Here is a 72,089-nt window from a genome sequence, read left to right as displayed (position 1 = left end):
CTTTTTATTCTTTCAATTACCAATGTCAATATTAATGTTCTTTACATGATGTTCTAATAGCTCTTAAGAATTCAACACCAAAGTCATTAGATCTTAGAATTTTTTTGAGTACCATGTTTTTTAAATTATAGTTTAATTTTTTAAAAGAAAAGCTTTCACAAAGACTATTTTTTTTTTTGATTACTTATCTTAGACTAAATAAGAGCCAAAAAATTGACCATAACATTCTTTCTTACATGCATGGTAGAATGACTAATATAGAGGTTAGAACAAAACTTACAAAAAGTATCTTCAGTGAAATTTTGTCTATAGATTTTATCACCTTGATCATTGTCAATGTCAACAATTTTAGATCATACCTTCTTCTTCTTTTTTTAACTATATTAAAAAAAAAAAAAAAAAAAAAAAAAATCTACATTTGTCTCCATCTTTTTTTTAATCTAATATATTTTCTCACCTTTATTCTATCTTATTTCCAATCTTTAGTTTGTTGAGGTACCATTGGAATGGTTTTATCTATAATTAAATTGCCAAGTTGAACAAGTTTTACTAAAGCTTAAGTTAGACTTAAATAAGATATTCTTTGGTTTTCACTTGTCTAATTTTGTGGTGTGTTTGGTCTTTGCAGAATGGTTTATATAAGTTGACAAATTCTTTAAATGTATTTTAGAAGGAGCAACTATAATAATTAATAGCTTATATTTTTTATACTTAATCATTGTTCTTATGAACATTGAATAGAGAGTTGTTGGAGTTGAATTGACAATTCTAAATAAACATGATCTAAAAAGCCCTTATTTTCTCCTATTATGTATTATAAAATATCATTTTGGAATAAAGAATTTTTGTCAATATATAAATTTTCCAATCTAGCCAACATTCTAATTTCTTTTCTTTGCTTGTCTTAAAAAAATATAAATGTTGTATGTAAATAAATAATTCATACAATTGGAACCTTGTTTTAATGAGATTCCATGAGCAGGCCCCATCACTTCTTATGATATTTCTATAACAAATTTGAATTATTTCTAGAATATTTTGTCAAAATTTGAAATACATCAAAAAAATTGTGAAGACTTGGATGAAACAGGAAAAACTGACAATCATGTCTGAAGGTAACTATGTCATATATAACTACACCAAACATTAGAATAATCCAATCTAACCTGGAATATTGACCACAGCTCTATGCACCTAATTTCCATAAATGAAGAACTACCCCTTCTGCTTCAACTAACAAATATATATATATATATATATATGGGGTGCATTTATTATTATTGTTGTTATTGACGTGGGATTCCTTGCAATAGTGGTCGAAGTGAGAGTGAAGGAAGTATGGAGATGGTCGGAAGGGAAGGACAAAGATCAGATCGGAGAATAACAACAGTTGAAAGGGGATGTTGCAGTGTCAGGAATCGGCATTCGGAGAGGCATGCGATCAGACAATGGAACATGGTTACTTGCGAGGGGAGTGGCCATCCTCGTTTGCCTGTCTGCCTGAATCCGCCGCAAAACTAGAAATACGCTGAGAGCAGCTCTGGCATCCAACTGGGAAGGGCCTTAGATTAGTATTTACTCCCGAAGCTCAATCTCTTGGGGATCAGTGCTCGGGTGGATAAAGATGGAGGCTTCCATGCGCTCTGCCTGACAATTGGGAATTCAGCGAGTAGCTGAAGAGTGAGGCGGCGTGCTGTTGAGGAATTGTCTGACCTGGAGGACTTGCCTAATCGATGAGGATGATGAAGCAGCAGGAGAAGAATTAGAAGAAGGCAGAAGAAGGCCGAATCCCACAGCAGTGGGGCCTTTCAAAATCCCTGATTGCGGAGGCCTCGGCACCGAGCCGAACTGGCCCAGTTGATAAGTTAACGGTTTTCCTAATTAGAATGAGGATATTCAATTCCCTGGTTGAAATTTTTTGGAACGAGGATATAGGACACGTCGCTGGACGCGTCTTTTTACCTCTCAGCGTTTTGTGTGCCGGTCCGCTGGCTCTGCAGCAACAGTGATTCGATTGCTCGTGTGTGGTGCTTTGGGCCTTGGCGATGTAGGCCCTCTACCTATCATGCACGTGAGGTGCAGGTTTTGGAGCCCTGGACTCTCTGAGAGGCCCGGCAAGTGGGGGAATGACTGCCACTGAACTCGTTGCAACTCCCCAGGACCAAAATTAACAACGACGCTTAATCTAGATCGCCTCCATTCCGGCACATGATCTGCTTTAACCGCCTGCATTAGGGGCCCGCTGCTGCTGTGGGACCGAGGCTGCAACACACGTTGCAAACGAATACGTCTTCGCAACTCATCGTCTGCTCTCTTGAACATTTCATCACCTTCTTACTGTAACCAATTGGGTTAATTCTTCTAGGAATCGACGGTTTTTTAACGGCGAAGGATTGTTTTCGACGCATGAAAATCAGACAGCAGAAGAAGTAGGTGCACTGGAGTCTGCGTGGGGGTAAGATCATGCGATCCGCCTGATTGCACCAGCATGGCGCGGAGGAATTGGGTGCTTGCGTGGGCTTTTGTGGCCTCTCACCTCCAACATCGTGCCTTCTCCCTCTCTCTCCCCTTCCACGTGTGTGTTTGTTTGTGTGTTTGTTTCTGTCCATGTTTAGCTTGTTTTTGCTAGATGTCGACAGTGGCTCTCGTGAAGATCCAGTGCAATCGTGCCAGACCGATCTTCTCAGTGATTGCCGATCTTGCGTCCTAGAAAAAGCCTTGCTCTGGAGCCTTCAATGCGAATCAGTTAGCTAGCCAGCAGTCTTTCTAATTCAGAGCAGCTCCTGATTCTCCATGTCCATCGCCTAGTTCCACGCTCATAACAATGACACCAAAGAGGCATGAAAAACTTCTTCTGACAGCCCCAGCTCATGGATTTGGTGGGATTTTCACTGTACATTTGCACCCTCTCACATTCCTCTTCTTCTATTCTTTTGTTGGTTTTCTTACAAAAATCATGGATGTGTTGTAGATTGAACTTTGATGTCGTGATTTTGTTGGTTGGTGGGTAGGACTTGCCTTTTGAATAATAGAAAAACTGGTCGTTTTTTAGGTACTTGTCTGGATTTTTGAATGTTTGAAAATAAAAATAAAAATAAAAAAACTTTGTCAAAACAAGTATGAGTTGTTTTTTGAAAAGTGTAAATTCAATGCAATCTCAATATTAAAATAACTAAATTCTTTAACTATGAGGATTTTGTGTGTGTTATAGAATGAGTTATAATAATATTTTAGAAAGTAGTAGTGGATATACTAAAACTACTCTCAGAATGTAAAGTATATATTTATTAGTATAGTATGTCATGATTTTGTACACTATTTAGTTTTATTTATTAGTTCTATATCAGAAATAAAAAATATATTATGTCCACAAAAAACATTATGTATTCAAATATTTATTATATATATATATATATAAGTTTGATATTCATGTATTATACTGATGATAAAATTCTAACAAAAATACATAAGAAACAATAATTTATGATTAATCTTTTAATCTCGTTTGATTATTTTATGTCACATTAATATCCTCAATAAAAAAATTGATATTCTGAGTAAAAGTTTATGTGAAAAAATTGTATTTATTGAAGATGATTAATACAATAATAAAATCTAATGGAATTATATTTGAACAAAAAAATCTAAATTATTGCTTTACATTGTAAACTTTGGCTATAAGTTCTTACCATTATATTTTTAATTTAAAAAAATAAATGGGCATATGTATAATTTTTTAAATTTAAGTTGGATATAAAAATAGCTAAAACTTGTTAAAGCTATTATACACACTACTTCTTACATTACTTCTACTGTTTTTTCAGTGTTATGTTACTTAGATTCTTATTGAGATAAAATATCTTATAAGAGTTGCTATGTAATAATGTAATTTTATCTAATTATTTATAGCCTAAAATATTCTAATATATATATATATATATATATAGATATGTTTGTATGTATGTATTTAGTTTATTTTATCTTATAGGTACTTAAAAAATTATTAAAGAATTATCATTAACTTTAAAGTACTCAAAAAAATATTTAAACTTTTTCTATCCAATGTAATATGTTTTATTTTGATATAATATTTAATTTCAATAAAAAAATTAAGAATTAAACCTAAATATTTTAATTTTATTTAGAAAAAAATAAACATCTAACTTCTTATCATGCCGTTATATATATATATATATATATATATATATATATATATTATTTTCTTGGTGCAATCTTTATTTTGCACCTCTGTTATTTATATGAATTATTCTAAAACCTAAGCATATTAATACTATACACTTCAATGAAAACTGTTTGTACTTAAAACTATTAAAAATATTTAAAATTTTGATTATAATAAGCTGTTTTAAAGATAGATGCAAAATAAATACATTTTCAAAGTTATATAAAAGAAATTGTTATTTTGCAATTTAGCTCCCTATTTTTTTATCTTCATTTAAACTGTACTAAAGTATTGATACTCCTATTTAGTGACTTTATTCTATTTACATTTTTATTCCCAAGTCAATTCTAATAACCTAACAGAATTTATTCTTTACGCTTTTAAAAATACTAGAAAGCGCTTAAAAACATAAATATTATTATTTAAGAAGTATTGACATGGATTGTCCTTGTAAAAATTATCAATTTTTTTAAATAATATTTTATTATATATATAGAAGCCCACCTATTCCTACATAGGAAATTTACTTACTTTTTGTTTACCATCTTTTCTAAGATAACTTTAAAACAATCTAATTTGGTGAATATTATTAAAAAGCAATTCATAGAGATCAATAGAATTGTTAAATATTATTGTTATACATACTTTTACGTGATCTAATTTGTAAAAGCGTGTTTAACATTATATAGAAATAATGATTAAACGTGAAAAAATAATTAGTATTTCATAGTCTATTTTAATTTAACTTAATTCTTTTTTATTTTGTAAAATCTAAATAAAATAAAAATCTGGAAATCCAACTGTGGAGAACTCTGGAATGATTTCACATGTAAAGGAATTTTGTTGTGCGTTTTGAAGCTCATTTCTCATGATCTGAGCTGGTGGGTTTCACACTTCACAACAAAGATATTTTAGGGTAATTATCACCAAGTCAAAGATATTAAAATGTTGGCCTTGGTTTGTTTTACGTTTTACATTTTCTTGAACTAAGATGTTTGTAAATAACGCTAAAAAGACATTAACAAAAATAATAAATAAATATATATTTTTTGCTTACATCCAAAGCTTGACATTCTTTGTGCAACATTGTGCATACATTTAAATCTTTGAGAAACGAAATCAAAGAAGACAATGACAAGGGCGTTAAAACAACGTTGCTTATTAAAATTGCCCAAGTAATGTAATGATATTTTTTCTAAATATACATGATTAAACTTATGAAATCTTATTACACTTATGAAATAGAAGCCAAATCTTTTGTAAGTGGCTCCTTGAAATTTCTTTATTAACAATTTTAACAATTCATTGAAAAAAACAAATACGATTCTACCATCTTAATTAAGATTTTTAAAAAGTTTACTTAGTTTATTTATTTATTTATTTCTGAAACTATTGTAATTGAATATAGCTATACTATCCTTTTTAATGATTTAGGAGTATACTCGATAGAATTATATTCATGTCTTAAAAGTGTTATTTATTTGAATGATGAATATCAATATTAAATGCATAACATTCTTAAGACTTAAGATTTTTGTTTTTCTTTTACATTATTAAAAAATAGTTCAATTTTTTGTCACAGTGAAAAATGATTTGAAATGGACATTTTTTTCTTAAATTAATTCAAACAAGAGTGTATATATATATATATATATATATATCAAATACACACACACATGCATACATAAAATAAAAATCTCCTCGATAGAGTATTTCAATATTTCAATTTACACAATGAAACTTAAGATAAACTTAAGATAGGTTTCTATTCTTATTTTTTATATTTATTTTAATAGGATGTATTTTATTAGTTTAAGGAATAATTCGTTAGGTAGAATATGAAAAAAAGATATGCATTGTTTCTTTGTGAAAGAATATTATTAATTTTCTTTGATTTGTAGTAAAAATAAATGTCTTATTAATCCTTTTTATAAGAAAATCCATTATTTTTTTCTATCGAGGCAATTTCATTGTGATTTTTTTTACTACAATGTTGTTTCTAATTTTTTAAAAACAGTTCAAAATTAATTTGATGTATCTCTGTACAATCATGCATCATCTTATTTATTTTTATATAGACAAATTATGTGATTTATTAATGTAAATATTAACATGATAGTTTTTGTATAAGGTTTAAGTATTATGAATTAATAAAATATCGTTAAAACTACTAACTAACTAAATATCTCTATATATATATATATATACATATATGCATTTAAATAAGTATGTTTCATTTATATTTTGAAACATCATTCCACTTGAGCATGCAAAGTTGAATAATATGATGTGAAGTTGAAATGCAAATGAGAATGTTCAAAATTGCTTGGAGTAAGTATTAAATTGAATTGAAACAAAAGGGAAAAATCGGAAAAAGTTGAGTAGTTATTTGTATCATGATGTTAGATTAATGTTGCAAAAAGGTTTAACATTACTTTTTAAGTATTGAGGCAGATTTAATTGTTATTTTGCAAATAAGATACAAATGTTGTTTTAATATTGAGTCCCTGTGAGAACGTGGGTTATGAGAGACGGCAGTACTAAAAAAATTTCTTATTTTTATAAGTTTATCATTTGAATAAATACAACATAAGTTATATAACTAGCTTTGTTAATTATATTTCATGACAGAGTACAAAATTCTATCTTCATGTTATATTTATTACTACAAAAAAACTATATTTTTAGAAATATGATATAATCTAAGAAATTAAATAATAAAGAATAGAATTAAATTTTTATTATATATATATATATATATATATATATATTAATAAAAAATTATTATAGTCACATTCTCCTTGCCATCTCATAATTGATTCCGTCCATCCTCCATTCCTAGTCTCTTTTCTTTATTTTTCTCTCTCATTCCTTGTCTCCCATTCTTGTTCCCAATTCATTGTCCCTATTTCTACTCCTCATTCCTTATCTTTTAATATTCTTTATAGGCAATCAACATAAATAAATATACTTTGTCTCCAATTCTTCCAATATTTTTACATCATAATGTATTGACTAGTTTCATTTTTATATTTTAACTTGGGATGTTATGACTCATTGGCCCACACTACAAATACATTCTACACTCCTGCTAAGTTTATCAAGAATTTTAAATGGACTTGCAATAGAAATTGAGCGTGATAGAGATTATAATGGTAGTTGACCAAATGAAGCTTGAACAACTTTGATAAATACTTCTCTTTTAGTCACATTTCAAAAAAAATTAAAAATTATTTAACAATATCAAGGCCATGGTTTCCTACTAAAAATGGTTACTAATTCTTGGGACTTGTTGTAATGTTTCTTATATTGGCACAAGAAAAACCTTCTTTTCTACTCACTTGCCATCAAAAATTGGCAATTAGACTAACAATCCATGATAGCAAATTCATCATATAATATACAACAACCATCCATGGCATCTCTGCAAAAGATAGCGTTGCTGAGAAACTAATCTCCACTTTTCATTGATTTAAGTAATATATACTAGAAGTATCTAAATAATTCCAATAGTATCTACGTATCTCTTTTACAAACATTGTTGATAAACAATTGTCACAAGGAATAAGGGACATGAACAGAGATAGAGAGGAGTTTGAAATAGAAAATAGAAAACAAAAATATGGAACTGAGAATGGGGGATATAAATGAGGATGAAGGAGGAGAAAAGACATAGGAGGTAGGAAGAGGGAAGGGGAGAGGGACAAAAGATAGGAAATGAGGATAGGAGAGTAGAAACGAGAGATAAAGACATAGATGGACAAAATCAATCATAAAATGGCAAGGCAAGGTGTAGCTTTAACAACATTAGGATGTGGCTTTAACAACTCTATATATATATATATATATATATAGATATAAAATTAACAACTCCATAATTATATATAAATATATATATATATGATTATAAATTCTATATATAAATATATATATATATATATATATATATATATAGTTTGATTATTAGATATATTTTGTTTATAAACAATATTGTACATATATACAATTTTTTTAATATTCTAATTTTTTTTCATGGTATATATATACATATATATATATATATACACACACATTTTTGTATAAGATATACAAATTATGATAAAAAGAACCATATTAATTCACTATCAATGACCTTTTTAAAGAGCCTAAATAGTAGTTGTAAGCTAACAAGTTTGATCTCTTTTCTTTGAAAATTAATTTTAAAACATCTTCATGGACAGTAGATTTATATTCTCTAAACCAATGCCAATTACATGTTCATGTAAAAACTACTTCACATGTATATTTAAAGGCAAAGTTTGGCAAAGCAAAGATTTGGAAACTGTTAAGCAGATGGCCATCAAAACAAAAGAACACTTGCAACAAATCCATACAAGCTTGTACCTAGGGTGCAACACTCATGGAAACAGAACATGAACCCACTTTACAAGCTTACCCCCTACTAATTTTGGCAGAGACACAAGAGAGATGAATGTGCATACAAACAAAACACTTTTATTGTCAATTTCAAGTGTACTTTCTGATTGTTCCAGTTCCACATCCTTCATAGTGTCTGAAGTTATCACACTTACAGCTCACACTTCTAATCTCTAAGTCACAACACAATGCAGCAAGTTCATAAGAAACACCTGCAAACAACCATTCACCAATCCAGCTGATTAGAACTGATAAACTAATCTAACACTAAAAACTAAAATATTAAAAATCAATTGTGACGGCAGAAAATGACCTCAGATGATTATCAATTGTCAGACGTGAGAACACAAACTGCCTGCAATGTTGCAAGGTAACTTTACAGAGTAAAACCAGCTCCAGTGATGGTCACTGGGAAATCACTAAATAAAAGATGTGACCCCCTCAAGAATGTGAAGCGCTTGCACAAATAAAGACAACAAAATCGCATGCAAGTTGTCCATCACTTGTCGTTCATGATATATGAGGCCATCGGGGACAGGAGCTAGTCAAAGATTTGGTGATCTAAGAGCTTCAACGACCCTTTACTGCATTGCAGTTGATGAAATAGCGATGTGGGTGGAACGTTTAAATGCAAAGTCCATAATTAGATATCATCCTTCAAAATGATATCCATGAGAATATTGAACACCCCAGACACCAATGACACCTTGTTCATTTCGTCGGCGAATTTGAGCTTGTGATAGATACCTGCAGGGGATCGAATCTGGTTGACTCCAGGACAAATATTTAGGCAACAAAAGAAACTCTACCAAAAAGACAGTATGTTCTCGCACTCAAACGGTGAAGTCTTGCAAAAACATAGGCAAATATCCACCGTGTATACAACAAATACAAGTGAACAGCTCTTTCACCGAGATCATTTCTAATATCTCTTTCTGAGCACACGGGAGAATTCTGTCTGCTCCTCTGTCCAACTACCATGCTGCATTGCACGCCCCCAGAAGGATATCGGATTCCAAGTATCACAAACTGCAAGGGGAAAAATCATCAGTTCTGATGATTGCCTGTGCCTAAACCACCCAAACTTGAGGTACACGTTTGCGTGACTCTACAATGACACCTTGTGAGACATCGAAACAACCTGAGTGCTGATAATAACACTGCCGACTCCCAGACACCTGCTCGGTGAATACACCTTACCTGATCTCGCACTTGCTTCAAAGTAAACCCCGTCGTGTACCGTCGAATTCCACCTTGTGGGTGTGTGCTGAGTATTCTTATCTAACCCATACAAAACCCCTGGAGCAGCGACACTCCAACACCAGCAACCACAGCAGCACCTGCTACACCCGATCACATTAACTCATGCAAGCTGATAAACTATGACAACTCCAAGTTGGAACTCAAAAGCCTGACTTTCAGATGCAGGATCATAGCCTCCAGCACCGAGTCCTTTCAAACCTCTCAAAAACACCTTCAATTCTCTTCCCATCTTCGCTGACAAAGTGCAGTTTGAACCTGGAAATCTCCCGCATCTCCGAACCAGTTCGATTGCCAAAATGGTGCATACCTGCACAGCTGCTGTCTGAAGCGATTTGTGGTCGAACTTCATTCGATCGACAACATGAGCCCCCTTATACACCGACCCCTTCAAGCAACATATTTCCATGCCTGCAATGAAAGTTTGAGACAACCGTCGAGAGTCGTTTAGAGTCCACTAAGTAATGTTGCTCTTGCTCTCCACATTTCTAGCTTTTGTGATGCAACTTTAACGGATGTTGATAGGGGTAGGATGTACTAATATAATTACAACCACTGATGAAAATGATTTGATTGTGTTGGACACGTCGTTATATGATGTAGATTACTTTTCTTATAGATGTATCAGGGCTAAATTGTTTATGAAGGATTTTTTAATTTATTCTTAATTTTTTGAAAATTTTGCAATTCAAGCATAACCTTATCGAACATAAATCTTCAGTTTTATTTCTTTTGTAGTTGGGAGATTTATCTACATTCCTTTTTTATTTTTTATTTTTTATGTCATTCTTGAGTAATATTAAATTTACATATGTGCTGTGATATTTTAAAAATAATCCTTATAGTCCTAAAAAATTCACAATACATGTAAATTCCCCATCTCAATATAGCACATTGAATTTTTTTTTTTGCATAAATTTCTTCACAAATTCTGTTAATATATTTATTTTTCTAATTTAAAAATACCATTATAAATTGTGCCTTCTTTATTATATTTTTTTATTTTCATATAGTTTCTTTTTTAAATGAATAGTATAATATGTACTAAATGTTTACAAATCTTTTAGTTGGTATTTAAAAGATAGTAAGGAATAAATAAAACTAACTTAAAACTAAGAATTATGATAGATAGATTTTAATAAATTAGATTTAAACTATTATTTATAAAACTTATAAATCAAACTTGTAGGAAAACTCACATATAGTGTACTTATTAAATTTCAATAAAAAATTCAAAGAAAAGTTTTTATATAATATACTTATTAAATCTAAATCTTAATAGTTAGTTCAAAGAAAAAAATTCATATAATGTACTTATCAAAACTCAATAGTTAGTTCAAAGAATTAATAAGATTAGTATTTTAAAACTCCTACTAATCTTATTATGCATAGACTACTATAGAATAAAATATAGTAAATATTTTTATAATCAGTTTTTAAATTTATACTTAATTCTATTCTGCACATAAATTAATTCTAAAATTGTATCATTTTTAAAGCTAAGTACCACTAATATATTTAGTAGTGATTTAAGTTCAAAATAATATATTAATAAATACTTTAAGTAACTCTAAACTTATATATTTGATAAATTATAATTACTTGAATCAAAGTAGCACTATGATGTATTTTTCAATAAATAAGCAAATTAAATTTTATAATTATTATAAATTAGAAAATTAATTTAATGTCTAATTAAAATTTATATTAAAATCACTTTAAAACACAAAAATCAAACTTATATTATTATATAAAATTATAAAATTATAAAAAATTAAAATTATTCTTATAGATTTTATTTATCAAATAATTATAAAATTTAAAAATTTAAAAATAAAACTAGTGATAATAAGAGATTAACTTATTAATAGATTGGAATAAAATCTAAAACCAAATAAACCTCAGCTAAGAAATTTGTGCATTTTTTTCATTCTTTATTAATTATATTTTATTTTCTAATATAATATACATAATTACATCTTCTATCAAATATAGATTGAGATTATTACAAAAAACTATCATTTACTTGTACTTTGTACCAATCTATTAGCATTAGATGAACTAATCTTTCATACTACATGGCATTGATAGCCATACCATAAAAAAATAGATGTATTTTATTTCAATTAAATCCATTAAAATAATTTTTATTTATAGCTATTAGACTAGATAACTTAGATTATTTAGAATTAATAATATTTAGGTAAAAAAAGCCTTAATTTAGAACTATTGTCAAATCAAATCTTATTAGTATCTCAAATAATTCTTATTCTTCTAATTGCTCAAAATGTTATGAACATCCAACAAGTAGATTATAGAAATATTCTTAAAATATTTTATTAGATTAAAAAAAAATTAGATGATTTTTAAAATATTCTAATAGGAGGTTTTAAAAGATTCTTAAAATATTTTAATAAAATATTTAAAAAAGATTTCTAGAATATCTTAGAAGATTTTAGAAGGTTTTCAAAATATTCTAGTAAATTCTAAAAAGTTCTAAGAGGATTAAAGAAGTTGTTTGAAGAGCTTTTTAATGTTGCTTTATCTTCAAGTAACATAAAAACTTCTTAAGAAACTTCTTAGGATTGCTTTGTCTTCAAATAACATGAGAACTTCTCAAGAAGCTTCCTAATACTTAGTATATATTAGAGTCGAGGTTGAAGAGATCTTCAATCTTGACAACACATCTTTTAGAGCTCTAGCTCACTTCTCTTGATATTGATCTTATATTCATCTGGTTTAATCAAGTTCTTGTTAGTTTTCTTGTTGAAATTATTTTATTCAATTTCTTGTTTGGTCATCTATACAATGTATCTGTGATAATTTATCAAGACTATCTTCTTATTAATACTAGAGTTTGATCCTTCTTCATTGAAATTGGATTATTTCTCTTCTTGAAGGCATTTGAGTACTTTAGAAGTTTCAAATTATTATCCTTTAAAATGCTATTGTTTAAAAATATAAATAAATAAATAAATAAAAATCTCCAAGATAATTGGAGGTGAAGTTGTTAGTATGATTGAGTCTCCTAAATCCAAGTTAGATGTTATTATAAACATACTAAATACTTTATCTCGTAGAATTATTCAAATTGAGGGATTTTTTGCAAGATTTTATGATGATACAAGGTATAAAGTAGTTTAGCTTGTGATGCAATCATTTTCTTGAGCTTTTGCATCTAAGAAGACAGCGGCACTTATACCTTAACAAGAAAACTCACCTATTCAATAACACAAGGAGCTTTAGATTAATCTTCCAAAAAAGTTTGATGGCACATGCTCTAAATTTTAAAAATTTGTTCATTTCAATTTTATTGTTTTATTATATCTTTTCACAATAATATAAGAAATTATTTTACTACACATTTATTTTTTGGTCTACAAAAACTTCAAACAAATACTTTATTATATTCAAGAGCATCTACTTACTTTTTAGATGAAGAATTTTTTAAACTTTATAAAATTCTTTTAGTACATAAGTCAAAACATGTTTATATAGAAATAATAGATGGTTGACCTTTATCTTCAAGCAATATTACTCATAAAACCATACTGCTACAAATATTATTTGAAGACCATAGTAACAAAATAGTATTCAATATTATTAGAATCTTGTCCAATCCTATTATTTTAGGACTTTTGTAGTTAAAAATATATATAATCTATTTATAAATTAGAGACTTTCTAAGATTAAATTTCTTATAGAACCACTTTGGAAAAAATCTATCAAGAAATCATCAACAACAAAGCCTTTATTTCTTAGAGCAAGGACTTTTATAAAGACAATTAAGAAAGAAATGTCATTTTTCATTTATGTAATTCCAACTTGTGAAGAAGCAAGTTCAATAGTGGCTATTTTAAAGTAGTATAAGAAATTTCAAGATGTCTTCAAAAATAAATATGCTGACATATTGCCGAAGCATTGATTGTATGATTATGCCATCAATCTTCAAGAAGAGGCTCAACTACTATTTGGCCCAATTTACAATCTATTACAAAATAAACTTTTGGCATTGAAGGATCATATCAACAAAAATATTGTAAAGAACTTTATTTGACATTCTAAATCTCCAATAGTTATATCAATATTTTTTGTGATGAAAAAAGATGGATCTTTACAAATGTGTGTTGATTATTGCAACTTCAACAAAATAATGGTGAAGAATTGTTACCTATTACCATTGATATTTGGGCTTTTGGAACAACTTGGTCAAGCCAAGATCTACACCAAAATAGATCTCTATGAGCATATAATTTGGTTTAGATTAAAGAAAGAGATAAATGAAAGACAATATTTTAGATAAGATATGGATATTTTGAATATAATGACATACTTTTTGAATTGACAAATGCTCCAACTATATTCTAACATTTTATGAATGATGTTTTTCAAGAATTCCTAAACAAGTTTATTATCTACTATCTTGATGATATCTTAATCTATTTCAAGACTCTTTAAGAACATAAAGAATATATGAGATTAGTCTTACAAAAATTATAAGATGTAGGATTATATGCCAAATTGGAGAAATGTATATTCCATCAATCAAAAGTAGAGTTTCTTAGATATATTATATCCAATGAAGGCATGTTGATAGATCTAAAGAAAGTTCAAGTTGTAAGATAGTGAATAATTCTAAAGACAGTACAAGATGTACAATGTTCTCTTAGATTTGGTAATTTCTATCAGATATTTATCAAGAATTACTCCCAAGTTACTACTCCTTTCATTCAATTGATATCTAAAGACAAATTAGAATGGAGACCTCAAACAAAAAAAACTTTTCAAGATTTAAAGATAACTTTTATTATAGCTCCAATCTGAATGTATTTAGATTTCATAAAGGTCTTCTATTTGGAAACAAATGCTTTTGACTTTGTATTAGGAACTATACTATCATAGATGGAAAATGATGGAAAGCTCTATCCAATTACATTCTATTCTAGAAAGTTTTCAATTACAAAAATCAATTATGAGATTCATGATAAAGAACTTCTATAATTATAGACTCTTTCTAATAATATGTCACGGATACACAAATACAGACTCGAGATCTAACAAAAAGTTCAAGAAGAACTCGCAAGAACTAGATTAATCAGATGAATACAAGAATAACACCAGAGAAGTGAACTAGAGCTCCAAGAGATGTGTTGTCAAGACTGAAGAATTCTTCAACCTCGATTCCAATATATACTCCTATTTAGGAAGCTTCTCAAGTAACTTCTTCCAACTTGGAAGCTTTTAGAAGGTTCTAGAGACTTGCTTCTAGAAGGTTCTAAGGACTATATCCCTAATATCATCTATCAACTAAGAAGCTTCTAAAAGGTTCCAGAGACTTGCTTCTAGAAGGTTCTAGAAACTTGTCTCTAAAAGGTTCTAAGGACTATGTCCCTAACATCACCCCCTCCTTTACCTTTGAGGTCCTTGAGAAGCAATGTTGTTATTAATCAATACCAATACAAGAAAATGAAGATCTGTTGCATAATGTCTGCTATGAACTCCAATTGTTGTTCACGAGGCAAGTGGTTCATCGGCCCTTGAAGCCAACGGTAGTAGCCCACTCCTTCAACTTCTGACAAGCATGAACTTTTGTGTCGTCATTGTGAAATTGTCCTGCAAACATGCTTTCTGGCTGACCATCGTAAGCAAGCTCGATCTCAAATACAATCACCAGTGATCGGTTACTCGGTATCCTCCGTCATCGTCATGGTGTAGGCGGTTCTTCCTCTCGGGGTCGCCTTCGTGAGCTTGTCCATTGAGATAATCTGACTGACATAGTATCTATCTCTTGGCTATCCATATCAAAAGATCAAACTATGGCTACTGAAAAAATTCTACTTTATCTTGGAGAAAATAACTACATCAATTGTAAATTTTGGTGGTGCTCTCCCCCTTTCTTATATTCTTGGGTGAGCAAGCTTTAGAAGGAAGCTATCATGGAACCGACTTAGGTTTATGAGGATGTTGTTGATGAAACTCCTGTACCTTTTGTGGTGTATTGGCGAGATTTTCAACTGGCTCCCACGTTTGTTCATTAATGTCGTAGCCGCTCCAATGAACAAGATATTCCAACTTGCCCCATCTTCGTCGTGAATCCAACACCTTTTCAACCTCATGTTCCTTATGGTTCTCAATCTCAATACTAGGTGGTGGACATTGTACTCTTCAAGGAAAAGACGACTCTTGATAAGGCTCCAACAGAGAAACATGAAAGACTGGATGTACTTTCATAGAAGCCGATAATTCAGAACGGTACACCACTAGATTGATTTGCTTCTGAATGATAAATGGTCCCAATCTTCGATAGTCCAACTTATCACATGGTCGCTTGGTCTTGATATTTCATCGAAGAAGCCATGCTTTATCTCCAATTTTGAAAGTAGATGTTTGATTTCGAAATTTATCTGCAGACACCTTGTAAGATTCTTGAGCGGATTGTAATTGAAGCTTCAACGTATTTTGAAGCTCTGATAGTTGTTTCGTAAATCCTTCAGCTGCTGGATTGTTATTTGTTGACGGACTCAATAATTTAAGCTTCAGATGATATCCATAGTTGGAAAAGAATGGTATGTATTGAGTCGACGCATGGAGGGTGTTGTTATATGTAAACTCGGCTAGCGACAGATATGTGGTCCAATCGTCTTGCTGATAGTTGATGCTGTATCGTAAGTATTGTTCCAAGACTTGGTTCACCCATTCCATTTGGCCATCAGTTTGAGGATGAAAAGCTGAAGAAAGCTTGATATCCACCTTCAGTATTTCAAAGAGAGATTTCCAAAACTTTGATATGAACTGGGTTCCTCGATCTGATACGATATCATCTGGTAGTTCATGATATCGATATACATTATCGAGAAAGAGCCTTGCTGTGACTTCACTGGACAATGTCTTCTCGCAAAGAACAAAGTGCGCCATCTTTGTAAGCCGATCTACCACGACAAAGATGCTGTCAAATGAGTTCGATGATGGCAGCTCCGTGATGAAGTCCATAGAAACTGAAGACCATGGTCGACGTGGAATTGGCAATGGCTGTAGGAGTCCATAAGGGCGATGTCGAGGATTCTTGGATCTTGAACAGATGTCGTAGAAGAGGAAAAAATCTTTCACATCCTTCCACATTTGGGGCCACCAAAAATCTCAAGAAATAAGCTCCAAGATCTTGTTGAATCCAAAATATCCCGCAGTTGAAAAATCATGGCGAGATTGAAGAATACGGAGTCGTGCTGGTCCTTTTGGAATATATAACCACTCTTCAAAGTATAAAAGATCTCCTTCCACCTTGAACTTGTCGTCATTGGCACGCTGCTTGATATCAATGGCTACTGAATCTTCAATGGTCACGGCACGTACCTGATTCAGGAAGTCAGCATCAATTGGCACAATAGTAGTGCAAAGCCAAAATTGCTCTGGCTTCAATAACGTCATACATTGTTGATCAAACGCTGCTTCTCCAACCTTTGGTACAAGATACAATCTCCTCGATAAGGCATCAGATAGTCCTTACTGCTTTCCAGGTCGATAAGTGATAACAAAATTGAACCTAGATAGCGACATACTCCACCAAGCTTGACGTTGATTTAGAACTCGAGCAGACATGAAATATTCCAAATTCTTGTGATTTGTGTATACGGTCACTGGGTGTGCAGCTCCTTCAAGAAAATGATGCCATTTTTAGAAAGAATCTACTATAGTAAGAAGTTCTTTATCAAGGATCTCATAATTGATTTCAGCAGCAGAGAACTTTCGAGAATAGAATGCAACCGGATGGAGCTTCTTGTCTTCTCCCATTTCTGAAAGTACAGCTCCCAAAGCAAAATCCGAAGCATCAGTTTCTAAATAAAAGGCCTTTGTAAAGTCTGGATGTACCAAGATTGAAGCCGTAGTAAATGCGGTCTTCAGGTCTTAAAATACCTTCTCCGCTAGAGGTCCCCATTTTAGCTTATCCTTGCATGTCAACCGAGTGAGAGGAGTAGCAACTTGAGAGTAATTCTTGATGAAGATCCGATAGAAGTTGGCAAAACCAAGAAAGTATTGTACGTCTCTAATCGTCTTCGAAACCTCTCAGGACACGATTGCTTCCACCTTCTTGGGGTCCATCTTCAAGCCTTCCATAGTCGCAACGAACCCTAAAAACTCCATCTCTATTTGGTGAAATAAACACTTTTCCAACTTGGCATATAGTCCTCGCTTGCGTAGTTTCTCCAAGACCAAACGAACGTACTTTTCATGCTCTTCCTCATTTTTGGAAAATATCAAAATATCATCCAAATAGATGACAACAAAATCATCAGGGTGCTCTCGAAAAATATCATTCATCATATGTTGAAAGACCGCTCGAGCATTGGTAAGACGAAAGGGCATGACATTATATTCAAAATGGCCATACCTTGTACAGAACGCTGCCTTCCACTCATCTCCTTCTTTGATTCATACGAGGTTGTAAGCTCCCCTTAGATCAATTTTTGTAAAGATCCTTGCACATCCAAGTTGTTCTAAGAGACCAAAAATCAAGGGTAACGGATAACGATTCTTCTTTGTTACCTTGTTGAGGCCTCAATAGTCCACGCACATCCGCAATGAGCCATCTTTCTTCTTTACAAATAAGATGGGTGCTCCAGTTGACGATTTTGAATGACGGATGAAGTTCTTGGCTAGATTCTCGTCGATGTACTTCTGCAACTCCGCCAACTCTGTCTGCGATAGATTGTAGATTGGGCCAAAAAGTGGTTGTGATCCTTTCTACAAGTCTATGGCACAATCATATAGTCTGTATTCTGGTAGCATGTTGGCATTCTTCTTTTGAAACACGTCTTTAAAATCCTTATATTGCTCCGAAATACTTGCTGTCGAGATCTTCTCTCCGGTAGTTGGAGCCGCATATATGATAAATGGTGTGCCTTCCTTGGACGATCTTATAAACGCTCTTGCTCCAATGAATAAGGATTTCTCTATTCGAGGTTTTCTACTAGGCTTACTCTTGGGTGGTTTTGTGGGAAAGGTCATCTTCCACAACTTCCAATCTATGGATGGATTATGCTTTTCTAACCAAGAAAGACCGAGAATAACAAGATTTGATGAGGTTCTAATAATATTAAAAATAATATGACTACTATGGCCCTCAAACGTCACTTCTATAGGTTCTAATTCATGGGTGACACTACCAGACAATAAAGGTCGCTCATCTATGACCTTAGCGTGAACAGGTTTGGATTTTTATACTAAAGGGATCTTATGATGCTTTGCAAATTCTTCGTCTAAGAAACAAGCAGATGCTCATGAATCTAATAATGCTAAGGTTTTCAATTTTTGAGGGCCAATAAACAAAGGGATTGTAAAGCAAAGGGCAGGTTGAGCGGAAAGAAAGGAACCTGGTTGTTGTTGTGATATTTCACTGTCCAGCCGCACGGTTCCTATTGTGGCTGGGCATCCTCGTTTTCCTGAACAAACGCACCTCTAGTCCTGACAATACGTTGATTTTGCTTCTTGGGGCAGTTTCCAACTTTGTGGCCTTCTTCACCGCAATACAAGCATAGACCTTCCTCCATACGTCGCTTTTTTTCTTCTAGAGTAAGGGATTTGACACGTACCACATCAATTTGCATGTCTTCTACCTCTGAATGTGAATTCACACTACTTGCCGACATAGTTGAGGCATGACGAACCGTATGTTGTCTTGAACGTTGGTCTTGGCAACATTGAAATAAGCGGTTATCGCACTTCACAGCTTGGCTAATAGCTTCGTTGAGCATTTACGGATCAAGAAGAATTAATAGCAAATCCTTCACATCGTCCCTTAAATCCCAATAGAATTGACTCATCAACGCTTCTTCATCCCAATTGATGTCGCATGCTAATTGCCTGAAGTCCGATGCATAGACTGATGTAGACCGCATCCCTTATCGTAGTGATCGGATCTTTGTTGTAGCCCATCAAACCTTGTCGTGTTCACCAAATGCTTCCGCAAATGCATCACTCATATATGCTTCTGAAGACATATATGGGGAGGAAAGCTTAGACTCTCTCTTAGAATATAATAGGGCATATAATACAGTATAGAAGACTTATCTTTCCTAACACCTACTCTTGTTAAATCCGTTGAACACATCATCTCCTGAAGCTCCTTTGGAGCCTTACCAACTATGCCATTCTCTAAAGGATATAGTGGCTTAAATCACATTATCTTTTTATGACTTCTCTTTTCATCAAATACATCATGCATGTATTTGTAATAGTTAGATTGTGGTCTCTTAAGATGGTCTGTAGTATAACAGCAAGGAAGGAACTCGAACATATCTTTATTAGGTAATCTATTTCTTCTAAGTCTTGGAAATAGTCCTATGTCACAAGCATATACTCTTGAGTACGGACCATCCTTGGGATATCTCATAGTTGATCTTCCTTCAGACTTATACTTTTCCTCTTCTAGTTCTGTAATTATTATTGGTTTAATAGAGCACTCTCTTGCATATCCAGATACAAACAACTCTGGAACTTCTTCTTTTAAAGCAAATGTTCGTGTACGATGTTTAGATACCTTCTCTTCTTCAACTATGAAGTTGTATAACTTGTTAAACTCATCTTTTACTTCATCGTAGACACTAAGTAAGAATAGGATCTGGTTTATAATGTCATCTATATGTTCCTCGTGCTTAATATTTGATATTGTGATAGTCTTGCTTTCTCTTCTTTTGAATGTTATTATTCCAAGTTTAGCATACAAAGAATACTTGACTTTCATGGATATTGGAAGAGTTTTTCTCTTAATGAAAAGATCTCGCATAGTCTAGGCTCGTTCATTACAACATCACATAGTAGCTCCAAATCTGGCTTCTCTTTTGTTATGTTAGCAGATAACTCTATGTTTGTGACTTCAACATCTTGTTGTATATCAATACAGATCGTAGTACCAATCATGCTAACAAGTTCAGCAACAGATACAGCATATGATGATACATGTCTTATCTTCATTACACCTGAGCTAAAGTCAAAGTATGCTTTTATAGGTATCCTCTTATTATCGTCTTTAAGGGCTGAAATCATGAACGTAATAAGAAATGCATCTTTACCTTTTAATGCGTTGTCGACTTCCATTGCAGGATAGAAGTGCTTGTACCATTGATAGTCACCAACATGTCTTTCGACAAGAGGAACATCTTCAGACACACATATAGTATCAAAAAGTGTATTTCCATCTGTATCGCTAATGCGCCAGACTAAGGTTACCTCTTTTATCATATAAGAATCCATGTCTCTTGATAAGCATAAAAAAATAACACCAGTGTAAAAAGTACCTTTCTACATCAATATTTTTTATTTTTTTATATTACTATTCTGTAGTAAACTTCATTGCAATAATCTCTTTCTATTCTTATTATATCACCTCTTTTAAATCCATACCACTTACATATTCGATCTTCAGCATATATCTTTGGTAGGCTATCATGAGATATTCTTTTTTCTTTCATTTCTTGTAGTTCTAAACTTGATGCAATATAGTGCTTTGGAACAAGCACATTAGATGTAGGATTGAACATAAGCTCTTCTTCAATAAACATTGTTGTACCATACACAGATATATCACCCTCAAATACAGAAGCATCAAGGGTATTTGATGGCATTACTATTATAGTAGCAAACTCTATGATGTCCTCTTGTACAGATTTGTAATATTCAAGCATGAAGTTTGATATATCTTTCTTTGTAAGAACGTTTGTATTTGCTCCAAAGGGATTCTTATCTACAAAGTTTCTTGCTAATAGTACCACAAGGTCATTCTCTTGTCCTGCATATGGGCCCATCCTTTCATCTGACTCAACAGTATTATCGTTAGGTACATATCCTCTATCTTGTACCATCTCTTTTATAACTCAAATCATATTACTTAGATAATATGAATCTATAATACCTAAGAATGTTCTTTTTGATTGTAGTCTTATCATAAAACTTAGAACCAGATATGTTTAGATCAATATCAACAATTTCACTGATAACGTCATTACAGAGCATAGAGAATTGCATATCTATCCTTTCTCCATACTTTGCTAATACAACAGCTGCAGCAACAAGAAGCGTCATGTTCATATCATGAACTTCAATACCGCATAGTATCCTTTCAACAGCTCTTGCCATCTTTGGACCAATATTAAAGTGCCTTATAGAGAATGGCAATACATCCAATGATTCTCTAGCATCTTCTTCATCGAGTGATGATATACTCATAGGTTCCAATCGATGGGGGTATCTAAGAGATCATTTATAATTGTGAAATGATTACAACCAAATAATCCTTTGTTTGCACTGAACGGTGATGGATGTGCTGCTTTAAGAATCGTATTCTTTGATGTATCAATCTCCTTATCAAAAGTAGATGCATCACTTGATAGAAGGTACTACACATCTTGTGATTATTTATATAAATCATAAAAATTTGTAATATTTTATGTCAATTTGAGTTTTGAATCATTGCCAAGCTTGTTGGAATATGTCATTATCTCGTTTTGATTTTGTAATTACATATCAACCAAGAAAGCAACAAGGACTATCAAATGCTTTATGAAAGAGATTGTATCTTATTTCAAAGGCTAAAAAAGTAACATTTGATTAGTAATATGTCACTTTCTTAAAGTTAAAATAATTTTATTTTTGTGATATTTCTATGGTTACATCTATTGATTTAAGTTTTTTTTTAAATAAATTCATACAATGTCAATTAAGGACTCATTAGTTTGTAATATCAAGCAATGCCCTAATAATGATAAGTTTAAGTTTATGGAAGTTCTTTTATATTTTGAAGATTATTTACATATTCCAGAAAGATTGACATGACTTTGTGTTCTTCAATCTCATCATGATTTCTCACCGCAAGACATTTTGGATTTAACAAAACATTAGAGCTTATCTCTTGAGATTTTTAGTGCTTTCAAATATAAAAGATCGTGAAGGACTTTGTCATCTTGTGTGACATCTATTCGAGATCAAGAATTCTTGACATCATTCTTATAGACTTCTCACCACTACCAATTCCAAAGCAACCATGGTCTTCAATATCAATGGATTTCATTACTAATCTATTGCTATTAGCTATATTTGATATTATCTATGTTGTTGTAGATTGACTTACAAAGATGGCACATTTTATCTTGTACAAAAAGATAATTTTTGGAGAAGAAATGATAGGTTCTTTCTTAACAATATATATTAATATCATAGCTTATCTAATGAAATTATTTATAATTAAGGACCTCAATTTATATCAAAGTTTTAGAAATCTCTTTTTGAGATATTGAATGTAGATATCAAACTTTTTTTTGCCTTCTACCCTCAAATCGATGGTCAAACGGAACAAATCAATTAAGTTTTGGAGTAGTATTTGTGATGTATCATCAACTATCAACAAGATGATTGGACCTTGTATTTACTTTTAGCAAAGTTTGCTTATAATAATATCCTTCATGCTTCAATTCATCAAACACCATTTTACGCTAATTATGACTATCATCCAAAGCTTAATTTGTTAGGTACATCAAAGGATAAAAATCCAACAGCTAAAGATCTTGCAAAACAATTGTCATAGCTCCAGACAACTTTGAAGCTCCATTTACAAGCAACTCAAGATTCTTACAAAGCATCTTTAGAAGAATTTAGAAAGGAATTTCCTACTTTGTAAGTTGGAGATAAAGTATGGCTTCTTTGATCAAATATTAAGACCAATTGGCCTTGCGATAAGTTGGACTACTGAAGACTAGGACCATTTTGTATTCAAAAGCAATTCAATCTAGTGGCTTATTGGTTAGAACTACCCACATCCATGAAGGTACATCTAATCTTTCATGTTTCTCTCTTAGAAGCTTATATAAAATCAACTATTCCAAGAAGAATACAACCATCATTGCCTTGCATTGAAATAGATAATCATATGAAATATTAATTGAAAAAGGTCATTGATTCTTGAGAAAGAAGAAGTAAGTTAGAATATTTTATTCACTGACATGGCTATAATATCAATGAGGCATATATAAGAACCAACAAAAAATTTAATTAATGTGCTTCAAAAATACATGAGTTTCATCAATGTTATTCTCAAAAATCTAAACTTATTTTAAAATGACTTCTCTATGAAGCTACTACTAAAATGTTGTATGTAATGAAGACAATAGATATCACTTACAACAACCTTAGAGCTTAGTGTATTTAATTTATGTTCCAATATGTTGAATTGGACAGAGTAGAGAGTCTTTAGATTATAAATCTCAAAGTAGAGTCAAAGTTGGAACTTTTCTTATCACTACTATTAGATCAATAGCTCCAACTCTTGCAACTTTTGTAAGATCATCTTCAAGATGAAGCTAGACCTTCTCAAGGGAAGAAATGCCTATGCTACAATCAGCTCAAATAAAAAAACCTTAAAGATGATACTTAAAAATTGGTTATTCTATTGCAGATATGAAACTGATGTTTTTTGTAGAACTTAGAATTAGAAGAGGAGATGATGTTACGAACATCAAATAAGAAGATTTTAGGAACATTCTTAAAATATTTTGAGAACCTTTTAGAAGATTCTAAAAGGTTCTCAAAATATTCTAAAAGATTCTAGAAAGTTCTAATAGGATTAAGAAAGTTATCCAAGAAGCTTCCTAAGATTGCTTTATCTTTAAGCAACATGAAAACTTCTTGAGAAGCTTCCTAATACCTAGTATATATTGGAATTTAGGCTAAGGGGATCCTCAATCTCGACAACATATTTCTTGGAGCTCTAACTTATTTCTCTTGGAATTGATCTTGTATTCATCCAGTTTAATTAAGTTCTTGCTAGCTTTCTTGTTGAAACTCTTTTGTTCAATATCTTGTTTGGTCTTCTATATAATATATTTGTGATACAAAAATGTTTGTTAATTATTCAATATAGAAGTTGGAATTCTTTTTAATACATATATTCCTAGATTATACCCATGAAGAGTCAAAATAGCTTCATTAGTTGGTAGGTGGTTAGATTCAATCTTCTTTTGGTTAATAAGAACTACTATTAATTTTTCTCACATTACATTTAAAATAAAATAAACATTTAAAAAAAAAAAAAAAAAAAAAAATGTGAGTTCTTTCCACAAATAATTGGTACAAGTGACCAATATTTTAAAATGCTCAAAACACAACTCTATAATGACAAAATAAAAGCTTATTAAATACATAGGATATCTTCACCTAGTAATTGACAAACCCATAAAAGAGGCAAGATAATATAGGAACTTTGCCAAGAAGCTGTAAATCAGAACATGTAACTATTTCAACACATTTTTCTACAATTAAAAGATCCTCTACTTCATACCATCTCAAAAACTATGGTTTGAAACATGATGATATTTAATACTTCATCATCACACTTGGAAGCAAAGCTACTTCTAACCTACTGCACAAACAGTGTCCCGTTGTCTTTTGCATTCAAATGCCATCAATTAACTAGCAAACATTACTAGGTACTTTGATGGGCTTTATTTCTTCTGTGAGCCCGTTTTCATGGAAGACTGGGACCTGTCCCTCCTCCTGAAAGATGAATGAATCCCTTGCCAAGAGAAGTGACCATGTAAGATTGATTTTGAAGAATCTATGATGACTTTTCAAATAAAGTAACATGATCATCGAAAGAAAGTTTAAAAGATGGAGACAACCAATCATGTGAGCAGACTTGTACCATCTGCCCACACTACTTCTGTATGTACACATAGCAATCAATCATTCACGCTGCTCTGCACCTTACTTAACTGCTTTGAAATTCCTCTCAGGACAATCTGGTGGTGCCCGAGCCCCATGGCTGCATCAATGTTTTGGAGTTAATCTACTCTGCACTACACCATGTGAATGCATGTACGTATGTATGTATGTGTACGCCAATTTCAAGTGGATTCTCAAAAATCTCACACCACGTGGAAAGCCTCCAACGACTTCCGATTCAAATTTGAACCTACAGAATAACCTGGACAAGTCTTTCCTTTTTCGTAACAATGCTCATCGGACAGAGCTATCTCCTCCCCCTAATGCGGCTGACACAGCACACTGTGATCGGGTCGCTTGTAAACTCTCCTGAGCACCGCTGCGGGGACCCCTAGTCACGACACACTATGTCCTTCGGTGCCCACTCGCACAGGATGAGGCGTACACTACCTGCCTCGCTGTACGTTGCCACACCGGGGTCCAAAACCATCAATCCGGTCACTCCGCTCCACCCTTTCCAGCATCGACATATCCATCTGCTCCGCGTCGCCGTTCGCCGTCCCTACGCTCTCTCCATCATTGTCAGCCTCGCTTCCTCCACAATCCACTCCATATGAGACAGCCCCTACTACGCCACTGCGACGCACAGATGCGACTCGGCGGGCGCTCACGATGACGTTACTCGGAGATAGTTCCGCCAAATTCAAAAGCCAGCGTCTTAACAGCACCCTTGAGCACGACTGTGGCCAATTGAGTACCGACCCGGGACACACGTCCGGAGGCTCGACACAACATCCACAACCCCATCCTCACACTTGCATCGCATTGCATACCATACCATTCCGGCTACACCATTACGCGAAACAATCATCCATGCGAAAAGACAATAGAGTCCCCAACAAACGTCCCCAAACACGGACCACAATCGGCACTGACATCTGAGACTGAGAAAAGTCTTCCCGTTATAGCATTACTTCCATGTACAAAATCCAGGTCAGCTTACTGACTCTGGTCCACCATGTATGGACATCGAAAGCCTACAGATGCCACCCCCCTCAGTACTCTTCACCGTCGTCTTCGCCGCCGTCCTCAGCCGACTCCGCACCCACTTCCTCGTAATCCTTCTCCAGAGCCGCAAGATCCTCACGAGCCTCCGAAAACTCTCCCTCCTCCATACCTTCGCCCACATACCAGTGCACGAAAGCGCGCTTCGCGTACATCAGATCGAACTTATGGTCGATCCGGGAGAACACCTCTGCAACGCTCGTGCTGTTCGAAATCATGCACACCGCCCTCTGCACCTTCGCCAGATCTCCACCCGGCACCACCGTCGGTGGCTGGTAGTTGATGCCGCACTTGAATCCAGTGGGACACCAGTCAACAAACTGGATGGTCCTCTTCGTCTTAATCGTCGCCACCGCGGCATTCACGTCCTTCGGAACCACGTCTCCCCTGTACATCAGGCAGCACGCCATGTACTTGCCGTGACGAGGATCGCACTTCGCCATCATAGATGACGGCTCGAACGCAGAGTTCGTGATCTCCGCCACCGACAGCTGCTCGTGGTACGCCTTCTCCGCCGATATCACTGGTGCGTACGACGACAGCATGAAGTGAATCCTGGGGTATGGCACCAAGTTGGTCTGAAACTCCGTCACATCCACATTCAGCGCACCGTCGAACCGGAGTGACGCGGTCAAGGAGGAGATGACCTGAGACACCAGCCGGTTCAAGTTCGTGTAAGTTGGGCGCTCGATGTCCAAAGACCTCCGACAAATGTCGTATATCGCTTCATTATCCAGCAGCACAGCCACGTCGGTGTGCTCCAACAGCGAGTGCGTCGACAGCACACTGTTGTATGGCTCCACCACGGAGGTCGACACCTGTGGCGATGGATACACTGTGAACCCGAGCTTCGACTTCTTCCCGTAGTCCACGGACAGGCGCTCCAGCAGCAGACTTCCCAAACCAGATCCCGTTCCTCCTCCCACAGCGTTGAACACAAGGAAGCCCTGCAGACCCGTGCAGTTGTCCGCCAGCTTCCTAATCCGGTCAAGGCACAGGTCCACTATCTCCTTCCCGATAGTGTAGTGACCACGGGCGAAGTTGTTCGCCGCGTCCTCCTTCCCGCTGATCAGCTGCTCCGGGTGGAACAGCTGACGGTACGTTCCGGTGCGCACCTCATCGATCACAGTCGGCTCCAAATCGAGAAACACCGCACGAGGAACGTGCTTCCCGGCTCCTGTCTCCGAAAAGAAAGTGTTGAAGGCGTCGTCTCCTCCTCCCACCGACTTGTCACTTGGCATCTGTCCATCAGGCTGCACCAACCAAAACACACATCTCTCAGATCACCTCTAACACTGCGAGCTGCCACTGCAAAATCCCCAGACGCCTGCATCACCTCTACATCTGGTCGCAGCCCTCATTTCACTCGCACATAGCAAAAAAGAACCTCCCTGTGTATACAATCACTGCCCCAACCCTCGCAATAAAAACAACAAAAAACAAATCAACCTTCCTGTTCGGCACTCGAGCACATACCTGAATGCCATGCTCCAAACAGTACAGCTCCCAGCAGGCGTTTCCGACCTGGATACCGGCCTGACCGATGTGGATCGAAATGCACTCTCTCATTGTCGCTAATTTCTCGAACACGCGTCACAGAAAAAAATTTAAGAAAGGGCTACGACTCGGGAACCTGAGCGCACTCAATGCACAAACCAACTCAGCTATACACAGCACGGTGCAACGACGAGCGCAGAGACAAAAAAGCTTGAGAAAACTTCGAGGTAGGCGTGTACGAAGACGCCTCCAAGAAGTGAGATGAGACCAGCGCTGCGGCTATGCTATGCAATGCCCTACCCTCGAGTGGCAACCTTATGGTTCGAGAGAGACGATCCCTCATTGGCCGCACCGGCTGAACCGGTACCGGGATCCCCTCTCCCGGTGGATCCCGGCTGTCCCGTTGGGACCGCGGTGGTGGGTCATAACCGTTTTCCCGCTCAGGAGGACATTTTTAACTTGACAGACCAAGCGACGGCTCATCTTGTATCAGGCAGGCCAAGATAACTCCACGAACAGGCCGTCTTCCACGAACCAAATATCTCACCTCACCTCACTACTTCATGCCAACAACAGCAACTCCTTCGAGCTAGTTTGTTTACAGTCGCCGATCGATGTGTTGGTGCTGGCAGCCGCCTGCATTTCATTCCATCACAAAGGAGAAACAGTGGTTTCGGGTCATCATCACGTATTGGTTTCAAAATATTGCTCCCCTGAGGCCCGAGGCTGTACATATGCTTTGTACTCCGCGAGCGAGCGGCGAGCGATCAACCTCGGCATGGGACTCGCCCACAATTACCCGACTTCACACCTATGAATCAAAATCCCCACAACACTGTCTTGTCTTGCCATGCACACATTTCTCTGTCTTCGGTGGAACATTATGCCTTTATTGTTGTTCATGCAGAAAATGGTTTTTTAACAGAAAATGTGCTTCTTAACTTTTCTTCTAGAGTAAGGGATTTGACACGTACCACATCAATTTGCATGTCTTCTACCTCTGAATGTGAATTCACACTACTTGCCGACATAGTTGAGGCATGACGAACCGTATGTTGTCTTGAACGTTGGTCTTGGCAACATTGAAATAAGCGGTTATCGCACTTCACAGCTTGGCTAATAGCTTCGTTGAGCATTTACGGATCAAGAAGAATTAATAGCAAATCCTTCACATCGTCCCTTAAATCCCAATAGAATTGACTCATCAACGCTTCTTCATCCCAATTGATGTCGCATGCTAATTGCCTGAAGTCCGATGCATAGACTGATGTAGACCGCATCCCTTATCGTAGTGATCGGATCTTTGTTGTAGCCCATCAAACCTTGTCGTGTTCACCAAATGCTTCATAAATGCATCACTCATATATGCTTACGAAGACATATATGGGGAGGAAAGCTTAGACTCTCTCTTAGAATATAATAGGGCATATAATACGGTATAGAAGACTTATCTTTCCTAACACCTACTCTTGTTAAATCCGTTGAGCATCATCTCACGAAGCTCCTTTGGAGCCTTACCAACTATGCCATTCTCTAAAGGATATAGTGGCTTAAATCACATTATCTTTTATGACTTCTCTTTTCATCAAATACATCATGCGTGTATTTGTAATAGTTAGATTGTGGTCTCTTAAGATGGTCGTAGTATAACGAAAGGAAGGAACTCGAACATATCTTTATTAGGTAATCTATTTCTTCTAAGTCTTGGAAATAGTCCTATGTCACAAGCATATACTCTTGAGTACGGACCATCCTTGGGATATCTCATAGTTGATCTTCCTTGGACTTATACTTTTCTCTTCTAGTTACTGTAATTATTATTGGTTTAATAGAGCACTCTCTTGCATATCCGGATACAAACAACTCTGGAACTTCTTCTTTTAAAGCAAATGTTCGTGTATACGATGTTTAGATACCTTCTCTTCTTCAACTATGAAGTTGTATAAGCTTGTTAAAGCTCATCTTTTACTTCATCGTAGACACTAAGTAAGAATAGGATCTGGTTTATAATGTCATCTATATGTTCCTCGTGCTTAATATTTGATATTGTGATAGTCTTGCTTTCTCTTCTTTTGAATGTTATTATTCCAAGTTTAGCATACAAAGAATACTTGACTTTCATGGATATTGGAAGAGTTTTTCTCTTAATGAAAAGATCTCGCATAGTCTAGGCTCGTTCATTACAACATCACATAGTAGCTCCAAATCTGGCTTCTCTTTTGTTATGTTAGCAGATAACTCTATGTTTGTGACTTCAACATCTTGTTGTATATCAATACAGATCGTAGTACCAATCATGCTAACAAGTTCGAAAGAAGATCTGACATATGATGATACATGTCTTATCTTCATTACACTTTGAGCTAAAGTCAAAGTATGCTTTTATAGGTATCCTCTTATTATCGTCTTTAAGAAATTTGAAATCATGAACGTAATAAGAAATGCATCTTTACCTTTTAATGCGTTGTCGACTTCCATTGCAGGATAGAAGTGCTTGTACCATTGATAGTCACCAACATGTCTTTCGACAAGAGGAACATCTTCAGACACACATATAGTATCAAAAAGTGTATTTCCATCTGTATCGCTAATGCGCCAGACTAAGGTTACCTCTTTTATCATATAAGAATCCATGTCTCTTGATAAGCGTAAGAAAATAACACCAGCGTAAAAAGTACCTTTCTACATCAATATTTTTATTTTTTTATATTACTATTACGTAGTAAAAACTTCATTGCAATAATCTCTTTCTATTCTTATTATATCACCTCTTTTAAATCCATACCACTTACATATTCGATCTTCAGCATATATCTTTGGTAGGCTATCATGAGATATTCTTTTTTCTTTCATTTCTTGTAGTTCTAAACTTGATGCAATATAGTGCTTTGGAACAAGCACATTAGATGTAGGATTGAACATAAGCTCTTCTTCAATAAACATTGTTGTACCATACACAGATATATCACCCTCAAATACAGAAGCATCAAGGGTATTTGATGGCATTACTATTATAGTAGCAAACTCTATGATGTCCTCTTGTACAGATTTGTAATATTCAAGCATGAAGTTTGATATATCTTTCTTTGTAAGAACGTTTGTATTTGCTCCAAAGGGATTCTTATCTACAAAGTTTCTTGCTAATAGTACCACAAGGTCATTCTCTTGTCTGCATATGGGCCCATCCTTTCATCCGACTCAACGAGATTATCGTTAGGTACATATCCTCTATCTTGTACCATCTCTTTTATAACTCAAATCATATTACTTAGATAATATGAATCTATAATACCTAAGAATGTTCTTTTTGATTGTAGTCTTATCATAAAACTTAGAACCGGGATATGTTTAGATCAATATCAACAATTTCATCGATAACGTCATTACAGAGCATAGAGAATTGCATATCTATCCTTTCTCCATACTTTGCTAATACAATTTGCGACAAAAAGAAGCGTCATGTTCATATCATGAACTTCAATACCGCATAGTATCCTTTCAGCACTTCTTGCCATCTTTGGACCAATATTAAAGTGCCTTATAGAGAATGGCAATACATCCAATGATTCTCTAGCATCTTCTTCATCGAGTGATGATATACTTTCATAGGTTCCAATCGATGGGGGTATCTAAGAGATCATTTATAATTGTGAAATGATTACAACCAAATAATCCTTTGTTTGCATGAACGGTGATGGATGTCTTTGCTTTAAGAATCGTATTCTTTGATGTATCAATCTCCTTATCAAAAGTAGATGCATCACTTGATAGAAGGTACTACACATCTTGTGATTATTTATATAAATCATAAAAATTTGTAATATTTTATGTCAATTTGAGTTTTGAATCATTGCCAAGCTTGTTGGAATATGTCATTATCTCGTTTTGATTTTGTAATTACATATCAACCAAGAAAGCAACAAGGACTATCAAATGCTTTATGAAAGAGATTGTATCTTATTTCAAAGGCTAAAAAAGTAACATTTGATTAGTAATATGTCACTTTCTTAAAGTTAAAATAATTTTATTTTTGTGATATTTCTATGGTTACATCTATTGATTTAAGTTTTTTTTTAAATAAATTCATACAATGTCAATTAAGGACTCATTAGTTTGTAATATCAAGCAATGCCCTAATAATGATAAGTTTAAGTTTATGGAAGTTCTTTTATATTTTGAAGATTATTTACATATTCCAGAAAGATTGACATGACTTTGTGTTCTTCAATCTCATCATGATTTCTCAGCTGCAAGACATTTTGGATTTAACAAAACATTAGAGCTTATCTCTTGAGATTTTTAGTGCTTTCAAATATAAAAGATCGTGAAGGACTTTGTCATCTTGTGTGACATCTATTCGAGATCCAAGAATTCTTGACATCATTCTTATAGACTTCTACAGCCACTACCAATTCCAAAGCAACCATGGTCTTCAATATCAATGGATTTCATTACTAATCTATTGCTATTAGCTATATTTGATATTATCTATGTTGTTGTAGATTGACTTACAAAGATGGCACATTTTATCTTGTACAAAAAGATAATTTTTGGAGAAGAAATGATAGGTTCTTTCTTAACAATATATATTAATATCATAGCTTATCTAATGAAATTATTTATAATTAAGGACCTCAATTTATATCAAAGTTTTAGAAATCTCTTTTTGAGATATTGAATGTAGATATCAAACTTTTTTTGCCTTCTACCCTCAAATCGATGGTCAAGCGGAACAAATCAATTAAGTTTTGGAGTAGTATTTGTGATGTATCATCAACTATCAACAAGATGATTGGACCTTGTATTTACTTTTAGCAAAGTTTGCTTATAATAATATCCTTCATGCTTCAATTCATCAAACACCATTTTACGCTAATTATGACTATCATCCAAAGCTTAATTTGTTAGGTACATCAAAGGATAAAAATCCAACAGCTAAAGATCTTGCAAAACAATTGTCATAGCTCCAGACAACTTTGAAGCTCCATTTACAAGCAACTCAAGATTCTTACAAAGCATCTTTAGAAGAATTTAGAAAGGAATTTCCTACTTTGTAAGTTGGAGATAAAGTATGGCTTCTTTGATCAAATATTAAGACCAATTGGCCTTGCGATAAGTTGGACTACTGAAGACTAGGACCATTTTGTATTCAAAAGCAATTCAATCTAGTGGCTTATTGGTTAGAACTACCCACATCCATGAAGGTACATCTAATCTTTCATGTTTCTCTCTTAGAAGCTTATATAAAATCAACTATTCCAAGAAGAATACAACCATCATTGCCTTGCATTGAAATAGATAATCATATGAAATATTAATTGAAAAAGGTCATTGATTCTTGAGAAAGAAGAAGTAAGTTAGAATATTTTATTCACTGACATGGCTATAATATCAATGAGGCATATATAAGAACCAACAAAAATTTAATTAATGTGCTTCAAAAAATACATGAGTTTCATCAATGTTATTCTCAAAAATCTAAACTTATTTTAAAATGACTTCTCTATGAAGCTACTACTAAAATGTTGTATGTAATGAAGACAATAGATATCACTTACAACAACCTTAGAGCTTAGTGTATTTAATTTATGTTCCAATATGTTGAATTGGACAGAGTGTAGAGAGTCTTTAGATTATAAATCTCAAAGTAGAGTCAAAGTTGGAACTTTTCTTATCACTACTATTAGATCAATAGCTCCAACTCTTGCAACTTTTGTAAGATCATCTTCAAGATGAAGCTAGACCTTCTCAAGGGAAGAAATGCCTATGCTACAATCAGCTCAAATAAAAAAACCTTAAAGATGATACTTAAAAATTGGTTATTCTATTGCAGATATGAAACTGATGTTTTTGTAGAACTTAGAATTAGAAGAGGAGATGATGTTACGAACATCAAATAAGAAGATTTTAGGAACATTCTTAAAATATTTTGAGAACCTTTTAGAAGATTCTAAAAGGTTCTCAAAATATTCTAAAAGATTCTAGAAAGTTCTAATAGGATTAAGAAAGTTATCCAAGAAGCTTCCTAAGATTGCTTTATCTTTAAGCAACATGAAAACTTCTTGAGAAGCTTCCTAATACCTAGTATATATTGGAATTTAGGCTAAGGGGATCCTCAATCTCGACAACATATTTCTTGGAGCTCTAACTTATTTCTCTTGGAATTGATCTTGTATTCATCAGGTTTAATTAAGTTCTTGCTAGCTTTCTTGTTGAAACTCTTTTGTTCAATATCTTGTTTGGTCTTCTATATAATATATTTGTGATACAAAAATGTTTGTTAATTATTCAATATAGAAGTTGGAATTCTTTTTAATACATATATTCCTAGATTATACCCATGAAGAGTCAAAATAGCTTCATTAGTTGGTAGGTGGTTAGATTCAATCTTCTTTTGGTTAATAAGAACTACTATTAATTTTTCTCACATTACATTTAAAATAAAATAAACATTTAAAAAAAAAAAAAAAAAAAAAAAATGTGAGTTCTTTCCACAAATAATTGGTACAAGTGACCAATATTTTAAAATGCTCAAAACACAACTCTATAATGACAAAATAAAAGCTTATTAAATACATAGGATATCTTCACCTAGTAATTGACAAACCCATAAAAGAGGCAAGATAATATAGGAACTTTGCCAAGAAGCTGTAAATCAGAACATGTAACTATTTCAACACATTTTTCTACAATTAAAAGATCCTCTACTTCATACCATCTCAAAAACTATGGTTTGAAACATGATGATATTTAATACTTCATCATCACACTTGGAAGCAAAGCTACTTCTAACCTACTGCACAAACAGTGTCCCGTTGTCTTTTGCATTCAAATGCCATCAATTAACTAGCAAACATTACTAGGTACTTTGATGGGCTTTATTTCTTCTGTGAGCCCGTTTTCATGGAAGACTGGGACCTGTCCCTCCTCCTGAAAGATGAATGAATCCCTTGCCAAGAGAAGTGACCATGTAAGATTGATTTTGAAGAATCTATGATGACTTTTCAAATAAAGTAACATGATCATCGAAAGAAAGTTTAAAAGATGGAGACAACCAATCATGTGAGCAGACTTGTACCATCTGCCCACACTACTTCTGTATGTACACATAGCAATCAATCATTCACGCTGCTCTGCACCTTACTTAACTGCTTTGAAATTCCTCTCAGGACAATCTGGTGGTGCCCGAGCCCCATGGCTGCATCAATGTTTTGGAGTTAATCTACTCTGCACTACACCATGTGAATGCATGTACGTATGTATGTATGTGTACGCCAATTTCAAGTGGATTCTCAAAAATCTCACACCACGTGGAAAGCCTCCAACGACTTCCGATTCAAATTTGAACCTACAGAATAACCTGGACAAGTCTTTCCTTTTTCGTAACAATGCTCATCGGACAGAGCTATCTCCTCCCCCTAATGCGGCTGACACAGCACACTGTGATCGGGTCGCTTGTAAACTCTCCCTGAGCACCGCTGCGGGGACCCCTAGTCACGACACACTATGTCCTTCGGTGCCCACTCGCACAGGATGAGGCGTACACTACCTGCCTCGCTGTACGTTGCCACACCGGGGTCCAAAACCATCAATCCGGTCACTCCGCTCCACCCTTTCCAGCATCGACATATCCATCTGCTCCGCGTCGCCGTTCGCCGTCCCTACGCTCTCTCCATCATTGTCAGCCTCGCTTCCTCCACAATCCACTCCATATGAGACAGCCCCTACTACGCCACTGCGACGCACAGATGCGACTCGGCGGGCGCTCACGATGACGTTACTCGGAGATAGTTCCGCCAAATTCAAAAGCCAGCGTCTTAACAGCACCCTTGAGCACGACTGTGGCCAATTGAGTACCGACCCGGGACACACGTCCGGAGGCTCGACACAACATCCACAACCCCATCCTCACACTTGCATCGCATTGCATACCATACCATTCCGGCTACACCATTACGCGAAACAATCATCCATGCGAAAAGACAATAGAGTCCCCAACAAACGTCCCCAAACACGGACCACAATCGGCACTGACATCTGAGACTGAGAAAAGTCTTCCCGTTATAGCATTACTTCCATGTACAAAATCCAGGTCAGCTTACTGACTCTGGTCCACCATGTATGGACATCGAAAGCCTACAGATGCCACCCCCCTCAGTACTCTTCACCGTCGTCTTCGCCGCCGTCCTCAGCCGACTCCGCACCCACTTCCTCGTAATCCTTCTCCAGAGCCGCAAGATCCTCACGAGCCTCCGAAAACTCTCCCTCCTCCATACCTTCGCCCACATACCAGTGCACGAAAGCGCGCTTCGCGTACATCAGATCGAACTTATGGTCGATCCGGGAGAACACCTCTGCAACGCTCGTGCTGTTCGAAATCATGCACACCGCCCTCTGCACCTTCGCCAGATCTCCACCCGGCACCACCGTCGGTGGCTGGTAGTTGATGCCGCACTTGAATCCAGTGGGACACCAGTCAACAAACTGGATGGTCCTCTTCGTCTTAATCGTCGCCACCGCGGCATTCACGTCCTTCGGAACCACGTCTCCCCTGTACATCAGGCAGCACGCCATGTACTTGCCGTGACGAGGATCGCACTTCGCCATCATAGATGACGGCTCGAACGCAGAGTTCGTGATCTCCGCCACCGACAGCTGCTCGTGGTACGCCTTCTCCGCCGATATCACTGGTGCGTACGACGACAGCATGAAGTGAATCCTGGGGTATGGCACCAAGTTGGTCTGAAACTCCGTCACATCCACATTCAGCGCACCGTCGAACCGGAGTGACGCGGTCAAGGAGGAGATGACCTGAGACACCAGCCGGTTCAAGTTCGTGTAAGTTGGGCGCTCGATGTCCAAAGACCTCCGACAAATGTCGTATATCGCTTCATTATCCAGCAGCACAGCCACGTCGGTGTGCTCCAACAGCGAGTGCGTCGACAGCACACTGTTGTATGGCTCCACCACGGAGGTCGACACCTGTGGCGATGGATACACTGTGAACCCGAGCTTCGACTTCTTCCCGTAGTCCACGGACAGGCGCTCCAGCAGCAGACTTCCCAAACCAGATCCCGTTCCTCCTCCCACAGCGTTGAACACAAGGAAGCCCTGCAGACCCGTGCAGTTGTCCGCCAGCTTCCTAATCCGGTCAAGGCACAGGTCCACTATCTCCTTCCCGATAGTGTAGTGACCACGGGCGAAGTTGTTCGCCGCGTCCTCCTTCCCGCTGATCAGCTGCTCCGGGTGGAACAGCTGACGGTACGTTCAGTGCGCACCTCATCGATCACAGTCGGCTCCAAATCGAGAAACACCGCACGAGGAACGTGCTTCCCGGCTCCTGTCTCCGAAAAGAAAGTGTTGAAGGCGTCGTCTCCTCCTCCCACCGACTTGTCACTTGGCATCTGTCCATCAGGCTGCACCAACCAAAACACACATCTCTCAGATCACCTCTAACACTGCGAGCTGCCACTGCAAAATCCCCAGACGCCTGCATCACCTCTACATCTGGTCGCAGCCCTCATTTCACTCGCACATAGCAAAAAGAACCTCCCTGTGTATACAATCACTGCCCCAACCCTCGCAATAAAAACAACAAAAAACAAATCAACCTTCCTGTTCGGCACTCGAGCACATACCTGAATGCCATGCTCCAAACAGTACAGCTCCCAGCAGGCGTTTCCGACCTGGATACCGGCCTGACCGATGTGGATCGAAATGCACTCTCTCATTGTCGCTAATTTCTCGAACACGCGTCACAGAAAAAATTTAAGAAAGGGCTACGACTCGGGAACCTGAGCGCACTCAATGCACAAACCAACTCAGCTATACACAGCACGGTGCAACGACGAGCGCAGAGACAAAAAAGCTTGAGAAAACTTCGAGGTAGGCGTGTACGAAGACGCCTCCAAGAAGTGAGATGAGACCAGCGCTGCGGCTATGCTATGCAATGCCCTACCCTCGAGTGGCAACCTTATGGTTCGAGAGAGACGATCCCTCATTGGCCGCACCGGCTGAACCGGTACCGGGATCCCCTCTCCCGGTGGATCCCGGCTGTCCCGTTGGGACCGCGGTGGTGGGTCATAACCGTTTTCCCGCTCAGGAGGACATTTTTAACTTGACAGACCAAGCGACGGCTCATCTTGTATCAGGCAGGCCAAGATAACTCCACGAACAGGCCGTCTTCCACGAACCAAATATCTCACCTCACCTCACTACTTCATGCCAACAACAGCAACTCCTTCGAGCTAGTTTGTTTACAGTCGCCGATCGATGTGTTGGTGCTGGCAGCCGCCTGCATTTCATTCCATCACAAAGGAGAAACAGTGGTTTCGGGTCATCATCACGTATTGGTTTCAAAATATTGCTCCCCTGAACTGAACTGTACATGTACTGTACTCCGCAGGCAGGCAGGCAGGCAGTCAACCTCGGCATGGGACTCTGCCCACAATTACCCAGCTTCACACCTATGAATCAAAATCCCCACAACACTGTCTTGTCTTGCCATGCACACATTTCTCTGTCTTCGGTGGAACATTATGCCTTTATTGTTGTTCATGCAGAAAATGGTTTTTTAACAGAAAAGTTAAGAAGCACATTTTCTGTTAAAAAACCATTTTCTGCATGAACAACAATAAAGGCATAATGTTCCACCGAAGACAGAGAAATGTGTGCATGGCAAGACAAGACAGTGTTGTGGGGATTTTGATTCATAGGTGTGAAGCTGGGTAATTGTGGGCAGAGTCCCATGCCGAGGTTGACTGCCTGCCTGCCTGCCTGCGGAGTACAGTACATGTACAGTTCAGTTCAGGGGAGCAATATTTTGAAACCAATACGTGATGATGACCCGAAACCACTGTTTCTCCTTTGTGATGGAATGAAATGCAGGCGGCTGCCAGCACCAACACATCGATCGGCGACTGTAAACAAACTAGCTCGAAGGAGTTGCTGTTGTTGGCATGAAGTAGTGGTGAGGTGAGATATTTGGTTCGTGGAAGACGGCCTGTTCGTGGAGTTATCTTGGCCTGCCTGATACAAGATGAGCCGTCGCTTGGTCTGTCAAGTTAAAAATGTCCTCCTGAGCGGGAAAACGGTTATGACCCACCACCGCGGTCCCAACGGGACAGCCGGGATCCACCGGGAGAGGGGATCCCGGTACCGGTTCAGCCGGTGCGGCCAATGAGGATCGTCTCTCTCGAACCATAAGGTTGCCACTCGAGGGTAGGGCATTGCATAGCATAGCCGCAGCGCTGGTCTCATCTCACTTCTTGGAGGCGTCTTCGTACACGCCTACCTCGAAGTTTTCTCAAGCTTTTGTCTCTGCGCTCGTCGTTGCACCGTGCTGTGTATAGCTGAGTTGGTTTGTGCATTGAGTGCGCTCAGGTTCCCGAGTCGTAGCCCTTTCTTAAATTTTTTCTGTGACGCGTGTTCGAGAAATTAGCGACAATGAGAGAGTGCATTTCGATCCACATCGGTCAGGCCGGTATCCAGGTCGGAAACACTGCTGGGAGCTGTACTGTTTGGAGCATGGCATTCAGGTATGTGCTCGAGTGCCGAACAGGAAGGTTGATTTGTTTTTGTTGTTTTTATTGCGAGGGTTGGGGCAGTGATTGTATACACAGGGAGGTTCTTTTTGCTATGTGCGAGTGAAATGAGGGCTGCGACCAGATGTAGAGGTGATGCAGGCGTCTGGGGATTTTGCAGTGGCAGCTCGCAGTGTTAGAGGTGATCTGAGAGATGTGTGTTTTGGTTGGTGCAGCCTGATGGACAGATGCCAAGTGACAAGTCGGTGGGAGGAGGAGACGACGCCTTCAACACTTTCTTTTCGGAGACAGGAGCCGGGAAGCACGTTCCTCGTGCGGTGTTTCTCGATTTGGAGCCGACTGTGATCGATGAGGTGCGCACCGGAACGTACCGTCAGCTGTTCCACCCGGAGCAGCTGATCAGCGGGAAGGAGGACGCGGCGAACAACTTCGCCCGTGGTCACTACACTATCGGGAAGGAGATAGTGGACCTGTGCCTTGACCGGATTAGGAAGCTGGCGGACAACTGCACGGGTCTGCAGGGCTTCCTTGTGTTCAACGCTGTGGGAGGAGGAACGGGATCTGGTTTGGGAAGTCTGCTGCTGGAGCGCCTGTCCGTGGACTACGGGAAGAAGTCGAAGCTCGGGTTCACAGTGTATCCATCGCCACAGGTGTCGACCTCCGTGGTGGAGCCATACAACAGTGTGCTGTCGACGCACTCGCTGTTGGAGCACACCGACGTGGCTGTGCTGCTGGATAATGAAGCGATATACGACATTTGTCGGAGGTCTTTGGACATCGAGCGCCCAACTTACACGAACTTGAACCGGCTGGTGTCTCAGGTCATCTCCTCCTTGACCGCGTCACTCCGGTTCGACGGTGCGCTGAATGTGGATGTGACGGAGTTTCAGACCAACTTGGTGCCATACCCCAGGATTCACTTCATGCTGTCGTCGTACGCACCAGTGATATCGGCGGAGAAGGCGTACCACGAGCAGCTGTCGGTGGCGGAGATCACGAACTCTGCGTTCGAGCCGTCATCTATGATGGCGAAGTGCGATCCTCGTCACGGCAAGTACATGGCGTGCTGCCTGATGTACAGGGAGACGTGGTTCCGAAGGACGTGAATGCCGCGGTGGCGACGATTAAGACGAAGAGGACCATCCAGTTTGTTGACTGGTGTCCCACTGGATTCAAGTGCGGCATCAACTACCAGCCACCGACGGTGGTGCCGGGTGGAGATCTGGCGAAGGTGCAGAGGGCGGTGTGCATGATTTCGAACAGCACGAGCGTTGCAGAGGTGTTCTCCCGGATCGACCATAAGTTCGATCTGATGTACGCGAAGCGCTTTCGTGCACTGGTATGTGGGCGAAGGTATGGAGGAGGGAGAGTTTTCGGAGGCTCGTGAGGATCTTGCGGCTCTGGAGAAGGATTACGAGGAAGTGGGTGCGGAGTCGGCTGAGGACGGCGGCGAAGACGACGGTGAAGAGTACTGAGGGGGGTGGCATCTGTAGGCTTTCGATGTCCATACATGGTGGACCAGAGTCAGTAAGCTGACCTGGATTTTGTACATGGAAGTAATGCTATAACGGGAAGACTTTTCTCAGTCTCAGATGTCAGTGCCGATTGTGGTCCGTGTTTGGGGACGTTTGTTGGGGACTCTATTGTCTTTTCGCATGGATGATTGTTTCGCGTAATGGTGTAGCCGGAATGGTATGGTATGCAATGCGATGCAAGTGTGAGGATGGGGTTGTGGATGTTGTGTCGAGCCTCCGGACGTGTGTCCCGGGTCGGTACTCAATTGGCCACAGTCGTGCTCAAGGGTGCTGTTAAGACGCTGGCTTTTGAATTTGGCGGAACTATCTCCGAGTAACGTCATCGTGAGCGCCCGCCGAGTCGCATCTGTGCGTCGCAGTGGCGTAGTAGGGGCTGTCTCATATGGAGTGGATTGTGGAGGAAGCGAGGCTGACAATGATGGAGAGAGCGTAGGGACGGCGAACGGCGACGCGGAGCAGATGGATATGTCGATGCTGGAAAGGGTGGAGCGGAGTGACCGGATTGATGGTTTTGGACCCCGGTGTGGCAACGTACAGCGAGGCAGGTAGTGTACGCCTCATCCTGTGCGAGTGGGCACCGAAGGACATAGTGTGTCGTGACTAGGGGTCCCCGCAGCGGTGCTCAGGGAGAGTTTACAAGCGACCCGATCACAGTGTGCTGTGTCAGCCGCATTAGGGGGAGGAGATAGCTCTGTCCGATGAGCATTGTTACGAAAAAGGAAAGACTTGTCCAGGTTATTCTGTAGGTTCAAATTTGAATCGGAAGTCGTTGGAGGCTTTCCACGTGGTGTGAGATTTTGAGAATCCACTTGAAATTGGCGTACACATACATACATACGTACATGCATTCACATGGTGTAGTGCAGAGTAGATTAACTCCAAAACATTGATGCAGCCATGGGGCTCGGCACCACCAGATTGTCCCGAGAGGAATTTCAAAGCAGTTAAGTAAGGTGCAGAGCAGCGTGAATGATTTGATTGCTATGTGTACATACAGAAGTAGTGTGGGCAGATGGTACAAGTCTGCTCACATGATTGGTTGTCTCCATCTTTTAAACTTTCTTTCGATGATCATGTTACTTTATTTGAAAAGTCATCATAGATTCTTCAAAATCAATCTTACATGGTCACTTCTCTTGGCAAGGGATTCATTCATCTTTCAGGAGGAGGGACAGGTCCCAGTCTTCCATGAAAACGGGCTCACAGAAGAAATAAAGCCCATCAAAGTACCTAGTAATGTTTGCTAGTTAATTGATGGCATTTGAATGCAAAAGACAACGGGACACTGTTTGTGCAGTAGGTTAGAAGTAGCTTTGCTTCCAAGTGTGATGATGAAGTATTAAATATCATCATGTTTCAAACCATAGTTTTTGAGATGGTATGAAGTAGAGGATCTTTTAATTGTAGAAAAATGTGTTGAAATAGTTACATGTTCTGATTTACAGCTTCTTGGCAAAGTTCCTATTATCTTGCCTCTTTTATGGGTTTGTCAATTACTAGGTGAAGATATCCTATGTATTTAATAAGCTTTTATTTTGTCATTATAGAGTTGTGTTTTGAGCATTTTAAAATACTTGGTCACTTGTACCAATTATTTGTGGAAAGAACTCACATTTTTTTTTTTTTTTTTTTTTTTTTTAAATGTTTATTTTTATTTTAAATGTAATGTGAGAAAAATTAATAGTAGTTCTTATTAACCAAAAGAAGATTGAATCTAACCACCTACCAACTAATGAAGCTATTTTGACTCTTCATGGGTATAATCTAGGAATATATGTATTAAAAAGAATTCCAACTTCTATATTGAATAATTAACAAACATTTTTGTATCACAAATATATTATATAGAAGACCAAACAAGATATTGAACAAAAGAGTTTCAACAAGAAAGCTAGCAAGAACTTAATTAAACTGGATGAATACAAGATCAATTCCAAGAGAAATAAGTTAGAGCTCCAAGAAATATGTTGTCGAGATTGAGGATCCCCTTAGCCTAAATTCCAATATATACTAGGTATTAGGAAGCTTCTCAAGAAGTTTTCATGTTGCTTAAAGATAAAGCAATCTTAGGAAGCTTCTTGGATAACTTTCTTAATCCTATTAGAACTTTCTAGAATCTTTTAGAATATTTTGAGAACCTTTTAGAATCTTCTAAAAGGTTCTCAAAATATTTTAAGAATGTTCCTAAAATCTTCTTATTTGATGTTCGTAACATCATCTCCTCTTCTAATTCTAAGTTCTACAAAAACATCAGTTTCATATCTGCAATAGAATAACCAATTTTTAAGTATCATCTTTAAGGTTTTTTTATTTGAGCTGATTGTAGCATAGGCATTTCTTCCCTTGAGAAGGTCTAGCTTCATCTTGAAGATGATCTTACAAAAGTTGCAAGAGTTGGAGCTATTGATCTAATAGTAGTGATAAGAAAAGTTCCAACTTTGACTCTACTTTGAGATTTATAATCTAAAGACTCTCTACACTCTGTCCAATTCAACATATTGGAACATAAATTAAATACACTAAGCTCTAAGGTTGTTGTAAGTGATATCTATTGTCTTCATTACATACAACATTTTAGTAGTAGCTTCATAGAGAAGTCATTTTAAAATAAGTTTAGATTTTTGAGAATAACATTGATGAAACTCATGTATTTTTTGAAGCACATTAATTAAATTTTTTGTTGGTTCTTATATATGCCTCATTGATATTATAGCCATGTCAGTGAATAAAATATTCTAACTTACTTCTTCTTTCTCAAGAATCAATGACCTTTTTCAATTAATATTTCATATGATTATCTATTTCAATGCAAGGCAATGATGGTTGTATTCTTCTTGGAATAGTTGATTTTATATAAGCTTCTAAGAGAGAAACATGAAAGATTAGATGTACCTTCATGGATGTGGGTAGTTCTAACCAATAAGCCACTAGATTGAATTGCTTTTGAATACAAAATGGTCCTAGTCTTCAGTAGTCCAACTTATCGCAAGGCCAATTGGTCTTAATATTTGATCAAAGAAGCCATACTTTATCTCCAACTTACAAAGTAGGAAATTCCTTTCTAAATTCTTCTAAAGATGCTTTGTAAGAATCTTGAGTTGCTTGTAAATGGAGCTTCAAAGTTGTCTGGAGCTATGACAATTGTTTTGCAAGATCTTTAGCTGTTGGATTTTTATCCTTTGATGTACCTAACAAATTAAGCTTTGGATGATAGTCATAATTAGCGTAAAATGGTGTTTGATGAATTGAAGCATGAAGGATATTATTATAAGCAAACTTTGCTAAAAGTAAATACAAGGTCCAATCATCTTGTTGATAGTTGATGATACATCACAAATACTACTCCAAAACTTAATTGATTTGTTCCGTTTGACCATCGATTTGAGGGTAGAAGGCAAAAAAAAGTTTGATATCTACATTCAATATCTCAAAAAGAGATTTCTAAAACTTTGATATAAATTGAGGTCCTTAATTATAAATAATTTCATTAGATAAGCTATGATATTAATATATATTGTTAAGAAAGAACCTATCATTTCTTCTCCAAAAATTATCTTTTTGTACAAGATAAAATGTGCCATCTTTGTAAGTCAATCTACAACAACATAGATAATATCAAATATAGCTAATAGCAATAGATTAGTAATGAAATCCATTGATATTGAAGACCATGGTTGCTTTGGAATTGGTAGTGGCTGTAGAAGTCTATAAGAATGATGTCAAGAATTCTTGGATCTCGAATAGATGTCACACAAGATGACAAAGTCCTTCACGATCTTTTATATTTGAAAGCACTAAAAATCTCAAGAGATAAGCTCTAATGTTTTGTTAAATCCAAAATGTCTTGCAGCTGAGAAATCATGATGAGATTGAAGAACACAAAGTCATGTCAATCTTTCTGGAATATGTAAATAATCTTCAAAATATAAAAGAACTTCCATAAACTTAAACTTATCATTATTAGGGCATTGCTTGATATTACAAACTAATGAGTCCTTAATTGACATTGTATGAATTTATTTAAAAAAAAACTTAAATCAATAGATGTAACCATAGAAATATCACAAAAATAAAATTATTTTAACTTTAAGAAAGTGACATATTACTAATCAAATGTTACTTTTTTAGCCTTTGAAATAAGATACAATCTCTTTCATAAAGCATTTGATAGTCCTTGTTGCTTTCTTGGTTGATATGTAATTACAAAATCAAAACGAGATAATGACATATTCCAACAAGCTTGGCAATGATTCAAAACTCAAATTGACATAAAATATTACAAATTTTTATGATTTATATAAATAATCACAAGATGTGTAGTACCTTCTATCAAGTGATGCATCTACTTTTGATAAGGAGATTGATACATCAAAGAATACGATTCTTAAAGCAGCACATCCATCACCGTTCAGTGCAAACAAAGGATTATTTGGTTGTAATCATTTCACAATTATAAATGATCTCTTAGATACCCCCATCGATTGGAACCTATGAGTATATCATCACTCGATGAAGAAGATGCTAGAGAATCATTGGATGTATTGCCATTCTCTATAAGGCACTTTAATATTGGTCCAAAGATGGCAAGAGCTGTTGAAAGGATACTATGCGGTATTGAAGTTCATGATATGAACATGACGCTTCTTGTTGCTGCAGCTGTTGTATTAGCAAAGTATGGAGAAAGGATAGATATGCAATTCTCTATGCTCTGTAATGACGTTATCAGTGAAATTGTTGATATTGATCTAAACATATCTGGTTCTAAGTTTTATGATAAGACTACAATCAAAAAGAACATTCTTAGGTATTATAGATTCATATTATCTAAGTAATATGATTTGAGTTATAAAAGAGATGGTACAAGATAGAGGATATGTACCTAACGATAATACTGTTGAGTCAGATGAAAGGATGGGCCCATATGCAGGACAAGAGAATGACCTTGTGGTACTATTAGCAAGAAACTTTGTAGATAAGAATCCCTTTGGAGCAAATACAAACGTTCTTACAAAGAAAGATATATCAAACTTCATGCTTGAATATTACAAATCTGTACAAGAGGACATCATAGAGTTTGCTACTATAATAGTAATGCCATCAAATACCCTTGATGCTTCTGTATTTGAGGGTGATATATCTGTGTATGGTACAACAATGTTTATTGAAGAAGAGCTTATGTTCAATCCTACATCTAATGTGCTTGTTCCAAAGCACTATATTGCATCAAGTTTAGAACTACAAGAAATGAAAGAAAAAAGAATATCTCATGATAGCCTACCAAAGATATATGCTGAAGATCGAATATGTAAGTGGTATGGATTTAAAAGAGGTGATATAATAAGAATAGAAAGAGATTATTGCAATGAAGTTTACTACAGAATAGTAATATAAAAAAATAAAAAATATTGATGTAGAAAGGTACTTTTTACACTGGTGTTATTTTTTTATGCTTATCAAGAGACATGGATTCTTATATGATAAAAGAGGTAACCTTAGTCTGGCGCATTAGCGATACAGATGGAAATACACTTTTTGATACTATATGTGTGTCTGAAGATGTTCCTCTTGTCGAAAGACATGTTGGTGACTATCAATGGTACAAGCACTTCTATCCTGCAATGGAAGTCGACAACGCATTAAAAGGTAAAGATGCATTTCTTATTACGTTCATGATTTCAGCCCTTAAAGACGATAATAAGAGGATACCTATAAAAGCATACTTTGACTTTAGCTCAGGTGTAATGAAGATAAGACATGTATCATCATATGCTGTATCTGTTGCTGAACTTGTTAGCATGATTGGTACTACGATCTGTATTGATATACAACAAGATGTTGAAGTCACAAACATAGAGTTATCTGCTAACATAACAAAAGAGAAGCCAGATTTGGAGCTACTATGTGATGTTGTAATGAACGAGCCTAGACTATGCGAGATCTTTTCATTAAGAGAAAAACTCTTCCAATATCCATGAAAGTCAAGTATTCTTTGTATGCTAAACTTGGAATAATAACATTCAAAAGAAGAGAAAGCAAGACTATCACAATATCAAATATTAAGCACGAGGAACATATAGATGACATTATAAACCAGATCCTATTCTTACTTAGTGTCTACGATGAAGTAAAAGATGAGTTTAACAAGTTATACAACTTCATAGTTGAAGAAGAGAAGGTATCTAAACATCGTACACGAACATTTGCTTTAAAAGAAGAAGTTCCAGAGTTGTTTGTATCTGGATATGCAAGAGAGTGCTCTATTAAACCAATAATAATTACAGAACTAGAAGAGGAAAAGTATAAGTCTGAAGGAAGATCAACTATGAGATATCCCAAGGATGGTCCGTACTCAAGAGTATATGCTTGTGACATAGGACTATTTCCAAGACTTAGAAGAAATAGATTACCTAATAAAGATATGTTCGAGTTCCTTCCTTGCTGTTATACTACAGACCATCTTAAGAGACCACAATCTAACTATTACAAATACATGCATGATGTATTTGATGAAAAGAGAAGTCATAAAAAGATAATGTGATTTAAGCCACTATATCCTTTAGAGAATGGCATAGTTGGTAAGGCTCCAAAGGAGCTTCAGGAGATGATGTGTTCAACGGATTTAACAAGAGTAGGTGTTAGGAAAGATAAGTCTTCTATACTGTATTATATGCCCTATTATATTCTAAGAGAGAGTCTAAGCTTTCCTCCCCATATATGTCTTCAGAAGCATATATGAGTGATGCATTTGCGGAAGCATTTGGTGAACACGACAAGGTTTGATGGGCTACAACAAAGATCCGATCACTACGATAAGGGATGCGGTCTACATCAGTCTATGCATCGGACTTCAGGCAATTAGCATGCGACATCAATTGGGATGAAGAAGCGTTGATGAGTCAATTCTATTGGGATTTAAGGGACGATGTGAAGGATTTGCTATTAATTCTTCTTGATCCGTAAATGCTCAACGAAGCTATTAGCCAAGCTGTGAAGTGCGATAACCGCTTATTTCAATGTTGCCAAGACCAACGTTCAAGACAACATACGGTTCGTCATGCCTCAACTATGTCGGCAAGTAGTGTGAATTCACATTCAGAGGTAGAAGACATGCAAATTGATGTGGTACGTGTCAAATCCCTTACTCTAGAAGAAAAGTTAAGAAGCACATTTTCTGTTAAAAAACCATTTTCTGCATGAACAACAATAAAGGCATAATGTTCCACCGAAGACAGAGAAATGTGTGCATGGCAAGACAAGACAGTGTTGTGGGGATTTTGATTCATAGGTGTGAAGCTGGGTAATTGTGGGCAGAGTCCCATGCCGAGGTTGACTGCCTGCCTGCCTGCCTGCGGAGTACAGTACATGTACAGTTCAGTTCAGGGGAGCAATATTTTGAAACCAATACGTGATGATGACCCGAAACCACTGTTTCTCCTTTGTGATGGAATGAAATGCAGGCGGCTGCCAGCACCAACACATCGATCGGCGACTGTAAACAAACTAGCTCGAAGGAGTTGCTGTTGTTGGCATGAAGTAGTGAGGTGAGGTGAGATATTTGGTTCGTGGAAGACGGCCTGTTCGTGGAGTTATCTTGGCCTGCCTGATACAAGATGAGCCGTCGCTTGGTCTGTCAAGTTAAAAATGTCCTCCTGAGCGGGAAAACGGTTATGACCCACCACCGCGGTCCCAACGGGACAGCCGGGATCCACCGGGAGAGGGGATCCCGGTACCGGTTCAGCCGGTGCGGCCAATGAGGGATCGTCTCTCTCGAACCATAAGGTTGCCACTCGAGGGTAGGGCATTGCATAGCATAGCCGCAGCGCTGGTCTCATCTCACTTCTTGGAGGCGTCTTCGTACACGCCTACCTCGAAGTTTTCTCAAGCTTTTTTGTCTCTGCGCTCGTCGTTGCACCGTGCTGTGTATAGCTGAGTTGGTTTGTGCATTGAGTGCGCTCAGGTTCCCGAGTCGTAGCCCTTTCTTAAATTTTTTTCTGTGACGCGTGTTCGAGAAATTAGCGACAATGAGAGAGTGCATTTCGATCCACATCGGTCAGGCCGGTATCCAGGTCGGAAACGCCTGCTGGGAGCTGTACTGTTTGGAGCATGGCATTCAGGTATGTGCTCGAGTGCCGAACAGGAAGGTTGATTTGTTTTTTGTTGTTTTTATTGCGAGGGTTGGGGCAGTGATTGTATACACAGGGAGGTTCTTTTTTGCTATGTGCGAGTGAAATGAGGGCTGCGACCAGATGTAGAGGTGATGCAGGCGTCTGGGGATTTTGCAGTGGCAGCTCGCAGTGTTAGAGGTGATCTGAGAGATGTGTGTTTTGGTTGGTGCAGCCTGATGGACAGATGCCAAGTGACAAGTCGGTGGGAGGAGGAGACGACGCCTTCAACACTTTCTTTTCGGAGACAGGAGCCGGGAAGCACGTTCCTCGTGCGGTGTTTCTCGATTTGGAGCCGACTGTGATCGATGAGGTGCGCACCGGAACGTACCGTCAGCTGTTCCACCCGGAGCAGCTGATCAGCGGGAAGGAGGACGCGGCGAACAACTTCGCCCGTGGTCACTACACTATCGGGAAGGAGATAGTGGACCTGTGCCTTGACCGGATTAGGAAGCTGGCGGACAACTGCACGGGTCTGCAGGGCTTCCTTGTGTTCAACGCTGTGGGAGGAGGAACGGGATCTGGTTTGGGAAGTCTGCTGCTGGAGCGCCTGTCCGTGGACTACGGGAAGAAGTCGAAGCTCGGGTTCACAGTGTATCCATCGCCACAGGTGTCGACCTCCGTGGTGGAGCCATACAACAGTGTGCTGTCGACGCACTCGCTGTTGGAGCACACCGACGTGGCTGTGCTGCTGGATAATGAAGCGATATACGACATTTGTCGGAGGTCTTTGGACATCGAGCGCCCAACTTACACGAACTTGAACCGGCTGGTGTCTCAGGTCATCTCCTCCTTGACCGCGTCACTCCGGTTCGACGGTGCGCTGAATGTGGATGTGACGGAGTTTCAGACCAACTTGGTGCCATACCCCAGGATTCACTTCATGCTGTCGTCGTACGCACCAGTGATATCGGCGGAGAAGGCGTACCACGAGCAGCTGTCGGTGGCGGAGATCACGAACTCTGCGTTCGAGCCGTCATCTATGATGGCGAAGTGCGATCCTCGTCACGGCAAGTACATGGCGTGCTGCCTGATGTACAGGGGAGACGTGGTTCCGAAGGACGTGAATGCCGCGGTGGCGACGATTAAGACGAAGAGGACCATCCAGTTTGTTGACTGGTGTCCCACTGGATTCAAGTGCGGCATCAACTACCAGCCACCGACGGTGGTGCCGGGTGGAGATCTGGCGAAGGTGCAGAGGGCGGTGTGCATGATTTCGAACAGCACGAGCGTTGCAGAGGTGTTCTCCCGGATCGACCATAAGTTCGATCTGATGTACGCGAAGCGCGCTTTCGTGCACTGGTATGTGGGCGAAGGTATGGAGGAGGGAGAGTTTTCGGAGGCTCGTGAGGATCTTGCGGCTCTGGAGAAGGATTACGAGGAAGTGGGTGCGGAGTCGGCTGAGGACGGCGGCGAAGACGACGGTGAAGAGTACTGAGGGGGGTGGCATCTGTAGGCTTTCGATGTCCATACATGGTGGACCAGAGTCAGTAAGCTGACCTGGATTTTGTACATGGAAGTAATGCTATAACGGGAAGACTTTTCTCAGTCTCAGATGTCAGTGCCGATTGTGGTCCGTGTTTGGGGACGTTTGTTGGGGACTCTATTGTCTTTTCGCATGGATGATTGTTTCGCGTAATGGTGTAGCCGGAATGGTATGGTATGCAATGCGATGCAAGTGTGAGGATGGGGTTGTGGATGTTGTGTCGAGCCTCCGGACGTGTGTCCCGGGTCGGTACTCAATTGGCCACAGTCGTGCTCAAGGGTGCTGTTAAGACGCTGGCTTTTGAATTTGGCGGAACTATCTCCGAGTAACGTCATCGTGAGCGCCCGCCGAGTCGCATCTGTGCGTCGCAGTGGCGTAGTAGGGGCTGTCTCATATGGAGTGGATTGTGGAGGAAGCGAGGCTGACAATGATGGAGAGAGCGTAGGGACGGCGAACGGCGACGCGGAGCAGATGGATATGTCGATGCTGGAAAGGGTGGAGCGGAGTGACCGGATTGATGGTTTTGGACCCCGGTGTGGCAACGTACAGCGAGGCAGGTAGTGTACGCCTCATCCTGTGCGAGTGGGCACCGAAGGACATAGTGTGTCGTGACTAGGGGTCCCCGCAGCGGTGCTCAGGGAGAGTTTACAAGCGACCCGATCACAGTGTGCTGTGTCAGCCGCATTAGGGGGAGGAGATAGCTCTGTCCGATGAGCATTGTTACGAAAAAGGAAAGACTTGTCCAGGTTATTCTGTAGGTTCAAATTTGAATCGGAAGTCGTTGGAGGCTTTCCACGTGGTGTGAGATTTTTGAGAATCCACTTGAAATTGGCGTACACATACATACATACGTACATGCATTCACATGGTGTAGTGCAGAGTAGATTAACTCCAAAACATTGATGCAGCCATGGGGCTCGGGCACCACCAGATTGTCCCGAGAGGAATTTCAAAGCAGTTAAGTAAGGTGCAGAGCAGCGTGAATGATTGATTGCTATGTGTACATACAGAAGTAGTGTGGGCAGATGGTACAAGTCTGCTCACATGATTGGTTGTCTCCATCTTTTAAACTTTCTTTCGATGATCATGTTACTTTATTTGAAAAGTCATCATAGATTCTTCAAAATCAATCTTACATGGTCACTTCTCTTGGCAAGGGATTCATTCATCTTTCAGGAGGAGGGACAGGTCCCAGTCTTCCATGAAAACGGGCTCACAGAAGAAATAAAGCCCATCAAAGTACCTAGTAATGTTTGCTAGTTAATTGATGGCATTTGAATGCAAAAGACAACGGGACACTGTTTGTGCAGTAGGTTAGAAGTAGCTTTGCTTCCAAGTGTGATGATGAAGTATTAAATATCATCATGTTTCAAACCATAGTTTTTGAGATGGTATGAAGTAGAGGATCTTTTAATTGTAGAAAAATGTGTTGAAATAGTTACATGTTCTGATTTACAGCTTCTTGGCAAAGTTCCTATATTATCTTGCCTCTTTTATGGGTTTGTCAATTACTAGGTGAAGATATCCTATGTATTTAATAAGCTTTTATTTTGTCATTATAGAGTTGTGTTTTGAGCATTTTAAAATATTGGTCACTTGTACCAATTATTTGTGGAAAGAACTCACATTTTTTTTTTTTTTTTTTTTTTTAAATGTTTATTTTATTTTAAATGTAATGTGAGAAAAATTAATAGTAGTTCTTATTAACCAAAAGAAGATTGAATCTAACCACCTACCAACTAATGAAGCTATTTTGACTCTTCATGGGTATAATCTAGGAATATATGTATTAAAAAGAATTCCAACTTCTATATTGAATAATTAACAAACATTTTTGTATCACAAATATATTATATAGAAGACCAAACAAGATATTGAACAAAAGAGTTTCAACAAGAAAGCTAGCAAGAACTTAATTAAACTGGATGAATACAAGATCAATTCCAAGAGAAATAAGTTAGAGCTCCAAGAAATATGTTGTCGAGATTGAGGATCCCCTTAGCCTAAATTCCAATATATACTAGGTATTAGGAAGCTTCTCAAGAAGTTTTCATGTTGCTTAAAGATAAAGCAATCTTAGGAAGCTTCTTGGATAACTTTCTTAATCCTATTAGAACTTTCTAGAATCTTTTAGAATATTTTGAGAACCTTTTAGAATCTTCTAAAAGGTTCTCAAAATATTTTAAGAATGTTCCTAAAATCTTCTTATTTGATGTTCGTAACATCATCTCCTCTTCTAATTCTAAGTTCTACAAAAAACATCAGTTTCATATCTGCAATAGAATAACCAATTTTTAAGTATCATCTTTAAGGTTTTTTTATTTGAGCTGATTGTAGCATAGGCATTTCTTCCCTTGAGAAGGTCTAGCTTCATCTTGAAGATGATCTTACAAAAGTTGCAAGAGTTGGAGCTATTGATCTAATAGTAGTGATAAGAAAAGTTCCAACTTTGACTCTACTTTGAGATTTATAATCTAAAGACTCTCTACACTCTGTCCAATTCAACATATTGGAACATAAATTAAATACACTAAGCTCTAAGGTTGTTGTAAGTGATATCTATTGTCTTCATTACATACAACATTTTAGTAGTAGCTTCATAGAGAAGTCATTTTAAAATAAGTTTAGATTTTTGAGAATAACATTGATGAAACTCATGTATTTTTTGAAGCACATTAATTAAATTTTTTGTTGGTTCTTATATATGCCTCATTGATATTATAGCCATGTCAGTGAATAAAATATTCTAACTTACTTCTTCTTTCTCAAGAATCAATGACCTTTTTCAATTAATATTTCATATGATTATCTATTTCAATGCAAGGCAATGATGGTTGTATTCTTCTTGGAATAGTTGATTTTATATAAGCTTCTAAGAGAGAAACATGAAAGATTAGATGTACCTTCATGGATGTGGGTAGTTCTAACCAATAAGCCACTAGATTGAATTGCTTTTGAATACAAAATGGTCCTAGTCTTCAGTAGTCCAACTTATCGCAAGGCCAATTGGTCTTAATATTTGATCAAAGAAGCCATACTTTATCTCCAACTTACAAAGTAGGAAATTCCTTTCTAAATTCTTCTAAAGATGCTTTGTAAGAATCTTGAGTTGCTTGTAAATGGAGCTTCAAAGTTGTCTGGAGCTATGACAATTGTTTTGCAAGATCTTTAGCTGTTGGATTTTTATCCTTTGATGTACCTAACAAATTAAGCTTTGGATGATAGTCATAATTAGCGTAAAATGGTGTTTGATGAATTGAAGCATGAAGGATATTATTATAAGCAAACTTTGCTAAAAGTAAATACAAGGTCCAATCATCTTGTTGATAGTTGATGATACATCACAAATACTACTCCAAAACTTAATTGATTTGTTCCGTTTGACCATCGATTTGAGGGTAGAAGGCAAAAAAAAGTTTGATATCTACATTCAATATCTCAAAAAGAGATTTCTAAAACTTTGATATAAATTGAGGTCCTTAATTATAAATAATTTCATTAGATAAGCTATGATATTAATATATATTGTTAAGAAAGAACCTATCATTTCTTCTCCAAAAATTATCTTTTTGTACAAGATAAAATGTGCCATCTTTGTAAGTCAATCTACAACAACATAGATAATATCAAATATAGCTAATAGCAATAGATTAGTAATGAAATCCATTGATATTGAAGACCATGGTTGCTTTGGAATTGGTAGTGGCTGTAGAAGTCTATAAGAATGATGTCAAGAATTCTTGGATCTCGAATAGATGTCACACAAGATGACAAAGTCCTTCACGATCTTTTATATTTGAAAGCACTAAAAATCTCAAGAGATAAGCTCTAATGTTTTGTTAAATCCAAAATGTCTTGCAGCTGAGAAATCATGATGAGATTGAAGAACACAAAGTCATGTCAATCTTTCTGGAATATGTAAATAATCTTCAAAATATAAAAGAACTTCCATAAACTTAAACTTATCATTATTAGGGCATTGCTTGATATTACAAACTAATGAGTCCTTAATTGACATTGTATGAATTTATTTAAAAAAAAACTTAAATCAATAGATGTAACCATAGAAATATCACAAAAATAAAATTATTTTAACTTTAAGAAAGTGACATATTACTAATCAAATGTTACTTTTTTAGCCTTTGAAATAAGATACAATCTCTTTCATAAAGCATTTGATAGTCCTTGTTGCTTTCTTGGTTGATATGTAATTACAAAATCAAAACGAGATAATGACATATTCCAACAAGCTTGGCAATGATTCAAAACTCAAATTGACATAAAATATTACAAATTTTTATGATTTATATAAATAATCACAAGATGTGTAGTACCTTCTATCAAGTGATGCATCTACTTTTGATAAGGAGATTGATACATCAAAGAATACGATTCTTAAAGCAGCACATCCATCACCGTTCAGTGCAAACAAAGGATTATTTGGTTGTAATCATTTCACAATTATAAATGATCTCTTAGATACCCCCATCGATTGGAACCTATGAGTATATCATCACTCGATGAAGAAGATGCTAGAGAATCATTGGATGTATTGCCATTCTCTATAAGGCACTTTAATATTGGTCCAAAGATGGCAAGAGCTGTTGAAAGGATACTATGCGGTATTGAAGTTCATGATATGAACATGACGCTTCTTGTTGCTGCAGCTGTTGTATTAGCAAAGTATGGAGAAAGGATAGATATGCAATTCTCTATGCTCTGTAATGACGTTATCAGTGAAATTGTTGATATTGATCTAAACATATCTGGTTCTAAGTTTTATGATAAGACTACAATCAAAAAGAACATTCTTAGGTATTATAGATTCATATTATCTAAGTAATATGATTTGAGTTATAAAAGAGATGGTACAAGATAGAGGATATGTACCTAACGATAATACTGTTGAGTCAGATGAAAGGATGGGCCCATATGCAGGACAAGAGAATGACCTTGTGGTACTATTAGCAAGAAACTTTGTAGATAAGAATCCCTTTGGAGCAAATACAAACGTTCTTACAAAGAAAGATATATCAAACTTCATGCTTGAATATTACAAATCTGTACAAGAGGACATCATAGAGTTTGCTACTATAATAGTAATGCCATCAAATACCCTTGATGCTTCTGTATTTGAGGGTGATATATCTGTGTATGGTACAACAATGTTTATTGAAGAAGAGCTTATGTTCAATCCTACATCTAATGTGCTTGTTCCAAAGCACTATATTGCATCAAGTTTAGAACTACAAGAAATGAAAGAAAAAAGAATATCTCATGATAGCCTACCAAAGATATATGCTGAAGATCGAATATGTAAGTGGTATGGATTTAAAAGAGGTGATATAATAAGAATAGAAAGAGATTATTGCAATGAAGTTTACTACAGAATAGTAATATAAAAAAATAAAAAATATTGATGTAGAAAGGTACTTTTTACACTGGTGTTATTTTTTTATGCTTATCAAGAGACATGGATTCTTATATGATAAAAGAGGTAACCTTAGTCTGGCGCATTAGCGATACAGATGGAAATACACTTTTTGATACTATATGTGTGTCTGAAGATGTTCCTCTTGTCGAAAGACATGTTGGTGACTATCAATGGTACAAGCACTTCTATCCTGCAATGGAAGTCGACAACGCATTAAAAGGTAAAGATGCATTTCTTATTACGTTCATGATTTCAGCCCTTAAAGACGATAATAAGAGGATACCTATAAAAGCATACTTTGACTTTAGCTCAGGTGTAATGAAGATAAGACATGTATCATCATATGCTGTATCTGTTGCTGAACTTGTTAGCATGATTGGTACTACGATCTGTATTGATATACAACAAGATGTTGAAGTCACAAACATAGAGTTATCTGCTAACATAACAAAAGAGAAGCCAGATTTGGAGCTACTATGTGATGTTGTAATGAACGAGCCTAGACTATGCGAGATCTTTTCATTAAGAGAAAAACTCTTCCAATATCCATGAAAGTCAAGTATTCTTTGTATGCTAAACTTGGAATAATAACATTCAAAAGAAGAGAAAGCAAGACTATCACAATATCAAATATTAAGCACGAGGAACATATAGATGACATTATAAACCAGATCCTATTCTTACTTAGTGTCTACGATGAAGTAAAAGATGAGTTTAACAAGTTATACAACTTCATAGTTGAAGAAGAGAAGGTATCTAAACATCGTACACGAACATTTGCTTTAAAAGAAGAAGTTCCAGAGTTGTTTGTATCTGGATATGCAAGAGAGTGCTCTATTAAACCAATAATAATTACAGAACTAGAAGAGGAAAAGTATAAGTCTGAAGGAAGATCAACTATGAGATATCCCAAGGATGGTCCGTACTCAAGAGTATATGCTTGTGACATAGGACTATTTCCAAGACTTAGAAGAAATAGATTACCTAATAAAGATATGTTCGAGTTCCTTCCTTGCTGTTATACTACAGACCATCTTAAGAGACCACAATCTAACTATTACAAATACATGCATGATGTATTTGATGAAAAGAGAAGTCATAAAAAGATAATGTGATTTAAGCCACTATATCCTTTAGAGAATGGCATAGTTGGTAAGGCTCCAAAGGAGCTTCAGGAGATGATGTGTTCAACGGATTTAACAAGAGTAGGTGTTAGGAAAGATAAGTCTTCTATACTGTATTATATGCCCTATTATATTCTAAGAGAGAGTCTAAGCTTTCCTCCCCATATATGTCTTCAGAAGCATATATGAGTGATGCATTTGCGGAAGCATTTGGTGAACACGACAAGGTTTGATGGGCTACAACAAAGATCCGATCACTACGATAAGGGATGCGGTCTACATCAGTCTATGCATCGGACTTCAGGCAATTAGCATGCGACATCAATTGGGATGAAGAAGCGTTGATGAGTCAATTCTATTGGGATTTAAGGGACGATGTGAAGGATTTGCTATTAATTCTTCTTGATCCGTAAATGCTCAACGAAGCTATTAGCCAAGCTGTGAAGTGCGATAACCGCTTATTTCAATGTTGCCAAGACCAACGTTCAAGACAACATACGGTTCGTCATGCCTCAACTATGTCGGCAAGTAGTGTGAATTCACATTCAGAGGTAGAAGACATGCAAATTGATGTGGTACGTGTCAAATCTCTTACTCTAGAAGAAAAAAAGCGACGTATGGAGGAAGGTCTATGCTTGTATTGCGGTGAAGAAGGCCACAAAGTTGGAAACTGCCCCAAGAAGCAAAATCAACGTATTGTCAGGACTAGAGGTGCGTTTGTTCAGGAAAACGAGGATGCCCAGCCACAATAGGAACCGTGCGGCTGGACAGTGAAATATCACAACAACAACCAGGTTCCTTTCTTTCCGCTCAACCTGCCCTTTGCTTTACAATCCCTTTGTTTATTGGCCCTCAAAAATTGAAAACCTTAGCATTATTAGATTCATGAGCATCTGCTTGTTTCTTAGACGAAGAATTTGCAAAGCATCATAAGATCCCTTTAGTATAAAAATCCAAACCTGTTCACGCTAAGGTCATAGATGAGCGACCTTTATTGTCTGGTAGTGTCACCCATGAATTAGAACCTATAGAAGTGACGTTTGAGGGCCATAGTAGTCATATTATTTTTAATATTATTAGAACCTCATCAAATCTTGTTATTCTCGGTCTTTCTTGGTTAGAAAAGCATAATCCATCCATAGATTGGAAGTTGTGGAAGATGACCTTTCCCACAAAACCACCCAAGAGTAAGCCTAGTAGAAAACCTCGAATAGAGAAATCCTTATTCATTGGAGCAAGAGCGTTTATAAGATCGTCCAAGGAAGGCACACCATTTATCATATATGCGGCTCCAACTACCGGAGAGAAGATCTCGACAGCAAGTATTTCGGAGCAATATAAGGATTTTAAAGACGTGTTTCAAAAGAAGAATGCCAACATGCTACCAGAATACAGACTATATGATTGTGCCATAGACTTGTAGAAAGGATCACAACCACTTTTTGGCCCAATCTACAATCTATCGCAGACAGAGTTGGCGGAGTTGCAGAAGTACATCGACGAGAATCTAGCCAAGAACTTCATCCGTCATTCAAAATCGTCAACTGGAGCACCCATCTTATTTGTAAAGAAGAAAGATGGCTCATTGCGGATGTGCGTGGACTATTGAGGCCTCAACAAGGTAACAAAGAAGAATCGTTATCCGTTACCCTTGATTTTTGGTCTCTTAGAACAACTTGGATGTGCAAGGATCTTTACAAAAATTGATCTAAGGGGAGCTTACAACCTCGTATGAATCAAAGAAGGAGATGAGTGGAAGGCAGCGTTCTGTACAAGGTATGGCCATTTTGAATATAATGTCATGCCCTTTCGTCTTACCAATGCTCGAGCGGTCTTTCAACATATGATGAATGATATTTTTCGAGAGCACCCTGATGATTTTGTTGTCATCTATTTGGATGATATTTTGATATTTTCCAAAAATGAGGAAGAGCATGAAAAGTACGTTCGTTTGGTCTTGGAGAAACTACGCAAGCGAGGACTATATGCCAAGTTGGAAAAGTGTTTATTTCACCAAATAGAGATGGAGTTTTTAGGGTTCGTTGCGACTATGGAAGGCTTGAAGATGGACCCCAAGAAGGTGGAAGCAATCGTGTCCTGAGAGGTTTCGAAGACGATTAGAGACGTACAATACTTTCTTGGTTTTGCCAACTTCTATCGGATCTTCATCAAGAATTACTCTCAAGTTGCTACTCCTCTCACTCGGTTGACATGCAAGGATAAGCTAAAATGGGGACCTCTAGCGGAGAAGGTATTTTAAGACCTGAAGACCGCATTTACTACGGCTTCAATCTTGGTACATCCAGACTTTACAAAGGCCTTTTATTTAGAAACTGATGCTTCGGATTTTGCTTTGGGAGCTGTACTTTCAGAAATGGGAGAAGACAAGAAGCTCCATCCGGTTGCATTCTATTCTCGAAAGTTCTCTGCTGCTGAAATCAATTATGAGATCCTTGATAAAGAACTTCTTACTATAGTAGATTCTTTCTAAAAATGGCATCATTTTCTTGAAGGAGCTGCACACCCAGTGACCGTATACACAAATCACAAGAATTTGGAATATTTCATGTCTGCTCGAGTTCTAAATCAACGTCAAGCTTGGTGGAGTATGTCGCTATCTAGGTTCAATTTTGTTATCACTTATCGACCTGGAAAGCAGTAAGGACTATCTGATGCCTTATCGAGGAGATTGTATCTTGTACCAAAGGTTGGAGAAGCAGCGTTTGATCAACAATGTATGACGTTATTGAAGCCAGAGCAATTTTGGCTTTGCACTACTATTGTGCCAATTGATGCTGACTTCCTGAATCAGGTACGTGCCGTGACCATTGAAGATTCAGTAGCCATTGATATCAAGCAGCGTGCCAATGACGACAAGTTCAAGGTGGAAGGAGATCTTTTATACTTTGAAGAGTGGTTATATATTCCAAAAGGACCAGCACGACTCCGTATTCTTCAATCTCGCCATGATTTTTCAACTGCGGGATATTTTGGATTCAACAAGATCTTGGAGCTTATTTCTTGAGATTTTTGGTGGCCCCAAATGTGGAAGGATGTGAAAGATTTTTTCCTCTTCTACGACATCTGTTCAAGATCCAAGAATCCTCGACATCGCCCTTATGGACTCCTACAGCCATTGCCAATTCCACGTCGACCATGGTCTTCAGTTTCTATGGACTTCATCACGGAGCTGCCATCATCGAACTCATTTGACAGCATCTTTGTCGTGGTAGATCGGCTTACAAAGATGGCGCACTTTGTTCTTTGCGAGAAGACATTGTCCAGTGAAGTCACAGCAAGGCTCTTTCTCGATAATGTATATCGATATCATGAACTACCAGATGATATCGTATCAGATCGAGGAACCCAGTTCATATCAAAGTTTTGGAAATCTCTCTTTGAAATACTGAAGGTGGATATCAAGCTTTCTTCAGCTTTTCATCCTCAAACTGATGGCCAAATGGAATGGGTGAACCAAGTCTTGGAACAATACTTACGATACAGCATCAACTATCAGCAAGACGATTGGACCACATATCTGTCGCTAGCCGAGTTTACATATAACAACACCCTCCATGCGTCGACTCAATACATACCATTCTTTTCCAACTATGGATATCATCTGAAGCTTAAATTATTGAGTCCGTCAACAAATAACAATCCAGCAGCTGAAGGATTTACGAAACAACTATCAGAGCTTCAAAATACGTTGAAGCTTCAATTACAATCCGCTCAAGAATCTTACAAGGTGTCTGCAGATAAATTTCGAAATCAAACATCTACTTTCAAAATTGGAGATAAAGCATGGCTTCTTCGATGAAATATCAAGACCAAGCGACCATGTGATAAGTTGGACTATCGAAGATTGGGACCATTTATCATTCAGAAGCAAATCAATCTAGTGGTGTACCGTTCTGAATTATCGGCTTCTATGAAAGTACATCCAGTCTTTCATGTTTCTCTGTTGGAGCCTTATCAAGAGTCGTCTTTTCCTTGAAGAGTACAATGTCCACCACCTAGTATTGAGATTGAGAACCATAAGGAACATGAGGTTGAAAAGGTGTTGGATTCACGACGAAGATGGGGCAAGTTGGAATATCTTGTTCATTGGAGCGGCTACGACATTAATGAACAAACGTGGGAGCCAGTTGAAAATCTCGCCAATACACCACAAAAGGTACAGGAGTTTCATCAACAACATCCTCATAAACCTAAGTCGGTTCCATGATAGCTTCCTTCTAAAGCTTGCTCACCCAAGAATATAAGAAAGGGGGAGAGCACCACCAAAATTTACAATTGATGTAGTTATTTTCTCCAAGATAAAGTAGAATTTTTTCAGTAGCCATAGTTTGATCTTTTGATATGGATAGCCAAGAGATAGATACTATGTCAGTCAGATTATCTCAATGGACAAGCTCACGAAGGCGACCCCGAGAGGAAGAACCGCCTACACCATGACGATGACGGAGGATACCGAGTAACCGATCACTGGTGATTGTATTTGAGATCGAGCTTGCTTACGATGGTCAGCCAGAAAGCATGTTTGCAGGACAATTTCACAATGACGACACAAAAGTTCATGCTTGTCAGAAGTTGAAGGAGTGGGCTACTACCGTTGGCTTCAAGGGCCGATGAACCACTTGCCTCGTGAACAACAATTGGAGTTCATAGCAGACATTATGCAACAGATCTTCATTTTCTTGTATTGGTATTGATTAATAACAACATTGCTTCTCAAGGACCTCAAAGGTAAAGGAGGGGGTGATGTTAGGGACATAGTCCTTAGAACCTTTTAGAGACAAGTTTCTAGAACCTTCTAGAAGCAAGTCTCTGGAACCTTTTAGAAGCTTCTTAGTTGATAGATGATATTAGGGATATAGTCCTTAGAACCTTCTAGAAGCAAGTCTCTAGAACCTTCTAAAAGCTTCCAAGTTGGAAGAAGTTACTTGAGAAGCTTCCTAAATAGGAGTATATATTGGAATCGAGGTTGAAGAATTCTTCAGTCTTGACAACACATCTCTTGGAGCTCTAGTTCACTTCTCTGGTGTTATTCTTGTATTCATCTGATTAATCTAGTTCTTGCGAGTTCTTCTTGAACTTTTTGTTAGATCTCGAGTCTGTATTTGTGTATCCGTGACATATTATTAGAAAGAGTCTATAATTATAGAAGTTCTTTATCATGAATCTCATAATTGATTTTTGTAATTGAAAACTTTCTAGAATAGAATGTAATTGGATAGAGCTTTCCATCATTTTCCATCTATGATAGTATAGTTCCTAATACAAAGTCAAAAGCATTTGTTTCCAAATAGAAGACCTTTATGAAATCTAAATACATTCAGATTGGAGCTATAATAAAAGTTATCTTTAAATCTTGAAAAGTTTTTTTTGTTTGAGGTCTCCATTCTAATTTGTCTTTAGATATCAATTGAATGAAAGGAGTAGTAACTTGGGAGTAATTCTTGATAAATATCTGATAGAAATTACCAAATCTAAGAGAACATTGTACATCTTGTACTGTCTTTAGAATTATTCACTATCTTACAACTTGAACTTTCTTTAGATCTATCAACATGCCTTCATTGGATATAATATATCTAAGAAACTCTACTTTTGATTGATGGAATATACATTTCTCCAATTTGGCATATAATCCTACATCTTATAATTTTTGTAAGACTAATCTCATATATTCTTTATGTTCTTAAAGAGTCTTGAAATAGATTAAGATATCATCAAGATAGTAGATAATAAACTTGTTTAGGAATTCTTGAAAAACATCATTCATAAAATGTTAGAATATAGTTGGAGCATTTGTCAATTCAAAAAGTATGTCATTATATTCAAAATATCCATATCTTATCTAAAATATTGTCTTTCATTTATCTCTTTCTTTAATCTAAACCAAATTATATGCTCATAGAGATCTATTTTGGTGTAGATCTTGGCTTGACCAAGTTGTTCCAAAAGCCCAAATATCAATGGTAATAGGTAACAATTCTTCACCATTATTTTGTTGAAGCTGCAATAATCAACACACATTTGTAAAGATCCATCTTTTTTCATCACAAAAAATATTGATATAACTATTGGAGATTTAGAATGTCAAATAAAGTTCTTTACAATATTTTTGTTGATATGATCCTTCAATGCCAAAAGTTTATTTTGTAATAGATTGTAAATTGGGCCAAATAGTAGTTGAGCCTCTTCTTGAAGATTGATGGCATAATCATACAATCAATGCTTCGGCAATATGTCAGCATATTTATTTTTGAAGACATCTTGAAATTTCTTATACTACTTTAAAATAGCCACTATTGAACTTGCTTCTTCACAAGTTGGAATTACATAAATGAAAAATGACATTTCTTTCTTAATTGTCTTTATAAAAGTCCTTGCTCTAAGAAATAAAGGCTTTGTTGTTGATGATTTCTTGATAGATTTTTTCCAAAGTGGTTCTATAAGAAATTTAATCTTAGAAAGTCTCTAATTTATAAATAGATTATATATATTTTTAACTACAAAAGTCCTAAAATAATAGGATTGGACAAGATTCTAATAATATTGAATACTATTTTGTTACTATGGTCTTCAAATAATATTTGTAGCAGTATGGTTTTATGAGTAATATTGCTTGAAGATAAAGGTCAACCATCTATTATTTCTATATAAACATGTTTTGACTTATGTACTAAAAGAATTTTATAAAGTTTAAAAAATTCTTCATCTAAAAAGTAAGTAGATGCTCTTGAATATAATAAAGTATTTGTTTGAAGTTTTTGTAGACCAAAAAATAAATGTGTAGTAAAATAATTTCTTATATTATTGTGAAAAGATATAATAAAACAATAAAATTGAAATGAACAAATTTTTAAAATTTAGAGCATGTGCCATCAAACTTTTTTGGAAGATTAATCTAAAGCTCCTTGTGTTATTGAATAGGTGAGTTTTCTTGTTAAGGTATAAGTGCCGCTGTCTTCTTAGATGCAAAAGCTCAAGAAAATGATTGCATCACAAGCTAAACTACTTTATACCTTGTATCATCATAAAATCTTGCAAAAAATCCCTCAATTTGAATAATTCTACGAGATAAAGTATTTAGTATGTTTATAATAACATCTAACTTGGATTTAGGAGACTCAATCATACTAACAACTTCACCTCCAATTATCTTGGAGATTTTTATTTATTTATTTATTTATATTTTTAAACAATAGCATTTTAAAGGATAATAATTTGAAACTTCTAAAGTACTCAAATGCCTTCAAGAAGAGAAATAATCCAATTTCAATGAAGAAGGATCAAACTCTAGTATTAATAAGAAGATAGTCTTGATAAATTATCACAGATACATTGTATAGATGACCAAACAAGAAATTGAATAAAATAATTTCAACAAGAAAACTAACAAGAACTTGATTAAACCAGATGAATATAAGATCAATATCAAGAGAAGTGAGCTAGAGCTCTAAAAGATGTGTTGTCAAGATTGAAGATCTCTTCAACCTCGACTCTAATATATACTAAGTATTAGGAAGCTTCTTGAGAAGTTCTCATGTTATTTGAAGACAAAGCAATCCTAAGAAGTTTCTTAAGAAGTTTTTATGTTACTTGAAGATAAAGCAACATTAAAAAGCTCTTCAAACAACTTCTTTAATCCTCTTAGAACTTTTTAGAATTTACTAGAATATTTTGAAAACCTTCTAAAATCTTCTAAGATATTCTAGAAATCTTTTTTAAATATTTTATTAAAATATTTTAAGAATCTTTTAAAACCTCCTATTAGAATATTTTAAAAATCATCTAATTTTTTTTTAATCTAATAAAATATTTTAAGAATATTTCTATAATCTACTTGTTGGATGTTCATAACATTTTGAGCAATTAGAAGAATAAGAATTATTTGAGATACTAATAAGATTTGATTTGACAATAGTTCTAAATTAAGGCTTTTTTTACCTAAATATTATTAATTCTAAATAATCTAAGTTATCTAGTCTAATAGCTATAAATAAAAATTATTTTAATGGATTTAATTGAAATAAAATACATCTATTTTTTTATGGTATGGCTATCAATGCCATGTAGTATGAAAGATTAGTTCATCTAATGCTAATAGATTGGTACAAAGTACAAGTAAATGATAGTTTTTTGTAATAATCTCAATCTATATTTGATAGAAGATGTAATTATGTATATTATATTAGAAAATAAAATATAATTAATAAAGAATGAAAAAAATGCACAAATTTCTTAGCTGAGGTTTATTTGGTTTTAGATTTTATTCCAATCTATTAATAAGTTAATCTCTTATTATCACTAGTTTTATTTTTAAATTTTTAAATTTTATAATTATTTGATAAATAAAATCTATAAGAATAATTTTAATTTTTTATAATTTTATAATTTTATATAATAATATAAGTTTGATTTTTGTGTTTTAAAGTGATTTTAATATAAATTTTAATTAGACATTAAATTAATTTTCTAATTTATAATAATTATAAAATTTAATTTGCTTATTTATTGAAAAATACATCATAGTGCTACTTTGATTCAAGTAATTATAATTTATCAAATATATAAGTTTAGAGTTACTTAAAGTATTTATTAATATATTATTTTGAACTTAAATCACTACTAAATATATTAGTGGTACTTAGCTTTAAAAATGATACAATTTTAGAATTAATTTATGTGCAGAATAGAATTAAGTATAAATTTAAAAACTGATTATAAAAATATTTACTATATTTTATTCTATAGTAGTCTATGCATAATAAGATTAGTAGGAGTTTTAAAATACTAATCTTATTAATTCTTTGAACTAACTATTGAGTTTTGATAAGTACATTATATGAATTTTTTTCTTTGAACTAACTATTAAGATTTAGATTTAATAAGTATATTATATAAAAACTTTTCTTTGAATTTTTTATTGAAATTTAATAAGTACACTATATGTGAGTTTTCCTACAAGTTTGATTTATAAGTTTTATAAATAATAGTTTAAATCTAATTTATTAAAATCTATCTATCATAATTCTTAGTTTTAAGTTAGTTTTATTTATTCCTTACTATCTTTTAAATACCAACTAAAAGATTTGTAAACATTTAGTACATATTATACTATTCATTTAAAAAAGAAACTATATGAAAATAAAAAAATATAATAAAGAAGGCACAATTTATAATGGTATTTTTAAATTAGAAAAATAAATATATTAACAGAATTTGTGAAGAAATTTATGCAAAAAAAAAAATTCAATGTGCTATATTGAGATGGGGAATTTACATGTATTGTGAATTTTTTAGGACTATAAGGATTATTTTTAAAATATCACAGCACATATGTAAATTTAATATTACTCAAGAATGACATAAAAAATAAAAAATAAAAAAGGAATGTAGATAAATCTCCCAACTACAAAAGAAATAAAACTGAAGATTTATGTTCGATAAGGTTATGCTTGAATTGCAAAATTTTCAAAAAATTAAGAATAAATTAAAAAATCCTTCATAAACAATTTAGCCCTGATACATCTATAAGAAAAGTAATCTACATCATATAACGACGTGTCCAACACAATCAAATCATTTTCATCAGTGGTTGTAATTATATTAGTACATCCTACCCCTATCAACATCCGTTAAAGTTGCATCACAAAAGCTAGAAATGTGGAGAGCAAGAGCAACATTACTTAGTGGACTCTAAACGACTCTCGACGGTTGTCTCAAACTTTCATTGCAGGCATGGAAATATGTTGCTTGAAGGGGTCGGTGTATAAGGGGGCTCATGTTGTCGATCGAATGAAGTTCGACCACAAATCGCTTCAGACAGCAGCTGTGCAGGTATGCACCATTTTGGCAATCGAACTGGTTCGGAGATGCGGGAGATTTCCAGGTTCAAACTGCACTTTGTCAGCGAAGATGGGAAGAGAATTGAAGGTGTTTTTGAGAGGTTTGAAAGGACTCGGTGCTGGAGGCTATGATCCTGCATCTGAAAGTCAGGCTTTTGAGTTCCAACTTGGAGTTGTCATAGTTTATCAGCTTGCATGAGTTAATGTGATCGGGTGTAGCAGGTGCTGCTGTGGTTGCTGGTGTTGGAGTGTCGCTGCTCCAGGGGTTTTGTATGGGTTAGATAAGAATACTCAGCACACACCCACAAGGTGGAATTCGACGGTACACGACGGGGTTTACTTTGAAGCAAGTGCGAGATCAGGTAAGGTGTATTCACCGAGCAGGTGTCTGGGAGTCGGCAGTGTTATTATCAGCACTCAGGTTGTTTCGATGTCTCACAAGGTGTCATTGTAGAGTCACGCAAACGTGTACCTCAAGTTTGGGTGGTTTAGGCACAGGCAATCATCAGAACTGATGATTTTTCCCCTTGCAGTTTGTGATACTTGGAATCCGATATCCTTCTGGGGGCGTGCAATGCAGCATGGTAGTTGGACAGAGGAGCAGACAGAATTCTCCCGTGTGCTCAGAAAGAGATATTAGAAATGATCTCGGTGAAAGAGCTGTTCACTTGTATTTGTTGTATACACGGTGGATATTTGCCTATGTTTTTGCAAGACTTCACCGTTTGAGTGCGAGAACATACTGTCTTTTTGGTAGAGTTTCTTTTGTTGCCTAAATATTTGTCCTGGAGTCAACCAGATTCGATCCCCTGCAGGTATCTATCACAAGCTCAAATTCGCCGACGAAATGAACAAGGTGTCATTGGTGTCTGGGGTGTTCAATATTCTCATGGATATCATTTTGAAGGATGATATCTAATTATGGACTTTGCATTTAAACGTTCCACCCACATCGCTATTTCATCAACTGCAATGCAGTAAAGGGTCGTTGAAGCTCTTAGATCACCAAATCTTTGACTAGCTCCTGTCCCCGATGGCCTCATATATCATGAACGACAAGTGATGGACAACTTGCATGCGATTTTGTTGTCTTTATTTGTGCAAGCGCTTCACATTCTTGAGGGGGTCACATCTTTTATTTAGTGATTTCCCAGTGACCATCACTGGAGCTGGTTTTACTCTGTAAAGTTACCTTGCAACATTGCAGGCAGTTTGTGTTCTCACGTCTGACAATTGATAATCATCTGAGGTCATTTTCTGCCGTCACAATTGATTTTTAATATTTTAGTTTTTAGTGTTAGATTAGTTTATCAGTTCTAATCAGCTGGATTGGTGAATGGTTGTTTGCAGGTGTTTCTTATGAACTTGCTGCATTGTGTTGTGACTTAGAGATTAGAAGTGTGAGCTGTAAGTGTGATAACTTCAGACACTATGAAGGATGTGGAACTGGAACAATCAGAAAGTACACTTGAAATTGACAATAAAAGTGTTTTGTTTGTATGCACATTCATCTCTCTTGTGTCTCTGCCAAAATTAGTAGGGGGTAAGCTTGTAAAGTGGGTTCATGTTCTGTTTCCATGAGTGTTGCACCCTAGGTACAAGCTTGTATGGATTTGTTGCAAGTGTTCTTTTGTTTTGATGGCCATCTGCTTAACAGTTTCCAAATCTTTGCTTTGCCAAACTTTGCCTTTAAATATACATGTGAAGTAGTTTTTACATGAACATGTAATTGGCATTGGTTTAGAGAATATAAATCTACTGTCCATGAAGATGTTTTAAAATTAATTTTCAAAGAAAAGAGATCAAACTTGTTAGCTTACAACTACTATTTAGGCTCTTTAAAAAGGTCATTGATAGTGAATTAATATGGTTCTTTTTATCATAATTTGTATATCTTATACAAAAATGTGTGTGTATATATATATATATATGTATATATATACCATGAAAAAAAATTAGAATATTAAAAAAATTGTATATATGTACAATATTGTTTATAAACAAAATATATCTAATAATCAAACTATATATATATATATATATATTTATATATAGAATTTATAATCATATATATATATATTTATATATAATTATGGAGTTGTTAATTTTATATCTATATATATATATATATATATAGAGTTGTTAAAGCCACATCCTAATGTTGTTAAAGCTACACCTTGCCTTGCCATTTTATGATTGATTTTGTCCATCTATGTCTTTATCTCTCGTTTCTACTCTCCTATCCTCATTTCCTATCTTTTGTCCCTCTCCCCTTCCCTCTTCCTACCTCCTATGTCTTTTCTCCTCCTTCATCCTCATTTATATCCCCCATTCTCAGTTCCATATTTTTGTTTTCTATTTTCTATTTCAAACTCCTCTCTATCTCTGTTCATGTCCCTTATTCCTTGTGACAATTGTTTATCAACAATGTTTGTAAAAGAGATACGTAGATACTATTGGAATTATTTAGATACTTCTAGTATATATTACTTAAATCAATGAAAAGTGGAGATTAGTTTCTCAGCAACGCTATCTTTTGCAGAGATGCCATGGATGGTTGTTGTATATTATATGATGAATTTGCTATCATGGATTGTTAGTCTAATTGCCAATTTTTGATGGCAAGTGAGTAGAAAAGAAGGTTTTTCTTGTGCCAATATAAGAAACATTACAACAAGTCCCAAGAATTAGTAACCATTTTTAGTAGGAAACCATGGCCTTGATATTGTTAAATAATTTTTAATTTTTTTTGAAATGTGACTAAAAGAGAAGTATTTATCAAAGTTGTTCAAGCTTCATTTGGTCAACTACCATTATAATCTCTATCACGCTCAATTTCTATTGCAAGTCCATTTAAAATTCTTGATAAACTTAGCAGGAGTGTAGAATGTATTTGTAGTGTGGGCCAATGAGTCATAACATCCCAAGTTAAAATATAAAAATGAAACTAGTCAATACATTATGATGTAAAAATATTGGAAGAATTGGAGACAAAGTATATTTATTTATGTTGATTGCCTATAAAGAATATTAAAAGATAAGGAATGAGGAGTAGAAATAGGGACAATGAATTGGGAACAAGAATGGGAGACAAGGAATGAGAGAGAAAAATAAAGAAAAGAGACTAGGAATGGAGGATGGACGGAATCAATTATGAGATGGCAAGGAGAATGTGACTATAATAATTTTTTATTAATATATATATATATATATATATATATATATATATAAAAATTTAATTCTATTCTTTATTATTTAATTTCTTAGATTATATCATATTTCTAAAAATATAGTTTTTTTGTAGTAATAAATATAACATGAAGATAGAATTTTGTACTCTGTCATGAAATATAATTAACAAAGCTAGTTATATAACTTATGTTGTATTTATTCAAATGATAAACTTATAAAAATAAGAAATTTTTTTAGTACTGCCGTCTCTCATAACCCACGTTCTCACAGGGACTCAATATTAAAACAACATTTGTATCTTATTTGCAAAATAACAATTAAATCTGCCTCAATACTTAAAAAGTAATGTTAAACCTTTTTGCAACATTAATCTAACATCATGATACAAATAACTACTCAACTTTTTCCGATTTTTCCCTTTTGTTTCAATTCAATTTAATACTTACTCCAAGCAATTTTGAACATTCTCATTTGCATTTCAACTTCACATCATATTATTCAACTTTGCATGCTCAAGTGGAATGATGTCTTTAAATCCATTTCAAAGTGGCTGATAATACAGTTCTAGATTATGAAAGGATCTAGTCCTATTTTAATCCCTTCACAACCTGTGTTCTAGCTTCGAGATTCAAAGTCCAAACAAGAAGTCAGTGTTGTGGCGTTGGATAGTATGGCGGTGCCTGCTACACTATATTCCTATCGAGTGGTTTTCGGCGGGGTGGAGTCGCAGCATACGATGGGATGTCGTTCTGAGTAGGCGACAACTATACATTGAAGTGGTCATCGAGATACATCTGCAAGGTGGTCTGCCGTGAGCAATGAATTCTTCCTTTTGTAGTAGTTAGCAATGGATGTCTATATGGAGGTGGTGAAAGACTCCAGTTCGAATTGAACCCTCTTGCTTTGATATTGTAGAGCTAGGTTCTAAACTGCTTCAGCATTTTGGGTGGTGGCAGTTGCTTTGCTGTTCAAAGTCACCAAGCCTACACAAGCGCCACGATTCTGTTGTCTTGACTTTTTGACTTATCACAAGAATGATCTCATTGTATGCACTTCACAGAGTTAAGTAGACCCAGATGTTGTGAAGGGTAATTGAGCTAGCTATGAGAACTGTGAACGGAGTTAACACGTGCTGCTGTGGCTACCTCATGGTCACTTACGCCATCCACACTGTTTAACAGGAGACAAGCGGCGCTACTGGAAGAATTCCTTCCGACCTGAGTTGCCTTTAGTAGTTAGCATCAGTAGTGGGTGGATTGTGTACCTGTTCACACCACCGTTAGTATAACCCTCATCTTTAATAAGAGAGGAACATCAGAGAGGAACGCCCTCTTATCATCCGAAGTCCAGCAGCCGTGCAGTAGTGCCTCGCAGCAAGACGTCCTCACCAAAGTGGGTCATAGCCAAGGATTGTGAATCCTTCTTATAACAATAAAATAAATAAATATATATATATATATATATATTAATTATAATAAATACCATTAGAAATTGTGGTTCGGAATAGAGTTAGACATAGGTGAGGAATTAGGATTTTGGATTTAATTTAAGGATGAATTCAAATCATAGATGAAGTATATGGATGAATTGTCAATTATGAATGAATTTATCAATGGATGAATTTTAG

At 36.3% G+C, this 72,089-nt stretch overlaps 2 protein-coding genes and 2 pseudogenes across 4 annotated transcripts; 2 read left to right on the top strand and 2 right to left on the bottom strand.

Moving 5' to 3' along the window:
* Positions 1-26,503: 26,503 nt before the first annotated feature.
* LOC112281111 (tubulin alpha chain) lies at positions 26,504-28,404 on the bottom strand. The gene is made up of 2 exons (XM_024517301.3): positions 28,106-28,404; positions 26,504-27,882 (listed from the first exon to the last, which is right to left on the bottom strand). The coding sequence occupies exons 1-2, from the start codon at positions 28,196-28,198 to the stop codon at positions 26,620-26,622; spliced, it is 1,356 nt and encodes a 451-aa protein (XP_024373069.1). The 5' UTR covers positions 28,199-28,404; the 3' UTR covers positions 26,504-26,619.
* A 7,760-nt stretch (positions 28,405-36,164) lies between these two features.
* Positions 36,165-38,062, bottom strand: LOC149989338 (tubulin alpha chain-like; annotated as a pseudogene). The gene is made up of 2 exons (XR_016502464.1): positions 37,765-38,062; positions 36,165-37,542 (listed from the first exon to the last, which is right to left on the bottom strand). The product of XR_016502464.1 is annotated as a tubulin alpha chain-like (transcript).
* Positions 38,063-39,371: 1,309 nt separating this feature from the next.
* LOC149989337 (tubulin alpha chain-like) lies at positions 39,372-41,260 on the top strand (annotated as a pseudogene). The gene is made up of 2 exons (XR_016502463.1): positions 39,372-39,663; positions 39,885-41,260. The product of XR_016502463.1 is annotated as a tubulin alpha chain-like (transcript).
* Positions 41,261-49,022: 7,762 nt separating this feature from the next.
* LOC112281110 (tubulin alpha chain) lies at positions 49,023-50,920 on the top strand. Its single transcript, XM_024517300.3, has 2 exons — positions 49,023-49,318; positions 49,542-50,920. Exons 1-2 carry the CDS (start codon positions 49,226-49,228, stop codon positions 50,802-50,804), a joined length of 1,356 nt encoding a protein of 451 aa, XP_024373068.1. The 5' UTR covers positions 49,023-49,225; the 3' UTR covers positions 50,805-50,920.
* Positions 50,921-72,089: the final 21,169 nt, after the last annotated feature.

This window comes from Physcomitrium patens, chromosome 4 (genome assembly GCF_059467195.1).
Source record: "Physcomitrium patens ecotype Gransden chromosome 4, ASM5946719v1, whole genome shotgun sequence".
NCBI classification, from domain to species: Eukaryota; Viridiplantae; Streptophyta; class Bryopsida; order Funariales; family Funariaceae; genus Physcomitrium; species Physcomitrium patens.
Note: the sequence above shows the minus strand (reverse complement) of the source record. Positions and strands in the feature narration are given on the sequence as shown.

Bases quoted from the DNA above. Each gene is read 5' to 3' on its own strand.
- LOC112281110 (XM_024517300.3), top strand. From the start codon at position 49,226: ATGAGAGAGTGCATTTCGATCCACATCGGTCAGGCCGGTATCCAGGTC. The intron at 49,319-49,541 runs GTATGTGCTCGA...TGGTTGGTGCAG, and splicing joins GTTTGGAGCATGGCATTCAG to CCTGATGGACAGATGCCAAG.
- LOC112281111 (XM_024517301.3), bottom strand. From the start codon at position 28,198: ATGAGAGAGTGCATTTCGATCCACATCGGTCAGGCCGGTATCCAGGTC. The intron at 27,883-28,105 runs GTATGTGCTCGA...TGGTTGGTGCAG, and splicing joins GTTTGGAGCATGGCATTCAG to CCTGATGGACAGATGCCAAG.